At 37.6% G+C, this 72,089-nt stretch overlaps 3 protein-coding genes and 1 long non-coding RNA gene across 4 annotated transcripts; 2 read left to right on the forward strand and 2 right to left on the reverse strand.

Moving 5' to 3' along the window:
• The first annotated feature begins 7,844 nt into the window (after positions 1–7,844).
• LOC115927371 (monocarboxylate transporter 12-like) lies at positions 7,845–33,611 on the forward strand. The gene is made up of 4 exons (XM_030993158.1): positions 7,845–7,936; positions 8,195–8,335; positions 11,365–12,345; positions 32,588–33,611. The coding sequence occupies exons 1-4, from the start codon at positions 7,858–7,860 to the stop codon at positions 32,731–32,733; spliced, it is 1,347 nt and encodes a 448-aa protein (XP_030849018.1). The 5' UTR covers positions 7,845–7,857; the 3' UTR covers positions 32,734–33,611.
• LOC115927372 lies at positions 12,932–15,050 on the forward strand. Its single transcript, XR_004065596.1, has 2 exons — positions 12,932–13,045; positions 14,875–15,050. It is a non-coding gene; the product is annotated as an uncharacterized LOC115927372 (long non-coding RNA).
• A 7,806-nt stretch (positions 33,612–41,417) lies between the features above and the next one.
• LOC115927373 (uncharacterized transporter YybO-like) lies at positions 41,418–45,974 on the reverse strand. The gene is made up of 2 exons (XM_030993159.1): positions 45,190–45,974; positions 41,418–44,308 (listed from the first exon to the last, which is right to left on the reverse strand). Exons 1-2 carry the CDS (start codon positions 45,569–45,571, stop codon positions 44,163–44,165), a joined length of 528 nt encoding a protein of 175 aa, XP_030849019.1. The 5' UTR covers positions 45,572–45,974; the 3' UTR covers positions 41,418–44,162.
• On the reverse strand, positions 45,726–51,186 carry LOC115927678 (monocarboxylate transporter 12-B-like). The gene is made up of 4 exons (XM_030993840.1): positions 51,108–51,186; positions 50,212–50,352; positions 45,935–46,182; positions 45,726–45,731 (listed from the first exon to the last, which is right to left on the reverse strand). The coding sequence occupies exons 1-4, from the start codon at positions 51,184–51,186 to the stop codon at positions 45,726–45,728; spliced, it is 474 nt and encodes a 157-aa protein (XP_030849700.1).
• Positions 51,187–72,089: the final 20,903 nt, after the last annotated feature.

The raw sequence follows: 72,089 nt of genomic DNA on the forward strand, positions 1-72,089 counted from the left end.
TCTATGAATTTACATGTATGTCACTATTTATGCTAGTACTTCGACCATCACAATGAAACCTTTCTTTTCTTTCTTTTATTTTCCTTCATTTAAATGGAAAAACCCTTGGCAATAAATCTTCAAACCTGACTACTCAAGATTCCCGGGCATTCTTACATGCTCTTAATATAAAAGATCTCAAGATTCCTGTGGGTCAAAATACCAACCAATACTAATCAATCCCAGGCATTCTTTAATCGTATAAACATAAAACTCTCTCTTAATACAGAATACCTTCCTTAAACCAAAACCATCATTAGACATCTTGGATGACGTAACCAATTCTACAAATGGATGACAGTGTGCATAATGGTATTTTTTTCTTTTAAATGAATATATTTAAATGGCAATATTCCTTCAAACTACTCAAGATTCCTATGAATCAAAAGACCAAACTGTACTATTCAATCCAGGGCATTCTTTTTTTTTCTCGTTTAAACATAAGACATGCTCTTAATATAAAAGAACTCAAGATTTCTATGGGTCAAAATACTAACCAATACTAATCAATCCCGGGCATTCTTTTAATCGTCTAACCCTAAGACACGCCCTTAGTATAAAAGACCTTTATTCAACCGAAACAATCATTAGACACCTTGAATGAAGTAACCAAAAATACTGAATATCACTAGGCATGCTATATAGTATTCAATTATTACAATGAACTCTTTTTTTTTTTTCTTTTTTTTTTCTCCCCCACTTAAATGGAGGAACCCCTGGCATATTTCTTCAAACTACACAAGATTCCTAGAGTTAAAATACCAAAACTTTACTATTCAATTCAATCCCGGGCATTCTTTAATTGTCTAAACATAATACATGCTCTTAATATAAAAGACATCAAGATTTCTATGGGTCAAGAGACCTAACTATTCTATTGAATCCCGGGTATTCTTTCATCGTCTAAGACACACCCTTAATATAAATGATCTTTACAGACCAAAACAATCATTAGGCCTTTGTATGAAGTAACCAAATCTATGAATTTACATGTATGTCACTATTTATGCTAGTACTTCGACCATCACAATAAAACCTTTCTTTTCTTTCTTTTATTTTCCTTCATTTAAATGGAAAAACCCTTGGCAATAAATCTTCAAACCTGACTACTCAAGATTCCCGGGCATTCTTTAATTGTCTATACATGCTCTTAATATAAAAGATCTCAAGATTCCTGTTGGTCAAAATACCAACCAATACTAATCAATCCCAGGCATTCTTTAATCGTATAAACATAAAACTCTCTCTTAATACAGAAGACCTTCCTTAAACCAAAACAATCATTAGACATCTTGGATGACGTAACCAATTCTATAAATGGATGACAGTGTGCATAATGGTATTAACCAAAACATCCATTAGAAACCTTGTATGGCTTAACCTTTTCAGCAAAATGATAAATATAAAAGATCATGCTTGTATTCGAACCTCCTATTCTCGCCCCCCCCCCCTCCATCAGAGTAAAATAGCCCTTGGCAATATTTTTGTCATATTACCCAATGTTTCAAATAAGTCAGATACCATCGAAATGAACTGTGGTTTACTTCTTGCTTATCCTAAACAAAGCATAACATTGACACATCTCTTGCATTCATTAATAAACCGCTTTTTTCCCTCTATATTCTAGGTATCCAAGAATATAATTATATTTGAAACATCTCATTGAAGTCTTTCTTTTTATGTTTCCTAACTACCAAATATCCGTTAGAAAACTTGTATGGCATGACCTTTTCTGCAAAATAATAACAACCAAGGTTCATACTTTTTTTCGAACCTCATTTTTTTGTCTTCTTTTCTTTTCATCAGAATGAATTAGCCCTTCGCAATATTATCTTCAAATTACTCAATGTTTCAAATGAGTCGGATACCACCGAAAAGAACTTTGGTCTTTTCTTACTTAACCATTACAAAGCATAACATTAACGCATCTCTTGCATTCATCAATGAACCATTTCTGCTCTACATACTAGTTAGCCCAAATATAATTATTTTAAACATCTTATTAAAATCTTTCCTTTTCTTAAAAGTTCTCTTCTTCACAACCTTTTCTGCAAAATAATGAATATCAAATTTCATGCTTGTATTCGAACCTAGGTATCCAAAAATATAATTATATTTGAAACATCTCATTGAAGTCTTTCTTTTTATGTTTCCTAACTACCAAATATCCGTTAGAAAACTTGTATGGCATGACCTTTTCTGCAAAATAATAAAGACCAAGGTTCATACTTTTATTCGAACCTCATTTTTTTTTTTGTCTTCTTTTCTTATCTTTTCAACAGAATGAATTAGCCCTTGGCAATATTATCTTCAATTTACTCAATGTTTCAAATGAGTCGGATACCACCGAAAAGAACTTTGGTCTTTTCTTACTTAACCATTACAAAGCATAACATTAACGCATCTCTTGCATTCATCAATGAACCATTTCTGCTCTACATACTAGTTAGCCCAAATATAATTATTTTGAACATCTCATTAAAATCTTTCCTTTTCTTAAAAGATCTCTTCTTCACTACCTTTTCTGCAAAATAATGAATATCAAATTTCATGCTTGTATTCGAACCTAGGTATCCAAAAATGTAATTATATTTGAAACATCTCATTGAAGTCTTTCTTTTTATGTTTCCTAACTACCAAATATCTATTAGAAAACTTGTATGGCATGACCTTTTCTGCAAAATAATAAAGACCAAGGTTCATACTTTTATTCGAACCTCACTTTTTTTTTTCTTTTCTTTTTCTTTTCTTTTCATCGGAATGAATTAGCCCTTGGCAATATTATCTTCAAATTACTCAATGTTTCAAATGAGTCGGATACCATCGAAAAGAATTTTGGTCTTTTCTTACTTATCCATTACAAAGCATAACATTAACGCATCTCTTGCATTCATCAATGAACCATTTCTGCTTTATACTAGTTAACCAAAATATAATTATTTCGAACATCTCATTAAAGTCTTTCCTTTTCTTAACAGTTCTCTTCTTCCTAACCTTTTCTGCAAAATAATGAATATCAAAGTTCATGCTTGTGTTCGAACCTAGGTATCCAAAATTAAATTATATTTGAAACATCTCATTGAAGTCTTTCTTTTTATGTTTCCTAACTAATCTGCTCGACATACTAGTTAGCCTAAATATGATTATTTTTTGAACATCTCATTAAAGTCTTTCCTTCCAAACATCCATTAGAAATCTTGTATGGCATAACCTTTTTTTTTTTTTTTTGCAAAATAATAAAAACCAAAGTTCATACTTGTATTCGAACCTTACCTTTTCTTTCTTTCTTTTCTTTTCATCAGAATGAATTAGCCCTTGGCAATATTATCTTCAAATTACTCAATGTTTCAAATGAGTCGGATACCATCGAAAAGATTTTTGGTCTTTTCTTACTTATCCATTACAAAGCATAACATTAACGCATCTCTTGCATTTATCAATAAACCATTTCTGCTCTACATACTATAGCCAAAATATAATTATTTTCGAACATCTCATTAAAGTCTTTCTTTTTCTTAAAAGTTTTCTTCTTCATAAATACCGAATGAGATATTTTGGTATTATTGTTGTTCTTTTTTTTTCAAACGCATTGTTAAGTTCAGCTGCTTGCTTCTTCTTCTTCTCTTTTTCGTTTCCGTTTCAGATCATATTGGCTGCTCAAATATTTAATAATAGATTTCATTCATCTTGATGGCTGTTTTCCTTCTGTTTCCATCTCCATCCTCATTTCAGCTCACATTGGTTTTTGAAATAATCAATATGGAATTTTTACTTATCTTAAACGGTTATTCTCCCTCTGTTTCTTGTCTCCATGCTCCTTCCTGTCACCACTGACGTTGGTCGCTGCAATGATGTTTCCCTTGGTCGTTACACCCTTGTGTCTATCACCTCTATTGGCGCCTCCGCTCCTCTGATAGGATTTCCCGTCTCATTCGTTTCCCTCTGTTCCTCTCGGTTTCGTAGAACATTTCCTTCAGCCTGCTCGGTCAGTTTCGTTTCCTCGTTTTCCTTGTTGTCCCGGACATTGATCGCTGCCGTATGCCCCACCTTGACTTGAACTCCCATAGCGCTCTTCTCCAATTTGTTTATAAGGCTCTTCTGTTCCCCGATTGGAACTAGGACATGGTCTACGAAAAGCTTCGTTGGCTCCGCACGACCAAAAAACGCTAGTTTCCCTGCGCTCCGGGCTGCTTTTAGGGTAGGTACCTGCACCCTCCTTAGCTCCCTCACATGCTTAGGTAGGTCATCCGCCAAATAAATGTTGGAGCCTTTGAGAAGTTTGGCGTTTTTCTGCACCAAGAGTTTGTCCGCATATCGAGTAAATCGCGCTTTAATAGGGCGGGGTCCCCCACCCGCTGCAGCCACCCTGTGTACTCTCTGGTACTCAATTCGTTGTATAACATCGTCCTCCATTTTTAGTTTATCTTTGTACAATTTACTCAGCTCGCTGGAGAGATTTTCGTCCTTCACTTCTTTCAATCCCAAGATGACTAAATTCTCTCTAGCAACATACGTAGCTAATCTGTCGACTTCCTCTCGAAGTTCCTCTTCTTTTCGTTTGAAGTTTGTTTCCATGTCAGCCATTTTTACTTTTAGCTGGTCTGTTTCGTGGCTTTGAAACTCCAGCATAGCTCTAATGTCATTAAGGTCATTGTCCAACTCTTTAATTTTAGTAAATAACGAGCTTTCAAAGTTCTTGAATCGACTCTCGAATTTTTCCATTTGGGCATCTAAAAGTCTTCGTATCACTGGTATTAGAGCGCTTGTATCGGTTGGGCTGGGCGGCGTCTCACCGCGTGGCCTCTTGGCTGCTTTGGTTACTTTCGACATAACGCGGAAGATACGGAAGGGGGAGAGGCGGTGAAAAGAGCGTGCTTACTCGACGATGGTCATTGGTGCAATCCAATGTTACACTGAGAATTTATTATCGGTGTATCTTTGACATCGGATAGACGGATACTAATAAATACCTCTTTGGAATTATTGGCACAAAATATATGTTTCAGACTTATGTTTTTAGTGGATCTCCGTGTTTGATAATCTTTAATACATTGAACCGGCGCAGACATATAGAAGGCCTGTGACATATATCTGTTTTTTCATTTTCGCAAGGACTATTGTACATCAAAGGGCAGAAATACATCTTAGTTTCCAGATTACCTACGCTTTTTCTTTCGGGAGAGGATTCTTTCGAGTCGATTGTTCTAACATAGTTGAAATTGTGCTTTATTTATATGTGAATAATTCGATATGTGCAGCTCTTTGTAACTGCAAAGAAAATGCACAAGGCTTTATTCAAATCCTTATCATTTGAATTGGATTGGAATAATCACACTTCTACTTTGAAGGTAAAATTGTCATAGCAAGCTCCATTGTGTATTCCTGTGTATGTGATTGTTGTAGAAGCAAGTGCGTGCCATAAGAAGGTTTGTTCTACTTGTTAATGGTACTGTGATAGGTAAATGTGTATGTGTTCTTATTACTACTATGGTTGAGTGGTATGTAACACGCCTGCGATGATTATCATCCTATTATGTGAGCAATAGTGTGATATGTCTTTATCATTACCTTCCCAACATATCTATACTGATTACCTCATCTGTAACTTACACTTCATCATTTTACACTGCACGGAAATGTATACCCAAACCTTCAAACATTCCTATATACATTTACATTCCATATAAATAATATTATTGCCCATCACTTATTTATTCAATGAACATTGCCATGATATGCAATCATAATCTAACTCTTGAAATATACCTAAAATCAATGACGGATTCCGCGTTTAACGGATTTTAAAAGAAATTGATCTGTGTAGAAGATAAAGGCCTAGCGAGGTGCATGCAACAAACAAAGGTCAAGGTAGCAAATGTCGAGTAACAGTTAAACTCCGATGAATTTGATAAATAATAGATTTCCCAAACCAGTCTTTAATAATTCCTGTTGAATATAAGGGGCCTTTCATTGGGAATAACAAAGCCGATACTGGCCAGAGGTTCACAGACTTTGACCTATATAATATGCATTCAAGCATTGCGTCTCGATTTCCATTTCGTTGACGTAACTCTCAAACTAGGCACAGCCTACGTCTACACGTTAAGTTCACCGTCCATTTCCGCGATAAAGGCCAATCGCTTTTATCTTTGGGACTGATTTTAGTACAAGTTTGATAATAATTTTGTTCTTGAATATTTATACTTTATTTTGTTTAGTATTGATTTAGAGGAACACGTAGATATTTCATGTAGGTTCTATTTGATGGGAAGCTGATGAAATATATAAATATAAGGAACTACTTTGCCACGAGACTTTTTGCTTTAGGGCCTATGTCGGGTAGCAGGGTCGCGGCAAAGTCGGTCCCACATTGATCCACCACTGATTACATTGCCCAGACTCTGTTCCTCTTCTGCATAGTCGTCATTCGAAATTCCGATGAATCTTTCGTTTTTTCTTCAATGCAGTCATAAATAAACAATTACATGTTTAATAAATGTATGCCGCCTTACATAGGGAATCATGAAGCCCATACTCTATATCCTTTTTCCCATATGCATTCATACATCCTCTTGCTATGCACATGTATTTGCATAGATAATAATAATATACCTTATATAGCGCATATCAGAATATGAGTCTGTGCGCTGTATACTACGGTTTTTTTTTCTCCTTGTAATCCACGGAAAAAACAAGCTCTGCTTTTTAATTGGATTTCTCTTTTCATTTAGATTAGACTTAAATGATAATATACTTAGGCCTGTATATTATATATATCATTTGATGATTTTATTACGTGTAAACAATTAAGATTATAATTACGAACACGTTTCATTTCATATGTTGTATTGCAAATGTCATTTAAAGTTCATTTAACGTACACATTATCGAGTAATGGACAAAAAGATTTAAACAAACAATGTCACACAAATCTATTTTCCCCAAGGTAATCTATTGAAAGGTGCATACATGACAATGGCGTACTCCGTGGTCTTTCATAGGGAATGATACTGCACATCATTGGTCCCATAGGCATTCAGGCATCCTCTTTCTATTAACGCGTATTTGCATGTTGTTCATATTGCAAGTTAATCGTCAATTGTCGCAATACAGGGATACTGATTTTAACTTTGAAACAGACTGTAGCCGGAATGTCGGTTTCTTGTTGAGATTCCTGCCAAGTTTTTGATATGTATACGACTATTTTCTAGTGTTCATTTAGATGAACTTGTAGATATTTCAACAAAACCTGTTTGAAGAGAAGCTGATGGGAATATTAAGAAAGCACATGTACTTTGCCACGAGACACTGTACTGTGGAAATACAGTAGAAGAACCGTCTATTCTTTGTAGCCTACACACTGAATAAATCAACGTGAACCTAATTTTGAAATAATCATCGACTCGAAAAGCAACTTTGGCGGACGTTTGTACGCAGGAGAATTATCTCTTATTTGGTGCAAAATTGTGGAACGGGCCCTATACCTCTTTGGAAGTCAGCTTCATCCGTCTAGTTCATGGAATGTTTGAAGCCCTATCTATTTTGCTAGACAACACTGGATTGTTTTGCCCAAATTGGTCCTGTTTAAGTGAAATCTTGCTTTGGTGACCCTATCATGTGAAGCGATATCTTCAGGGCTAAATAAAATACTTGTTGGATTCGATTGGATTGGATTAATCATACATCTGCATTAGGGGTACACAAGTTATAGCAAGATTCAGTATGTGGTATTGGGGCTACTGGATTGTTGTTGCCAAATCCGTGGTACTTTTTATAGTAACTGGCATCGCGAAGTCTCTCGGTGTTTTTATTCCTACAATGGTCGAGCGTCTGGAGTCAGATTATGCTACTGTCGGATTGATATGTAGCTTGCCTGCAACATCTATGTACCTCTTAAGTAAGTCAAATGTGTCCTCCTCCTCCTCCCCCACCTTGAATGTAATTCCTTATTTATCTGTTTAAATGTCACCTCATATTCGGGCAGCAATATGGTATAATCATGTTGTCATGTAAGTATAACTCTGACATTTGGATGATGGGAAATTCCTAAACGTTTCTAAAAACAGTGTTTACTTTTGGACGTAATTATATCACGTTTTGTTCATATTTGTAACTTTAATTTAGTATCGTTTCTCCTTATTTGTCAACATATTAGGTCCTTTTGTAACACTTGTTCTGAAGAAGATCAACCATCGTGTTGTCGCTATGCTAGGCGGAGTGTTGTGTGGATCATGTATTATTGCCAGCGCTTTCTTCAAAAACTCAGTTACTGTAGGAGTCTGTCTCGCTTTATCAGGTAAGCAAAATATCTTTTAGTTTAGCTATGTAATTAAATATTTCATTATGTAGCTCATGTTGTGCCCTGCATGGTATATAGAGAACCATACATACGAAAGCTTATGAAAGTACCAGGCTGAATAAACATGACTATGATGTCATGAACGTCATGCGCATTGCTTAACTTGCGCTGCATGAAACGCATTGCACAGCGGGAGTTATAATGATGTACCAGTCCCATATGTATTTCCTCATCATTTTCGTAATTACATACGCGCCATTTCGTAATGATTACAAATATGATTCTAGACGACCCATGTATGGACGAAAATACATTCCGTTATCAATAACGATGAAAATGAAAGTACAAGAAATGTTATGTAGATAAAAAATGAGAGAGGAGCTCGCAGATATGTCATAACGTTGCCAACTAAACTCATAACATTCTTCTTTTTAATTGAATTTTGCTCAAACTTTCACTGAGCTGCTTCTTTTATCAAAAACCAACAAAGGGTGGCCTTCCCCTTTAATGGTGTTGGTCCGAGGATGGGTGGAGTTAGTGATATGATTAATGCATTGGGCTGGTTGAAGTGGATAGCTTGAATGAAAAAAAAAAGTTTTCTTCTTCTGAATTAATTTGACAGAACATCAAGAGAATCATATCATTATGTCAATACAATTATATTATAAAGTCATTCGTAGTTCCATTCATTAAAAAAAATATAACCTGGTGCATTACTGGAGCAGGAACACGGAATGATAGATATACAAATTGGCGCACATATATGCTGACAAAAGTGATGAGTAAATACATAACATATGGGGCTGCTAAATCATTATAACTCCCGCGGTCCATAGGCCATTTTATACAACGCCTACTAAGATTCTTGCAACCTCATTGGTCAATTCTTGATCACATGACATGCGCTAAAAGTACCATTGAATGGCATCATTGACGCGGAGTGCAATTTCGTTTGATCCTTTCGCACCATTGCACTCTGACGTCACTAACAATGTACAAAGTATATGGTAAGCTAAGTGACGTCAGAGTGCAATGGTGCGAAAGGATCAAACGAAATTGCACTCCGCGTAACAATAAACATAAAGGTTTGCTGCCTGCTTGATAGTGCGCGCTCACTATCATCAATTTCATGAATTGAAAACAAACAAAAATCGCTGAGATTTAGGCCTAGGAAAACTGTGTTAAGCCCGTTAACGTCCGAGGTGTTGTATAAAACAAATAGTGAATGGTCTTTATTCGTGCAATGGAACAATATTTTGCATTCGGTGAAAGATGAGACGCTCCATTCAACTCGGCTGCGCCTCGTTGAATATAGCGTCTCTTATCTTTCACCTCGGGCAAAATCTTGTACCATTGCACTCATGACCATTCACTATTTGTTTATTATATACCTCATACATAGATTGTCATTCACTGATTGGTCAAAACTATATCACATGTCAAAGAGCATTTCGATATATCAAGTTTTTTATTACGTCATAGGGTTTGATAGCTACTCTCAAACCCTGGGATAGGACCCCTAACCCCTCCCGCGACTTAGTTGCGCACACAATTTTTATGAGTGGCTAGGCTACCGCAATCGCGCGCACGGTTACGCGCAGCGCGTAGGAATTCAATACTCTTGCCTTTAATTTTGACTTGATGTTGGATTTTTCTTATTCTAGTGAGTGAATTCCTCTTGATCTCGTTTCCTGATTTTTAAAGCTAGATCTAGACATACAGCTAGAACTAATCATGAATCAATAAAAAGGATGAGGTATATAAAACAAATATGGACTGCTCTGTAATCGGATGATGGTGGGAATTACCACTCCCTCGGTGGTGTTCACACCATCATCCTCGTGAGCAGTCAATATTTGTATAGTATTGCACAGCGTAAGTTGAACGATATGGATGGCGTATCATGACGTCATAAATCATATTTATTAATAAACGTCCAGCCTGGCACTTTCATTCGCAAAGGCCCGAATTTACAAAGGAGGTTTGTCGACAAATCTAGGTTTATATGTGTCATATGACGCGTTTTGACGCGTTCCAAACCAAGGTTTGTACAACAAAGTTTGTATAACCTTGGTTTGAAATGCGTCGAAACGCGTCATATGACGCACATACATCTAGGTTCGTCGACAATCCTCCTTTGTGAATTCGGGCCAAAGAATTTGCCCAACAAAAGCCGTATTATCTATATTGAGCCCAACTACAACCGAGTAGGCCAAACTCTCCTAATCAGTAGCTCCGTGTGTAGGTACAGTTAACAGCGCCATCTTACGACGTGATTACTCAGCTACAAGAACATAACATATTGAAATGGTTTGACGGAAAACGCAATAATCGCCATCAACTTTTAAGAAAAAGCAGCTTGGTATTCCTATTTTGGTATTATCATGATAATAGTTATTATCATTATTAGCGTTTAAGTATTATACAGTGCGTCCAAGAAAAAACGAAACCGAGAATCATCGATGTTTTATCATAACTTAATCACAATTATAATTGATAAATGACACATATTTGGAAAGCTTAGATACTCTTCTTTCATTTGATGCAACTCATATAGTGCATATTTCACGCATGAGTGATTAAAACCAATTTGAAGAGAGGAAACCAAACATTTGGCGGGCGGTATCTGAATTTCATAGAGAAAATCACATTTCTAGAAAGTTGAGTTTCTGCCCTTTCATATGACACCTCAATCATGAAAAATGAGCAAGGAATGCCAAAGTTCCGTTTGTTTAAAGTAGTGCTTGCATTTCCATAATTTTATCAAACGAAATCGTTTTTACTGGCTGCCTGCCGTAGTAGCAAACAGAGTTGACAAAAGACTTAACTCCGTTTCGTAGACAATCAGCCGTAGATGAAAGACTTCATGCATAGCTGATTGTCAACGAAACGGAGTTAAGTCTGTTGTCAATTCTGCATTCTTCAGTAGTAATATTAAAAGTAGTATAGTAGTAGTAGTAGTAGTAGTAGTAGCACTACTAGCAGGGACGAACGCAGGATATTTCATTTTCATTTTTTTCCCACAGGTGTTGGCTTGTCAATGACCTACATGCCAACAGTGATTGCACTGAATGATTTCTTCAGAGAAAAATTCGTTTTGATGAACACAATCACGTTGTACGGCTACACCACTGGATCCATGCTGCTCCCTATTATAATGGAACGGTCATTCGAAGCATATGGCTATGTAGGGGCTTTTATTATCCTTGGCGGTATTGCTTTTAACCTTTTCGCGTGCGGTGCAACGATACGCAAAGCACCAAAAAACGCAGCTACAAATGAAGGCAGAAGTGATAATGAAGTAAAAGAGAAACAGAAGTGTCTCTCTAAAGGAGAGCCTTCAATGCAAACAGAAGGCATCTGTTATCGCGAGGAGGAGGAGGAAGTGGAAAGAGAGGAGGATAAGGAGGAAGATGATAGTGAAGAGTGCGTCTTAGAGAAAAGGCGTTTGATTCAAAACGAGAGACGTAACACCAGTACACAGGAAACATCCCCGAATGCGCGCTCATCTTGGACAAGCTCCGCCTTTCAAACCGGCAAACGGTTCTGTGGAATATTAAACGAACCACTCTATCTTTTCACCATCCCGATTAATTTCTTGTGCCTTTTCTCCATGTATTCGTGGATGCTGTTTCTGGTCCCCCACGCTGAACACCTGGGAATCCCTCCTTCCAAAGCTATCTTCCTCTCCACAATTGGCGGCATAGGTGGCATCATCGGTCGGACCATCTTCATCATCCTCGTCGGCAAAGGCATCAATGTTTATGTCGTCTACATCGCCATAGGCTTTTTCGGCACGGCATCATTTCTGCTGGACTTAATCAGTTCTTCTTACGCGGTGCGGGCTTCCTTGGCTTTTGTCCAAGGTTTCACCTTCTTCACCGAGGATGCTATTGCGGGCAGTTTATTCAAAGATACAGTATATGACAATCGGAATTTTAACATGGCCATGGCTCTCAGTTTATTCGCGGAAGGACTAGGGTCGACATGTGCAGGAACACTTACAGGTGAGTAATTCATAGCCAGCTTCTTCTTTTGAAACACGGTGAACCTTTGAGAAATCAACTTAAGTTCAATACCCCATGTATTGCCATTATACATTATTTTTCGGATTATGGACGGACAACATCAATGCTTGGACTAGGTTAGAAGAAAAATATGGAGAAACCATGGTCTCAAACTCAATTTTCTTTTCGCTACACGGCCTCTAAGTTAAAATAAAAGACCAGTTATGTGATTGCATTGTGAAAGAAACGTTGTGGAATCGATCAGAAAAGGTTGATCATCTAGCATCACCTGATCCACATAATATCCTAGGTAGAACTATGGATCCTTGCGCTCGATATCCATAGGTACGACCTAGGCCAGTGCCGTGTCCCCGTCTTTAGTGACGCAGGATCCAAGGTCTAACCAGGGAAACTGGTCTCCGTATAGCAGCATGTACATTACGCTGCTATTGCTTACCACCGCCTTGTCAAGCGGTGGATGGAAGCATCGAAAACACAGCCAGAGCTCCAGCGCCGCAAATCGCCGCGCAGTGCACCCCGATAGCCTGGGCTGGGCGACTCGCTGCTAGCTAGCGCTGGCCATGAATTGGCCGGCAGGGCATTCAGTGACCTGTTTTCATGTCGACTTGGGAGGTAAAAAAACCTCATAAAGACCGCGTTTTTCTGTGTTTTATTGAGTAACATCGCTACTATCCCAGTGGTAAGTCTTTAGTCACCATTTTGTATAACCTAGATATAAAATAAGAATATAAACAACTGTAGAAGTGGAGATTATCCACCTCCAATAAAATGTGATTTCGTGGACAATCGCATCCCGGCCCGGCCCAGTGCGGTGCCAGTGCAGTTTGGGCAAGCTGGGTAACAAGAAATAAGAAAATAAGGCAAGTGGTAATGATCTGGGCCTTGTGTTAACAATAAGTTTAACGCCAGTTGCAAAATGACAATGGACCAGTCTAGATCATTGTTGCATGCACAAATTGTTCAATCTGCTGACCATTAACCAATCAGAATAAATGCAATCGAACGCAAAACTTAGTGTAACTGTTAGTGTTACAGGGCCCAGATATTTTTCTTGTTACTCAGAAACCTTGGAGTAGTACATTTAAATGTTGCATTGTGTGTACTTGTATTTGTGGGTTACTGGAGTGGTAGCATAGCTTATGGACTATCGACGTATACACATCAACATTGTATGGCCATAGACCTACATTTTGATGTTTATTTGTAATGCGTATCGACTTTCAGACTGCGAAGTTAACTTTTCAATGGCAGAACTAACCGAGTCAGAATAATAAGTAGGGGAAAACGGCTTGTTTCTTAGTGTAGATTGTAGATAAAGGATGATTCAATGTTACAGACTTTCTAGGCCTACCTCTAGACTGCACTTCTTTTTTAAATAATGGGGCATTTGCATTAAAAACTGTTTGGCACCTTGGTAATCAGCAAACAACAACTCTGGATTCATGATGATCTGGAAAGTTCCCAAAGAGCTTTGATTAAAACTTAAAAACATATTTGGATAAAGATCTCTGCATTTACATATTGATAAAACACTTTTGCGACTCAACAAGAGCTCCCATAAGTAAAATGGTAATGTTTACTTTATTCCTTGCCTTTTGTAGTACACTTCTGTAGGAAATCACCACATAGCTTTCTTTTGTGCATAAAGTCCTATAGCTAACCCAGAAGTATGAATATAGGCATACAAAAAATGTATTAGATTTACTATGCACAGATGATGATTCAGGCACAGTTATTTTTGTAATATATGCGGTTGACATAGGCCATAATTTACACAGCATTTTAAAGAGATAAATGTGCGTACATGCACATGTAGTGCCATGAATAGGACCCCACATACATATTGCGTCCATGTAGCTTGTCAGGTTATTTTCGTTTGTTTCAATATTGTGACAGTAAAGCAATCTGCACAAGCGGGTACGTGCATGTGACATGGACAGAAAAGATAGATGTGTACATTCACTTGTATTCACCTGTCTTCTCAGGCTTCTTAGTAAGATAATGCCTTGTAATGCCCACCCATGGCTCATCAAAAATAGCACTGCAATGGTTTCATTGAGATACACCTAGGTCTATCTCTATATATTATATATATTATATATATTGGTAGAATTTGTGTCCAACAGGTGCATAGTGATGATCATGATAATTTTTCAAAAGTATCAAGCTATATTTTGTCTTCTGCTGTTTTTTTAATTATTACTTTAAAAATTAGTTACAAGCAACCATACTGCAATCTATTGAAATATGGATATAATCTTGCAAAGTCTTAAGGTCTTAATTAGAGAACATAGGAAAACAAGAGATTGCATCACTCAAATATGGACATTGCTTAATAAGGATCCACATGTAGCCATGAGAAATGTAGAAATAATAACCATCACAGATAATAAGTGTCCTGATGAATTTTTTATTCGTCCACTATAAGTTATCATTTCATGATTCCTGGAATTTTTATTTAAATTAAATGAAAAATATCTTTTATCTTTTGTTTCTTTTATTTGACAGAGCTACCAATGTTATAACCTCCAACACTGTCAGGCACATGAACCAGAGTTCTGAACTTCTGAGTGGACCCAACGAAATGCCGGTTTCCCTTCGAGACAAACATGGGCCAGGTGGTTTTCCTCGCTGTGGTGGATAACGCAACAATGTCAACATTACCTAGTGTCCAGAATTCCAGATGGCCTTTGCTGTCTCCTTACCTGCTCAATCTTGCTGTAATTGATACTCAAATTTCCAGCCTGTCGTATTACATCAAGTGTGTCAGCACAGTCATGTTTGAGGAATCTTCCTTTGAACAAAAAATGGCATTTCCACTTACATGTAAGTTCAACTGTGAAGAGAGATGAAGCATTTTTATGCTGTTGGATCCGAAATTCTATTTCCTTGTTGTTGCATCGATCATAGAAAAGCAGTGCATATCATCCTCTGGAATGACTAAACAGTGCATCAAACTTGTTCAGAAAAAAGACACGAAAAACTACTTATGGCCTGAGTAACACCAGCTATGTTGAAACATTTAGGTTATGTCACCTTCAATCCTGAAACAAACAGGCAAGATGATATGCCACAAGTTCGAAAGATCATTGCCCAACTTGAAGCTTCTTCAAAAGCCCTGGATTAATATCACTGTGGTATCAATATCATGATACAGACCCTCTCATTAAACTTTCTCAGACTATGTTAAATCTTCATACGCAAACTACAAAAAGGTAAACTGTATATGATAGGACCAGGCGGGGTAACCTCCCCCCTCTTCTCTCTCTCTCTCTCCCTCTCTCTACTGTTTCACTATCCACTTTATTTGCCTTTCTCTCCCCCTCTCATACCTCAACTGATATTTGTTCTATCTGGTTAAGATTTACAACCACATGTTTTTATCTATTTGAATTGGTTCTTCAATTTAGACTTGTGAATTACTTGTACAGTCAAATAAGGTATTGTTTAACTGTATACTCTCTCCATTCAATCTATATATATATATATATATATATATATATATATATATATCTCCTTCTCTCTATTTCTTCAGATATCTGTTCTCATTTTAACCTTTGATAAAATGAATATCTGTAATTAAGCCTTATTAATGATTTTTTGACAGATTAAACCATTTCCCCATGAAATTGCTATTTCTAATTAAATTGTGTGTTATTGTTCTTTCCATCTTTCTCTCATTGGTCTTTCATCCTTGGTATCTCCATCTCTCTCCACACCACCCCTGTCTCTCACACACATACATCCTCTTGTCATTATTGTATCCTCTTTCTGTTTCATCTGTTTTATTTCAATTAAATAAAAACTTGGTTCAAAGGCCTTACATTGTTTGATTACGAAAATTAAACCATATTTAATGGGCATTATGTTGATATGTTTGTATTTATGCGTATCAGTTTTACCACCTTTCTTGTGCAGCAAGCCTTGTAGTTTGGTTATTTGCATCGTCTTCTATAGAAGGTGTAAAATTATTGTTCATATTCAATTGTACTTGGAATGATTTTTATTCTTGTTTACATGTACTGTAGATGCACAGTCAAACAAGTCCATAGTGCATTACAGTGGCAAATTAATTTATGCAACCATGTAACTCTATGCATGAATTAACAGCTGTGGAATTCCAAATTATGATCTTATCTCATGATTTGATTTTCAAGAAAATTGATCAGTCGTGCCATTATATTGGTCCAGTCATTGAAAGGACACTTGTGTCTTATCTCCTTCTGCTTCTTGCTTTTTTTCTTCTAGATTTTTTCCCCATTTGATGGGAGTAGAACACAGACCTCCTCCATGAAAAAAGTGCATGCCATTTAAATAGTGCAATTGATGTAGAAAATATAATTATATTCAGGTTGTGCAATGACGTACATGTAATTGTGCTCCTTGTCTTGGACTTGTAAAAGTGGATTTGGATGTAGGGCTAAACAATATTTTTAATTTTCGGCTTTACGTATGTTCTCGAGTTTTCATCTGATAACTGATGAATTTGGGGAGATCGCTTAGGTGTATCTGTCAAGAACCTTATTTTCTTTCTTAATATTTCATAATGTATATTGCATGATGTAATAAGTTTGTCATTAACCTGATGTTGATTTTCATATATTGACTATTTTGTAATACACTGTACATCGATTTGGGGGATAACAGACTTTACCTTTTATGTTTTAAAGTAGCTGTGTTTGCATGTTATAACCGTCTGATTTCATCAAATTTCATTGAAAGAGAGGTGTCCTTGAAGCAGTTTATAAGTTACAGCTGCTTAAGAATACTTGCTGCATAATGTAATAATCCATTAGTGTATGCATCATTGAATCACCCAAGATTTCAATATGGTGGAGGGATGTAAAGTCTCTTGTAGTTTTGTTTTACATCAAGTAGCATTTTTAAAACTGAGTACTGATAAGATAGCTCCTAATTGTTGGCTATAGTTTGCCCAGTAAAAGTGGTGTCTGCATTTAGGTGCTGTGTTTTGATATAATTTAAGTATGTGCCGGAGAAGTAAATAATGTAAAAAGCTATAATAAAGTTGTTTTAAAGAAGCAATTTCTTCTATATTTTAATTACTATACTCATACTATAGATGGTCCTATCCTCTAGCTTTCTCAGTGACCAGGGTAATGTATGTAAACCACTTAGAGACATCAAAACTGTTTAGTATTCAATTGAAGTCCTCCCTGATGTTAAGTTTGTTTCTATAATAGAAGTAGAAAAATGAGAGGATCAGGTCAATGAAATTCTGATTTAAAAATAAGAAAGTTTATGAATTTTGGAATGCTGTCAAACGCATAATGGCATCTCTGTGACATTTCTTGTGAGCTCCCCTACCCTTCGCTCTGTGCATAACATGTCATCAATTTTAATTTTCTTCATTATTGATGATGGAATAGACTTGTCTATACAGGGGTTGAATATAGAAACAGATTCGCAATAATGTAGTGGTTTAGTGGTGGTTATTTTACCTGACTGCTAAGAAAGCATAGATGCTTGTTAGTAAGTAACCAGAGGACCGACAGCTTTAAATCCTCTCCGAAGGACCTGGTAATGAGAATTAATGCCTTACCAAAGGGCACTAACGCATCGACTTGGTTTCGAACCCAGGTTGCCGGATCACGAGACCACTGCTATTCCAACTGAGCTATCGCGCCCTTGGGTGCATGAAAAACTTCTTTAGAGAAAATAGACATGTCTTGATTTTTTTTGTAGTACATAGCAAATGGGAGGAGAGACGATTCAGCAAAGAATTGCCAATTTATGTTTGATTGATTACTTTCTTTTATTTTAAATCAGGACCTGATCCTCTCATTTGTCTGCTTCTATTAAAACCAAATTAATATCAGTCAGGGTGGATTTCTCCTGTAAGTGCTATATAAAACCGGAATATTATTATCATCATCTGTTGTTTTGTTTTTGTTTTTGCTCAAAGTTATAAATGCAATGTTATTGTTTTAGTGTCCAAAGATGCCAGATATAATAATTGTTCGAATTCAGAATATACCTTTTTAATAAAAGTCTTTTATCAATACAATATTTTTTGAAAACTCTGTGAGATATACTGTATTGATTTTATGCGAAAGACGTCATGTTCTAAGTGTTATTGTTCCCGGCTGTGTGACAGAGAGTGTAGAGTGAATGGTCCTGGTGAAATTTGAAATGTTGCTGGTATTTGGACGAAGTGATGGAGAGTCTAAGAGAGCAGAATGTCTGCTCAGAGCCAGAAAAGTTGTGAAACTTAAATCAGTTGATTCAGTGTTAATGTCCTTTTGGCTCTGAACAGACGATGTAAATTACAGAAACACATTTAATGTTTTACAACAGTTCATTAAAAACTATTCACGACAAGTTATAAAGCTCAGGCCTCTATTCCGAACAAAAGTTTTGTGATTGGTTTGGTCAATTCCTAGTAACCCTCTCCCCTCCATTGCATCAAATACACTGCCAAGTTAAAATACTAAATAGCAAATTTGTTTTGCCTTAGCAGTATGACCCATTTCTATCTATACTTTTTATAATCTTCCCTCCTTTTACATATCCCTAAGCAATTTGTAGGAAATTTGTGTATAAACTCATAACTTTCATTTGATATTTCTGTCTCGTATTAAAAAAGGTTACAAAACACATTATCCAGAGACCATGGTCAAAGAATATATATGGGAAATTATTGTTAAAGGTATAGACCGGTAGTGGTAAAATTGCGGTTCAATGGTTTTGGGTGCAAACTATCCATTCAATATTGTTTAAATATTTCCTTCAGGTTTAGATGGCAAAACTTAAACCTAAATTCGCAAAAAACAGAAATATATGCCCAAATATTCAGTGATGGAGTGCATATCTATATCATTCGCGATATCTATCCAGGCCGGATCGATATGATAATTTACCAAATATATCAATTAGTAGGCGGGAAAATTTGTATCATCATGTATTAGTCAAGACATATTCTTTCACATGATTGGTAATAAAAGCTTCCATTTCATCTTGTGAGGGGGGGGGGCGTTTCCAAAACTGGTCTATACTTTTAAAAAGTGAGCTTGCTCTGTCGAACACCTCATGAATCCACATTTCTAGTTAATGGTGATGGATATTCGAGTGAAGTTACTTTAGCAGTATTAGTATCAAAACATAATCAAAGATATCCATCACAGCAAAGCTCAGCAAAAGACGATTTTATAAAGAAAGTGTGACCATGAAGTTGAAAGTAGCAACTACCGATCTCATATCAGTAGGGCAAACAGAGAGGGCGCTTTTCAAATTCAATTGGGTTAATTAATTTTTAAAATATGTTATTAATGGTTATATGTTTCAAGATTGATTCTAAAAATACTTCATGATATTAACTATCATTCTACGAAGTTTGAATCATTAATTCAAAGGGAGGGGAAAAATAGAAATGAACATCTCAAACAAGACGATATTATCTTTTGGCACTGTAACCCTTTGTACGTACTCATTTTTTGAGCTCGGAAGAAGCGTAGTCCGCGACAGATGTTGTACAAATCGTTTGACTCACGAATGTTGATAACGCCAAGAAGTGTATATTATGCCATTTAGTTTAAAGGTAAAATTCGCATAGCGCTTACTTTTTTAAAAGCCTTTCTGCCCCTCTGATTATTATGTAAATCCATATTCCAATTTAACCAAATATTTTGAGAATAAAACCCATATGCTTCTGGTTATTAAGCGGCGTTAATTCGTTTCTTGCATCTCTGGTTTAAGCTAGACATAGAACACTTTGATGAAAATAGTTTTATTTTTTTGTTGAGGATCAAGTATTTCATCTGAAAAGAAGATTGGACACCGGTACGACCACGTGGGGGGGGGCACTAACAAAAGCGTTTAAGCAAATTATTCAAATGGTAGATTCTTGATATTAAAGGTAGTGATAATTATGAATACAACAATGACTTTGTTAAGTAAATGAATGGGAAGGATTCCAATTTCTTTAAGCCAATTATTAGAACACTCCTTATATATCTCCTCACATTAAATCTTATCTCCATATATTTTATCCTGTTGAGTTTTATTTTCTTAATAATTTGTATATACGTATTATGTTCTTCAAATATGTATAATAAAATTCTTATTTTGCGCAGTCACTAAATGGCATTCTCTTCTGGTTTTAAAAATGGGGAGGGTGGAGGGACTATATAGTTCTACGATTCTAAAGGTTCAAACACAGCAGCTAATTGTGTCAAGTGAGTCGACTCGACATTTAAAGGGCTCGTACGTGTATTCATTCACTAGTATTTTCTACTTCTATTACTATCAATACTTATACTACTACTACTAATACAACTACAACTACTAATACTGTTGTACTACTACTACTTCTTCGACTATACTACTATACCACTATTACGCTACCACTAATATTGCATTGCTACTACTATTACTACTTCTACTACCACTCAGGGGCGGCGAAGCATCGTTCAAAGTTTTTTTTTTTTGGGGGGGGGGGGTACCAATAAAAAGGTTATTTTCTGGAGAAAAAAGGTGCACCTACAAAGGGAAATCTTACAGCGAAAATATACAATGTTGTGCCATTAGTATATAAACCACTACATTGTGATTACACTATCTGGGATGATTTCCATATTTCTCTCTTTACATGGTCCAAAATACTGCTTAATCATCTTACTTTGCAGTTGAGGTTGATTGTCTGAATATCCATTTGCGAGCGAGGAAACATTTTAAGATATGTGAAGTCGTAGTGCGTAAAATTACATCTTATAAAGAAGGAAAAATAAACAATCCTGATGTGTTTATGACATGCTTAAAAGACCTTTAGAAAAAAGTTATATAAACTATGCATGTAGGCGAGCGAGCTTTGGGGAAATCAAAGCAAAAACAAAAAAACAATGTCGCTTTGAATTTTTGGAACATATTTGTCTGGTGAAAGGAAAAGGGGGAACTTATCAAAATGGCAAAGATCACTTATAAAAAAGAAAAGGAGCACGGGATATTATCATAAATAAAAATGGGGCCCTTCCTGCACCTGAAAGGGGGTACTTAGCAGAGATTAAAAAGGGACTAATGAGAATAGAAAAGGGGCATATAGTACAAAGGAAAAGGGGCAATTATGACATTTGAAGGGAGCACTAATTAGAGGTCAGAGGTGGTAAGAGGCACTTATAAGAATGTGGAACGGGCACTTATTAGAAATAAAAATGGACTCTTATCTAAAGCAAATGTAAAAATTGGCACTTTCGGGTACTTGAAAGCGATAGATGGGTATTGTGTCCCCCTGTCCCCCTGTCCCCACCCCCTGGTGCGCCACCACTGCTTCTACTATACTACTACTATTACTTCTTTTATGCTAGTACTACTACTTCTTCTAGCCTACAACTACTACAATTTATTACTACTACTTCTACCACCATCACCACCACCACCACCCCCACCACCACCACTACTACTACCACTGCTAGTACTACTTATTCTTATTATTATCAATCTTTAATTAGTGAGCTTCAAATGTGCATCGTCAAACCTTGGACTGACGCCATCTTGCTTTCCAAGAAAGATCGTTTCCCCTTTCAAACATAATTTCAAAAATTGTTTCTCTTTTCTGAAACCATTTTTAATAAGAAAACTGTAACATGACAATCATGCCGAGGCAAGCTTAACATTGCGGATTGTTCCTTTAAAATAGCGTCCGCGATGGTGCGCAGCCTTAATCCTAGTCTTATTCGAGACACGAATATACACATTCGTTATTCGAGACCCGAATGTACACGCCGTGAAACGCACGAAAAGAATAAAATCATTGAAAGAAGTAGATAGGGCGTAACAGATTCCTTCTACCCTGGAGAAATGCCTGGTATTGGAATAAGAATTTATTTTTTTTCCTCAGTCGATCAAGGTTGACTGTAGTCATATGGAGGGAGGCTGATAGAATAAACTACTTTGAAAAGCAATATCTAGACCCATGCACATGGTCATTGCACTTACTTGTCCGTATCACTTTTGATTGTTCTTCTCGTTTTGTTAAATTGTATCCTTCTATAGCATTCTTTTAGAAATATAATGCAATGTTTTTATCCTTGATGTTCAGAAAGCTTATCTCCTAGCTTATTCAATTTTCTTAATTTTATTAAGTAAATATATAGTGCATAACCAATTTTGTGGAGCTAAAGAGGTCCATGTCAAAATAACCAAAAAGTGGACTATTTCTTTGAGTTGGTTTGATGGATGGATATTTTTTCATCAAAAAGAAGGCCAATATGTTTTTCATTTCTTTATGCGGATAATAATTATTGTATACATCTCAAACAAAACAAAGACAAATGAAAAATAAAACACGTTCCTATCATATTTTTTAAAATAAGTATATAACTACTACATTAATTCAATGACATGAAACATATTCCGAGCTTGACGATTTAACCGCTGACGATCCGGGGGGGGGGGTAATGAATGAGCCCTATTATTGTCGTTGGTCCAATTCGTGAGAAAATATTTAGCATCGAATCAGCCCGCCGGCGAATGAGCGAAAGTGGGGGGGGGGGGGGGGGGGTAGTGAGCACTATTTTTCACCAAACCCCTCCCCCTCATTTTTTCCGGGGGCGTGTAATTTTTTTTTTAAAGGTAAAATTAACGTTAACATTTAAAAAAAACTGTTCTTCTTGCCAGGGGAGGAGGAATCAGCCACCCCCCCCCCCCCCAGGATCCGCAACTGGGGTTGGGTAGGGAGGGATTAGTGCCCCTGATGTTGTCCTGTGAAGTTCATAGTTCAGGTAGAGAAATCGTTATATCACGGGTTTTTTTTTCTTCTTGTATATACTTTAATGTGGTTTAAAACATTCTTTTCGGTTCTATTTAGTTCACATTATGTTGTATTTATGTTATATTTGGTGAGAAAAATAAGCCCTTTTTCCAGAAAAATCTAGATTTTAGGAAATTGTACGCAATCAAAAGAGCATGGAAGAGTCGGTGGGATTCCCCAAATAATCATTGACAAACAGTTTGCATTCACCTTCTCACCATACTTAGTTCGCCCCTGCAGATACTTACTAATTGTCCATCGTGAAAACGAGATCTACTAGGTTGAAGCTCAATGTACGGTAGTGTAGAAATTATTATTTAAAAAAGATTTTGCATTCAATTCTGTCTTTTTTCTCCGTTGCAACGCAATGCATCGAATTTCATTTTAATTCTTTTTAAATTGTATTCAATACTTTTCTTTCTTTTTGCCGAATAAATAATAATAATGATAATAATATTAATTGTTACATTTGTTAGTGTACTGGAATAGTAGTAAGTATTTCCAAAATAATGTGTGTGCCAGGTCAAAGGGGCACCACATCTTTAGAGGTGCGTAGTCTAGTGGGCCCGTCAAAGAACTGTGAATCCCATTTTTGTGGGCCGAGTCCCAGCTGCTGCACTAACGCTCTCAATGTTCGGTTTCCGGTCATTGGTATAACTCGGTAATTGAAGAAAGAATAAGGCGGGTGGGGTATGGGAGGGGCTCGTATCATATAATTTTCATTAAATTGCCCTTTCTCTTTATTTCTTTGCGTCTTCTTTTCCTTGCTTTACCACTCTCCTCTTTGAAAACGTTTTAACGCCTCTATATGGAGTGGGGAGGGGGTGGGCGGTGTATAAGGCGAGTTTCGCACAAGGAAATGCTAGGGAAGTAGGGAGGTTTGAGAGAGGTCGTACCGTGTTATATTTCCACTTTCCCTCTTCCTCCAAAATGTTTTTTCACTCTCCAATTTGTAAGGATTTGTGTCACCACGGAGAAAGGTGCCCGGGGGGGGGGGAGGGGGCATGTGTCACAAAGTTAATTAAATGTAAGTAATAGAATGAATAGGGCAGTTGAGTAGGGGTGTAGGAGGGGGTTGTATACTGTTTTTTCGCATTGCCTTGCCCTCCATCCTCCTCCTTCCCCTCCCTTTCCCTATTATTTCCCTTAATATTTTCTATAAAATAATTTGTGATAAAATAACAATATAAACTTTTATAAAGCTTAAACATCATTCGAATTACGCGGATGCAGCTCGAACCGACATGCACTAAGGCCAACCGCGGTTGTCGAGCTCTTTGACCAGACAACAGTATTTGTTTAGGTTCATTAGACTGTCAACCCAAGAGACCGACATTTTCCTATATCTTCCCACGTGTAATTCATAGTTTTGTCATTATTGTTGGAAGTGTCCATCTAATGGGTTATCGGTCTACTGGGATGGTCCTTCCTATGGCAGGCCAGTCGTGAAAAGCACCCATAGATTTGACGATAATTTGTTTATTATGACGCTATTTCTGGGAAATCAATTGAAGGTTGAAAGTTTAAGATATTCATCCTTTCGTCTCGTGCAAAAATCGGGTTGTAAAACATATTTTCACGTGTTGACCTATGGTGCACGTATCTTTCGAAGAGTACTACAAAAGTGCTATGAAGTAGAATATCTTGTAATTATGGGTCTTTGATGGAGTACGGTTGATTTCAGGCTGAACGGGCATGTGTATTAATTATCCTAAAATGATGACAGCGTCTAAGGGTAAATATCTTTAATACATTAAGTATTTTAAAATCAAGACTTAACACAAAATTTAAAATGTTTATTAACATGCTTATTTTCATTTGTAAGCTAATTTGAAAAGACAAGATCTAAAATTAAAACGCAAAATTGCCTAGGCGTGCAACTACGATAAAAAGCCTTTGTAGTCTAAATTTAAGACGCTACAATAAAAAAAAATTAAAAAAAGAGAAACGTATAGATCAGTGCTTTATGGTGTCAGCCAAATTTATTTTATGTAATTGTGAGGCTGTATGATTGTTGATACAATACTGTTCAATTCATCTCATCTTAAGATATATCCATTTCATTTGCAAATTGTTATCTTCTCATGACTGAATGAAAGAATACAATGTAGTCTTTACAAACGAACGCAAAGTTGTTTGTGTATACTAATTTTTTGTTTTTACAGAGTCAATATGGATGGACAAGGTACACATTTCACACACATGTAGGTTACTGAGCACGATTGTTGTGATAATAGGTGGCTATTCACATTGATATCTATTTATAACAGGGACTAACATTTTGAACAACATAGGAGTATGGAATTCTAGACTATAAAAATGAACTTAAAGGTCTACGATTATTATAACAACCAGCACGCACATTACATGCGCTGCATTAAAGCCTCCTGAAGTCACCTCATGTCGACCTCGAATATACATGATAGTTAGAAATTGAACAAAATTGGTTATCGTAGGAATGTTCGCAAACATTTAGATGCTCATGCATATTTTAAAAAATTAAAGGGGGATAGCTAGGGGAAAGGCCCTTTATAGACTTTTATTTGTGTAAAAACACAATATGTCATGAACAATACCATACATTCACGTTCGAAAAACAAAGTGATATGGTCAATTACGATACTATTGTGCAAACATTCCATAACGATGAAAAAACAATACAATTTAGTAGTATTCCAGTATTAAATAGATTTGTAATAGCTCATATATGCATTTCCTTTAATATCATAATTTTATAATATTTGCATAACACATATTGACGATCATCATGGGTGAATCCAGAAGGATGACAGGGGATGCAACTGTGAATCTCTCCCCCCCCCCCTCCCGCCCATTTAACATAAATATTCTTGACTGTTTTGTATCAGTCCTACTTTTATTTTTCCCTTTTACAATTTGTCCCATTAAACAAAATTATTTCGTCTTTAGACCCACATTTATTTTCTCTTCCTTATCGAAATATTTTGGGGATAGAACTCCCTTTACAGGAAGAGATGGGGTTAGGGTCCAATCACTGGATCGTCCCCCCTAAAATGTTGACAAAATGCAAGAAGAGAGTATGCTATGTTTTAAAAATGCTAGACAACCTAAGACCTATTTAAAGGGAAAACAATACAAGAGGACAAATGGGGGGGGGGGGGACGCATCTCCATGAATTATTAGAGGGGTCATCCCCCGAAATTTAGAAAAACAAATCTTTTTAATGCATTTTTGGTTTATTCTGTCGTATTTTTCAGCAAAAGGTGAGTCAAGACTGCCCCCTCCCCACCCCACATTTTGTCATGGATAATAGACTAGACTGTGTGATGGGAAAAGCACCCAAAACCTTTAAAACCACAATGCACCCCCGCTACCCCCCCCCCCCCCCCCCAGCTAAGACAAAAACAAAAATCGCCGCCATCAAGTTCAAATAACATTAGCAAATAACACCAGAAAAACGAAGGTAGGCCTACAACTTCTATACACCCCCCCCCCCCCCCCCCCCCCCCCCCCTCGGGCTCAGAATTCAAACAACGTCTTTTTAAAATGTAATAAATAGGTCTACTTGCAAACAGAAAAACTATTTAAAATAAATCAGCATCCTTTAATACCAAGCACCATTATTCGCTTGTAATGTTTGTCTACGTATATAAAGGATCAGCGTAATGTACATGCTGCTATACGGAGACCAGTTTCCCTGGTTAAACCTTGGATTCTGCGTCACTAAAGACGGGGAGACGGCACTGGCCTAGGTCGTACCTACGGATATCGAGCGCAAGGATCCATAGTTCTACCTAGGATATTATGTGGATCGGCTGCTAGCATATAAGTATTGCTGTGTACTGCAAGGTTCTGAAATCATCAAAATGATAAGAAATTTGGCCCATTCTTCGTAAATTTACAAGCTCTGTACACAGAAAGATGTATATGGGACTACCCTTGTAAAAAAAGTACTGCGGTATTACTGCGGTATTACCGCGGTACTACTCGCAGTACAGTTATTCCGGTAAATGTGTCGCCTTTCGCAGTATAATATTTACTGTGGTAGTAGTGCTGAACAAGTACTTCATACTATTGCGGTATTACTGCGATATTAATGCGGTATTACTGCGGTATTACCACAGTATTTTCGAGGTACTTGTCCTGCAGTACTTCCGCGGTACCTGTACCGCGGAAGAACTGCGGGACAGGTACCGCGGGACAGGTACTTCCGCGGTACCTGTCCCGAAGTTCTTCCGCGGTACTTGTCCCGCAGTACTTTCGCGGTACTTGTACTGCAGTACTACTGCGGTATTACCGCGGTAATACTGTGGTACTACCGCGGTACTTGTACTGCAGTAATAATGTGGTACTGCAGTACTTTCGCGGTACTTATACTGCAGTACTACTGCGGTACTACTGAATCGCTTGTACTGCGGTACTACAGCAGTACATCCCAGATATAAAACTGCAGTAAAGATACATGCAAGGTGGATGTCAATCATAACAACCTGAATGTCCCCCAGGAAATATCTAAACATTTAAAAATTGTGTACATTAATACAAATTGTATGGAAGTTGTTCTAGGTACTGTTTTCACGGTGCCAGGTAAAAATGTCAGAGGAAAAAATGTCAGAGGTAAAAATGTCAGAGGTAAAAATGTCAGAGGAAAAAAATGTCAGAGGTAAAAATGTCAGAGGAAAAAATGTCAGAGGTAAAAATGTCAGAGGAAAAAATGTCAGAGGTAAAAATGTCAGAGCTAAAAATGTCAGATTTAGAACATTGCTGAATCAGATTTGAGGTCAAAGTCAGGGAGAAAATGAGCCACTACAAAGAACAGCTTCTATTGAAACGCTGTAAAATTATCAATTTCATTGGATTGAAACAATATTATATTTACATGTAGACATGATTTATGACGCTTAAAATTACGCAGAGGGTTTAAGATACCCTCATTAGGAAATACCAAAATCCTGAATCTCACATTTTAAACAAAAATAGACTATTTTAGCTAGGTTATATATAAAAGAATGTAACATATAACTAATTCATCCGATGGTAAAGAGGAAACTTACTAAAGATGACGTTTTAACCAGGCAAGTGGAATCTTACTACCGGTACTCTTACTTACAAATTAATTGGGGCAAATATATATTTTCTTGAACACAAGTTAGTTTTAGCACAATGAAAGATGACACAAAGTGAATACATTTTAGCAAAATTTTTGGCATCGGCAAGTAAACGGATGAGTAAATAACTCGATATTAAATATTTTCACATTTAATAGAAGAAAAAAATTGTAACGTGAAAACAATCTTCTTCGGTCTTCCATCAGCTTTTGTTTGAAGAGCACAATAAACAATGTAATTTAAAACTGGTGAAACTGGCAGATATATGTGAACCAATATTGAACAGCTTAAAAATTAAGTTAAGTTCTGGTCATGCGATTGCATTGTGAAAGAAACGCTGTGGAATCGATCAGGACAGGTTGATCATCTAGCATATATAAGTATTAGTGTGTACTGCAAGGTTCTGGAATCATCGAAATTATAAGAAATTTGGCCCAGTCTTCGTAAAATTACAAGCACTGTACACAGAAAGATGTGAATATGGGACTACATGAACATGTGGCGTAAAAATCGAACGTCAATTTATAATGTTACATGCCATGTTTAGAATATTAAGGCATTTGAAGATCCATGCTTTTCAGGGAACATTTTTATCTGATGTTTTTTTACACTTGCATAATACTATGATAAAGCTCACAATTATTTTTTCTCACCTCTTCCTAGAACTCAACCTCCTCTCTAAACATGAATACCTAAATAGATGGAAAGTCTCAAACGCTGGCAAATTTTGGGGCATATACATGTATACATTCACATATCAGTTGTGTAAACCAAATTATTATAATGTATATCTAATCTTAATGAAAGATATTCCTAACACGAAAACAGGCATTTTTATATTTTTCCTGATAAAATACTGGTAAAACTGGCAAATAAATGTGAACCATTATTGAACAGCTTAAAGATGACTATAAAGTGCTGCGTCTTACCAGTAGCAAGGCTATCTGGCAAGTTTTAATGAGATGTCATGACAAAAATAAATATTCTAAAAAAAAAATCTATAAATTTTGTATTGATGAATTATTATTAATTAAAAAGGAACAAAATATCAAAAAAAATCAACCCAAAAGAATATGGTGTCCGAGTATTCGACTGTAAGACTGGGAGTATACTCGAGTACCTCATTACCCGGGTATGCACAGCCTTACTTTAATAAGTGTTAAAGTACAAGTCCACTCTACTGAAAAGTTGGATCGATTAGATAGACAGAGATCCATGCAGCCCCAAAATAACTTGGTTTTGGAAAATGGTCCTCAGACATATTTTTAATAATTTTGTTAAAAGGCCATCTGTAGTAGTTTGGCCACTAGGGATTAGACCACACCGCGAGATCACTGACAGGTGGCTATCTCATCAACTCGGCTCTCAAATAACATAAGAAAAAGAGGATCATGGGGAACCAACAGGCACCGATTGGGGAAGTTTTCTATATAGAGGGAGCAAGTAGCTACAAGTAGTGCAGTAAGGCTTTCATGAGCAAAAATCAAGTGAATGATCGAGTCGGTTCCCCTCACAATGCATTGCGCGACATTATTTGTGACGTAGGGTCCTTACAACACAGACAGAGGAGTATACGTCACATCATAAAATCGAGTATCTTACGCTTGTCTGTAAAAAATATGGGTAGTATATTTGTAAAGCGCTTAGAGACATTTGTATTAAGCGCTATATGAAAATTAAATGTTATTATTATTATTATTATTATTATTATTATTATTATTATTATTATTATTATTATAACCATAAAATGAGCTTTATTTTAAGTACATTTTTTTTTTCATATTTAGAGCACGATTTTGTGTGAGTCGCAAGCTCAAAAGTATATCATCGCATGTATAAAATCAATGCAGCCGGACACCGCAACGCACACACGATATCTCTTTCTAATTCAGATTCCTATTTCCGATCACCGAAGAACTAGTTTTTGGCATGGCGATCTCCGGCTCGGGATACCTGCTCCGCCCGCTAGTGCTATAGACCAGCGGGGAAACGCACGACGCGGGCGCGCTTCCTATTGACATTGTACATACGACCGAAAACTGTCTCGCTAGGTCAATAACTGTCTCCAAAACAGTGAAAATTGAAATGGATATTGTCATGGCAATTTATGATTTTTTTTCTGGGATTCTTTGATTGTTTGAATAATAACATTTGCTTCATGATTTGAACAAGAAATGATAATAGGAAGTAAAGAGTCCTAAAAATAGGATTTTGTCTTAAGTGGCCGAAAACCCCCCTCCTATCATGAATATTAATATTTCCTCCGCCGTGACCGCGCATGCGTACTTTCTCTTCGCCATGTTAAATCAACGAACATGGATGGAGGGCCAGTAATTTGTTCGAATCATCTTTGAACTCATTTGTATTTACACAGAAAGACATACTTTGAATATTAATTTGTTGAATTTCTTTTAATACTACTGAATGTTTAAAAACAAACATAAATTGATGGTGGGCAACCATCGAAACATTATTTCCTGGCTAATTTCCTGGGTTTTGAACAGTTTAGGTAGATTGTTTTGAAGGGGTCTCTAAAAGAGTGTAATTTATGACCACCCCCTCCCCGCAAAACAACATCTATCAATATCATGTAGAAGTATTACAAAAATTGAAAGAAATTACACAAATATAAAATGGAAAGACCTAGACAAAATTAAATATTAGAAATGCCAGAAATATAGCTACAAAATGACGGAAGTAAGGAATAAATAACTAATTACAGCAGAATGATGGTACATCAATAAAGGAAATGGAAAGGAGCCAACAAAATGACAAACAAACTTAAAAGTAGTTGTTACATGCTGTTGTTTTGGGGTACTATAGGCGCGTGTTTCATTTTTTTGATAATATTTATGCCTTTCATTTTTGTTTTCTTTTTCGTTCACTGTTTGTAAATTTGCACTCTTCATCAACCTCTAGTTTGTTATGATATATTGACAAACAAATGTTGGTAAATGATTTCTTAAAGTATATATATCAAATACAGCTAGTGGAAGAAAGCCCCAAAAGTATTAGAAATGAAAGGCAACTAGCAAAAATCTAATAAATTGTAAATAAGTATTGATAATATAAGGTAAATAGCCAGAAAATAATGAAAGACTAAAAAACTAGTTCAAAAGTCCAGAAACATAAGTAAAAAAATGGGTCAGAAAAATCTAAATCCACAAACATAATAAACAAAATAGGACGGCATCTCAAAAGTCGAAAAGAATAGGGAAAAAAAGCAAGGAATATGTAGAATCTATAGTTATCAAACTACTTATTCATGGGTTAAAAAGAGTATACCATGGGTATATACCGCAGATTGTACTACGGTATTACTGCAGTAGGACTGCAGTAGTACCATGGGTACCGCAGATTGTACTGCGAGTACTACGGCAGTACAGTAGTAGTACTGCAGTAGTACCATGGGTACCGCAAAATGTGCAATAGTCAATAGTAATAATGCAGTAATACCACAGGTACTACAAGTACCACACATGTACTACAGGTACTGCAGTACTACTGCAATATTACTGCAGTAGTACCGCAGTAGTACTGCAGTAATACCACAGGTACTACAAGTACCACATACGTACTACAGATACTGCAGTACTACTGCGGTATTACTGCAGTAGTACCGCAGTATTACTGCAGTAATACCATATGTACTACACGTACCACGTATAAACTACAAGTACTGCAGTACTACTGCAGTAATACAGCAGTACTTTCAGTACTTTTTTACAAGGGTACGCAAACGTGCGCGACACGTGCGTGTATCTCTCACAGTCCAATATATAAACTAATTTTCCAAATATATCAATTAGAAGCGGTTTCCCGGCAAAATTATTATCATCATGTATTAGTCAAAACATATTCTTTCACATGATTGGTAATAAAGAGCTTCCATTTTATTTTTTGAAATTGGGGCTTTTCCAATACTGGTCTTTACCTTTAGGAGACATAGATATATCATCTAGTCAGGCCTATACACACACATTTTAAAAGATGACACATGGGTCTACTTTAAATTGCCTTAGCTTGATTTTCTCGAAGGCCTTGGTAATCTTGTGATCAGATTGATATTTCATAAATCCATGTTTAGTAGCAGTATTCAGTCATAATCAGTCAACAGGCAAAGACTTACGTGAGTGTAAGGTGACGAGAGTTAGCTATCGACTGCGCTTCTGTATACGAGTCATAGCTAGTTGAGAGAGAAAGATGCGTCTATGGAAGTTGCTCCTGCTTAGTCAGGCAATTCTTTAACAAAATCTACTTGGGAGAAAACTTTTAAGAGGCTATGGCCCAAACTGTGTCTTGGTACAGTTTGCAATGTTAACATTACAAATCATTGAAAAATACTTATAATTCTGGTATGATTATTCCCAAGGTTATCTGTTTGATGTCACCCAGTCATTCACGAAGGTGTTCATCATCGTTGGCTTCATCCACGCCGTCATGGTCGTTCATCTCTTCATCGTATCAATCCTCATCAAGAGACGACGACAAGATAGCAGTTGTGGTTGTGATCGCTGAGGTTGAAGCAGAAACTTCCCCATATCCTCCTTCCTTTTGAAATCTTTCAGGGAGGTGCCCTGAAGACGTTAATACCGACCAACCTATTGCTTTCATGACATTGGTTACTAATGGCTATTAGTATACAAATAATACACATCAGTATAACTGTATTTCCATGATTTAGACTATGATTTTACTAATGATCGGTCATTAGAAGTGGATAGTGACCGGTCATTATCCAAATTACGCGTTAGGCAAAATAAATGCCTGGTCAAGTGTACGCTTTTAACCAATCGTTTAATTAGGACTCACGTCATCATCTTATAATAAGGGCTAATAGTAATAACTAACTGTGTGTCCATGAATTTTTTAGACTATCTGTTGTTATTGTTATTAGTATACAAATGTAACATGATACTGGTTATTGGTCATGTATGATTCAGGAGTTTACCTTCTGATTACTTCAAAACTTTTACTCAGGGTTTCTATACTTCGCCAAGTTTTTGGAGCATTTTGTATTTAAACCTTGGTTTTATTTAGACGACTTATTAATACCTTTAACGGGAAAAAGGAAAGAAGTTCGGAACAGATCGTGACTGGCTGTTTGCCTGACACAGTAGTGGCCAGATTTTCTTTGGGTTCAGGTCTGTCAAGGTATCATCATGTTGACCTTGTGCCTGGGCGCGGCTTAGTGGTTGGTAAGTAATGATTTATAATAGCTAACTGTATTCCCATGAATCTAGAACATTTATTCGTTAATTTTGGGGTATGCACATTGAAAGTGGCCCTGGATAAAGGCTTTGTTTAACTTAGGAGTTTACCCTCAACATTCCTTTCAAACTTATACTAAAGGTTTCTCACTCTGTCATATTTTTAGAAAATTTTGTCAAGGTAAACACTTGTGATTTATTATGGTTTATACAATACAAAAATTGGTCGTCATTAATTCATTCTCTTTTTGGAAAAATTATGACCAATAAGACTTCATCAAATCTATTACTGAATAATTTACACATTCGTTTTTCTCAGTAATACGCAACAGATTGGAATATGACGTGCCTCGTGACTGGCCGCCTGACATAGCAGTGGCCTAGCTGATTTGGCCATTAAGGTCGGGTGGAGTAATTTTCATGTTAATTTGGTACCTGGGCGCGGCTTGGCGCCATCCCGTCAACGATTAAGTGGAGGAAATGAAACTTGCGATAACTGTAATGATATAGCTGAAACACTTTGTAACTATTTTTCCTCTATTGGGAAAATAATTAGAACAGAATTTCACGACTTTTTAGGTAATCCTAACCACAACTCATGTTTTCCCCTTCCCACCAAGATATCATTTCTTAAAGACAAAACCAAATTACGTATTTAGATCTTCTTAATGTTATTATTGCTGTTCAATGTTTGTATATTCATTTTACAAATCCTCTTATTATTGTCAATGTTGTTGAATTTTCAAATTATTAAATAATTAGCTATGACGAGGAATTTTTTTTCCTTCAATGTTTTAAAGAATATAATTTCTTAGTTATCGACCTCGTAGTTTATACTTATTATTAATGTATCCCTTTGTAGCGGCTGTGTGCCTGTGTGCCTAAAAATAGCAAAGGTCACACCGTTTTCAAAGAGTGTAAACAAAATAATGTTACCAATATTTCACCTATTTCATTACTAACAAGTATTTCACAGGTATAGACATGAACCAGAATATAAATGATTACAGCTCCACCTTGTGTTCACTGACTGTCAATTTGTTTTCCGTGAAACGCATAGAGGTCAAGGGTCAAAGGTCATGAAGTGTTGATGATGTATAACCCTCATTAGCACAATATGTCAAGAACTTCTTGAGGTTTGAGCTTCAAATATGATAACAGTATTACTATGGAAAAATGATCCAATTCCATATTGAGGCTAGTAGGTTAAGATCATAGTCATCAATTGGCATTTGATTACTAAGCTTAGGAGTTTGTTTGCAATGTGATATATCACGAGTAATTTCATCCATTTATTATACTGAATTTAGGGCGGAGGCATATAGGACACGCAGTCGCATTTGTCTTTTTTAATGTATATACTAATCAAATACGTTTTTTTTTTCTTCTTGTAATCCACGGAAAAACAAACTCTGCTTTTTAATTGCATTTCTCTTTTCATTTAAATTAGACTTAAGTTATGATATGCTTATATATATATAAATTGCATCCGTTAATGATTTTATTAAGTGTTAACAAGTAAGATTGCGTAATTACGAACAATTTTAATTTCATAAATTGTATTGCAAGTGTCATTTGATGTTCATTTGATGTAAATATTTTCTTATGTTTTGATTGAGTAATGGAAATAAAATAATTTTAGTTGAATTTAATTGAACAAACCATGTCACACAAATCTATTTTTCCCGGGGTATACTGATATACTTAGACCTGTATATTTTATATCATTTGATGATTTTAATACGTGTAAAAAAATAAGATTGCGTAATTACGAACAAGTCTCATTTCATATGTTGTATTGCAAATGTCATTTGAAGTTCATTGTACGTATGACTTTTCTCATGTTTTGGTCGAGTAATGGACAAAAAGATTATATCGGTTGAATGGAATTGAACATTTCATGGCACACAAATCTGTTTTGCTCCCTGGGTAATCTATTAAAATGTGCGTACGTGACAATGGCGTGCTCCGAGATCTTGCATAGGGAATGATACTGCACATCATTATTTTGTCCCATAGGCATTCATGCATCTCTTTCTGTATAGTCGTCATTTGAAATTCCGATAAATCCTTCGATTTTTGTTTCAATGCAGTCGTAAACAAACGATTCAATTTTGAATAAATGGGGCCTTACATATGAAATGATGAAGCCAGTAGTGCACATCATTTGTTTCACAGTCATTCATGCATCCTCTTTATATTGACATGTGCTTGCATGCTTTTGATATTGCAAGTTCATCGTCAATTTTGGCAATAGAGGCATAATGCTTTTTACTTTGAAACCGACTGTAGCCCGAATGTCGGTTTCTTTGTTAGGTTCCTGCCAAGTTGTTTATATGCATACGACTATTTACTAGTGTTAATTTAGATAAAAAGGTAGATATTTCATCGATTTCCATATTGATATTTTCATTTGATGTTAATTTGTCACTTAATATACTTCAATCTGTTTGAATAATGTAATGCTATAAGTTTACTTTTAGGAATGACCTGTGTATTTGTTAGCAGATATCTGTCATTACACAGGTAACTGTTCCCAGAGAAGGTGCACAATTTGTGACTACTCTTCTAAGCACAAGCTATATATACACAGATCCTGGACAGCGGTACAGTTGAACTTTAGACATGGACATGATGGAAACAAAATAAAATGTTCAATAAATAAAAAGACGTAAAATAAAAAGAATGAAAGATCACCTACTCAATCAAGATTAATCAACACAAACCATTACAAAAATAACATGTATTAAGAAATGGTTCAACAAAAATAAAGATCGAAAGAAAGAGAAAACATTAAATGCAATATAAATATATCGGACAAATAAGGAGATTGTAGTATAATGTGAAATCATTTCAGAAAAGATCATAGAAGAAACAAAATGAACATGAAAAAGTGAATATCCGAATAAAAATCGAGCCTCAAGGCCCGGTCCCACTGCACTTACGGATGCAAAGAGGATGTAAAACGTAAAACAATATTGCCATCCGTTGGAAAACGTTATGCATCCGTTCTGTACTCATTGCATACGTATTGCATACGCTCTATCCGTCGAGCATCCGTCCACTGAGATTTCATTCGCGCAAAAAGTTTTGAGCTGCACAAAACTTTTAGAACGGATGAACTTCCGCCGTGTAAGATGTAAATCCGCGACAAATACGAGCAACAAACGTTTTATGTCTGTCATCATTCGTTAAACGTCCGCTGATCCTCTCTGCATCCTCTGGGCATCCTCACAACTCACATCCGCTGCAGCTGAAAACGGAAAGAGGGAGGAAAGATCAGGTACATGGAACGTATATACATCGTTAGTAGCACGAAAATAGAAAGGATGTAAGCGTATGCATCTCGTATATAAAGTATTCAAAGCTGTCATCCACCATCCGCTTTCATCCGCTAGGCTTCCGATGAACATCCGTTTAACATCCCCGTTACATACTACCTACGTCCGTTATTTTCCGTTCTGTTTTCGCAAATTTTCGCAAATTTTGTCCATTTCTGGAGCGGATGAAAACGGATGGAGCCACCTCCGAAATTTTGCTCGTCCGCTGTGTCCTTTATGCATACTTTTTGTGTCCGTTGGCCAGTGGGACCGGGCCATTATCCAATGATTATGAGGTCTAGTTTTAATTTGAATGACCCGATTGCGAAAGAGGTTGCCCATAAACGAAAATGAAACCGCAATTCGCCAAAGAATTCTCCTTCCACTCAACATTGGCGAAATTGAATGACGCTTACGCATTTCCAAATTGACTGAACCAAGCTTTAATTTGAATGTGCATTTTTAGAAAATTCGATGACTCGAAACGAAATTGAATGCAAAAAGTGTTAAAATGAAACAGGGGAACAGTGAAGAAAATTCGCTCGAACATGAATGCACGTTAGTGAAATTGATCGCTGCTTTGACGAAATTGGCCGGGAAAACCTATTATAATTATTATTATCGTAATTACTACTAAATCTGCTTACCATACTTCTGCTACTACTGTTGCTGTTGTGGTCTAGCCTTTTTTTTTTTTTTTTTTTTTTTTTTTTTTTTGGGGGGGGGGGGGGGGGGGGCTGGCACTTCGTCAGAACCCATACTATCAATCAGGCTATATACATAGGAGGAGGGTGGGTCGTGATTTGATATATACAAGGAGAAAAAATGGCATTTTAAAATAGATGAGAAACAGAAAATAATACCCATGCAAAGTACAAAACAAAAGGGAAAACAGTGCACCGTAAGAAAATGATCATTGATCGTGAATGTAAGTTATTATCTCCATTATGATCGAACCATCTTATATTGATTGTATCAACCTCTTTGAAGTTCGATATGTTCAACCAATATATCAACACATGTAAACAAACATGCACACACCATCTCAGTTTTGAACAATCTGCTATCCGACTCACTTAATCGCTTAATCCTTAATTTATTTTATAAACATATTTAAAGGTACATTAAATGGAAGCTACCACATGAACACATGCTTATTATATCGTAATTTGTTAACATCAATACACTAAACATGAATTAAACTGTTTTATACTTATACAACATAATCAATATAACTTAGCCATCCTGACTGACTCATCCAACTAATTTTTAGCCAGAACAACAACTGATGTTAGATTTAGCTGTACTCCTTGGTGTCTTATCAAGGTGTTTGGAAATATGCGATCTCTATAAAACCAAAAATTACCCAGCGTCAGGAATATATGTGAAGCGCCATCTACGGCGAAGGGATAATTTGTGCAGCAAATACCGTGTATAAGAAAACAAGGCGTCTTGATTGTTACCAATATTTGAAAGGAAAGTTCTCCGGAAGGAGCAAATAGTTGGTGAGTTTGACACAAGATAAATGAAGAATGATTGTTTGTTGTTAAATTAGCCAGGTCAATGATTTCATTGTGTAAATAGGTTTATGTTAATTTAGGCAAAGTTCGCCAGTTTGTAATGTTGTTAAAGCACGTAAAGTATAAGTGCTTACGGATGGGATACATGTGTGTGTATAATGAACGTACACAAGTTCAGACTTTGAATATGAGTGGTTGCAATTGCACCCAGGTATGTGTCTTGCATAAAGGGGTTTATTCATATAAACAAGCTCTAAGATGGTGCATGATTTAATAAGTATGATATGTTATAGCGCAGGCGCGGATCCAGGATTTCTTAGGGGAGGGGGCCCAACTTTTTTTTTTTTTTGCTCCCGAAAATTTGAAAATCGCGCCGGCCGAAAAGTCGCTCAGTGGGGGGGGGGGGGGGTGGGCTGGTACAGAGCACAATTTTTTTTTTTTTTTTTTTTTTTTTTTTTTTTTGCTCCCGAAAATTTGAAAAACGCGCCGGCCAAAAACTCGCTCAGTGGGGGGGGGGGGGGGGGGGGGGGGGGGGGGGGGGGGGGGGGGGGGGGGGGGGGGGGGGGGGGGGGGGGGGGGGGGGGGGGGGGGGGGGGGGGGGGGGGGGGGGGGGGGGGGGGGGGGGGGGGGGGGGGGGGTGGTGCACATTTTTTTTTTTGATCCTCAAAAAATTCAATTTGCACCCCCCCCCCCTTGAGCGCCAGGGGGGGGCCCAACCCCCCAAAAAGGTAAAAATCGCGTGATTTTACATGATTTTTTTCTCAAGGGGGGGGGGGGGCCGGGCCCCCGGGCCCCCCCCCCCCTGGATCCGCCACTGTTATAGCGACTTGCACAGCTTGTAAGAGTTAAAAGAGGTTAATTACCATTAAAAGGAGTGAGTAGAACCGTTTTTTGAGGAAATATTATTGATGTCAGTTGTATAGGGTCTGGAATCACATAGACTACCTTGTAATTGCTTAATTAAGGGGGCATTATGAAGCCGTATCTGTAGAATACCGTGCATTACAGGCACATTCTAAGCACCATCTCAGTTTTGAACAATCTGCTATCCGACTCACTTAATCGCTTAATCCTTAATTTATTTTATAAACATATTTAAAGGTACATTAAATGGAAGCTACCACATGAACACATGCTTATTATATCGTAATTTGTTAACATCAATACACTAAACATGAATTAAACTGTTTTATACTTATACAACATAATCAATATAACTTAGCCATCCTGACTGACTCATCCAACTAATTTTTAGCCAGAACAACAACTGATGTTAGATTTAGCTGTACTCCTTGGTGTCTTATCAAGGTGTTTGGAAATATGCGATCTCTATAAAACCAAAAATTACCCAGCGTCAGGAATATATGTGAAGCGCCATCTACGGCGAAGGGATAATTTGTGCAGCAAATACCGTGTATAAGAAAACAAGGCGTCTTGATTGTTACCAATATTTGAAAGGAAAGTTCTCCGGAAGGAGCAAATAGTTGGTGAGTTTGACACAAGATAAATGAAGAATGATTGTTTGTTGTTAAATTAGCCAGGTCAATGATTTCATTGTGTAAATAGGTTTATGTTAATTTAGGCAAAGTTCGCCAGTTTGTAATGTTGTTAAAGCACGTAAAGTATAAGTGCTTACGGATGGGATACATGTGTGTGTATAATGAACGTACACAAGTTCAGACTTTGAATATGAGTGGTTGCAATTGCACCCAGGTATGTGTCTTGCATAAAGGGGTTTATTCATATAAACAAGCTCTAAGATGGTGCATGATTTAATAAGTATGATATGTTATAGCGACTTGCACAGCTTGTAAGAGTTAAAAGAGGTTAATTATCATTAAAAGGAGTGAGTAGAACCGTTTTTTGAGGGAATATTATTGATGTCAGTTGTATAGGGTCTGGAATCACATAGACTACCTTGTAATTGCTTAATTAAGGGGGCATTATGAAGCCGTATCTGTAGAATACCGTGCATTACAGGCACATTCTAAGCACAGGAATTTATGAAAATATATATATCAAGCAGAGACATAAATGAATACACTGTATAGCTGGATAGTTACATTCCTTTTGGAGTTTATTTCGTATATAAACATCACGTTTATATGTCAAGAGTATTTACAAGATTCACTGTAAAGTAGACAGGGTTACATGCATTTAATTTTGTTTATATGATGCATATATTTATAATGCTTTGTTACTTTGTTGTTTACAGTGAACCGCTAATTGGATTGCTGAATCGCTAAATGATGATGATTCGCTAAGTACGGAATTGCTGGATTGCTGATTAGCTAATCACTGATTCGCTGATTGATGAGCGACTTGAAGATGACTTGTTACTAAAGAACAGAATAAAGAGAAATAAGAACAACAAGTTGTTTCAACGTTTCCTTTATTGGCGCGTTCACAATCAATATGATCATTGTCTTCAATCGTCATATTTACAAACAGACCAAATCATACCTCGGGTGTCCCCAGCTGTAATCAAACTCAACAAATCATACCTGCTAGAAGTCACTCAACAGAGGTCTCTTACTGCTGACCGCCTAAAATTTCAGACACACATATCAATTCGTATCCGGACACCTACATCCTGGACATCGACCCCGGATAACCACCCTAGTCAACTACCCCCTAGGACACAGGTCGCCAACCATTTAAAGCTCGCGGGCCACAGCTAACGATTGTCATAATTTGGCGGGCCGTAGGTAGTCTTCAACCCCACCCCCCCCCCCCCCCCACACACACACACACATGCAATACATGTACACACCCGCAACTTTTCAAAAACAAAAAGAGCAAACCACAAAATTAGTGAAAAAAATCAGGCTGACTTTTTTCGTGTGATTAACCTTCATTACATTCACACTCAATTGAGGCAAAGTGGTTTACCTTTCTCTTTATTGAAGAAATACTTCAGAGACCAATTCGATTTAAAGTTTCTACCTTCATCAGAAAATATCCTTTTCTTCGCAGGTCTCGAAGTCGACGCCATGTTGGTTATTATTTCAAACACAATCAAGGGCACAGCAGAAAGAATATCGTAACTGTATTAGTTGTACATTGCACACTTCATTGAACGCGTTGTAAATAGAAGGGGACTATCCAGTTTTGATTAAGATTCATGAGAAAACTCAACGACAGGAGAAAAGGGTTGTAAGTTTCAAGTATGGCATTCCAAACATATGTCTCCATTCACAACATTTGTATATTTTACAAACGTTACTGCGTGCGGAAATTTCAAACTGAAATTAATAAGGCGAGTGATGTTCATGTCGTGTAATGTAATGAGAGAGAATTTGAGGAGTTTTGTATCAACCACTAACGAGACAATATGTTGTGAATGATGAAAACAAATAATGGACATAGAGGTAGCTGTGTGTATATGTTTTACTCTACTTAATCGCTGCTGGCAGGCCGCATTTCATTCATGAGCTATTTTTATAATTACTTATTCGATGCTCCACGGGCCGCACCAGAAGAACTCGCCGGCCGCGGGTTGGCCACCCGTGCCCTAGGACATACATCTCATACGGCAACCACCCTCTAGGGCGACTACCTCCTGGTCAACTACCCCATAGGAAAACTACCCCCGGACAACTTCCCCTAGGATAGTTGTCCGGGAGGTAGTTGTGCTAGGGGTAGTTGTTCGGGGGTAGTTGTCCTAGGGGGAAGTTTTCCTAAGGGGAAGTTGTCTAGGGTAAGTTGTCTTAGGGGGTAGTCGTCCTAGGGGGTAGTTGATTGGGGTGGTTATCCGGGGGTGGATGTCCAGGGGGTAGGTGTCCTAAAACCATATCAATTATCTAGTATGGTCATTTTGCTAAATCTTCCTGCGATAATATATCCTTTTCTAAACCGGACCAAAATGTATCTCTATTGATGGTATTATTATTATATAACAAAGTTGTTAATATCAATAATATATGACCTACAATACTAACGAACTGATTCTTACCAAAAGCTACACATAGACTAGTCATCATCCGCTTAGTATGCAAACTCTGAAATAAAGCCACACTAACTTGCAACAATGTGCTTCGACTATGCACCCTCTAACTAAATTACTCAGTATAATTCCACAATTAAATACTAAAACCACTTGAATAATAAGACAGATACCTCTCATATAATGACAGAATTCCTTTAGATAATCTACTGCTATATCACATCTCATTATATATACAAAATAAAAGTATCTATTCAAAGAGTCAAACATTCTATATCACAGCGAACTCGCAGTCATGGAGAAAAATCTGTTGTGCGTGCAGCTAGCGTGCAATGTATGGGCAAAACATTGTCACTGTTTAAAATTTCAAACGTATGCTAAATCACATATGAGTATATATTAACATACCTTGGAAATATAGTAAATTCACTGGAATTATCTCCTACACTCGAGACTTCCTGACCCTCCTCTTACTGACATCTTCTGTATGATCATCTCCAAGTATCCACCCCTCACTCTTGACCAAGGCCATACATATTCATCTACTTAAAAAAAAAAAAAATCTTACTTACTATAATGTACATACAGTTTAACTAAAAGTAATAAGTATTTCCAACATAAATTATACATGATACACATTCTCCGTGCCTGACTCATTTTATAAAAGTAAACAAAGGATTCAGTTTGGGGAGGGGGGACTAAATAAACTCAGCGAATGAATACTGGCCCCAACCAACAAGACCCATCAAAAACGCGGTCTCTTCTTCCTCTTTCCTTATAATAGTCATAATCGATTACTTTTACCAATGACTTTAATATTATCATTTTCCCCTCTCTCTCTCTCTCTGAATTGATAATTAGTTATATACTTTCTATATTTGTCTTCGTTTTTTCATTCTTAACTAAATTATACAAATACATCTGTTAACTAAATTTACAATAACAAATCAGCTTGACAACCGCTACCCCCCGCACGCGTATTTTTTTTTACACGACAGCCTGTGATTTTACGGCTTAAATTTCAATATACGCGCTCACGAAGAGTCTAGCTAGCTATCTAGTTTAGCTACAAAAGCTTAAAAAGAGAACACAAACAATTGGACTTTAATTAGTTATTGATTTGTCTCACCATTTATAAAGGCCAAAAATAGAAATGAATAAATACTGAGATTCGAACCAACAAGATTGCATGACACTGTCCTTCCCGATTGATCTAGCTATGGGTTTATAAAAGGGTTTGCATGATTATTATAACTCTATCACTATCTCTAATGATTACCATGTGCGCATGCGTAGGGTAAGCTAGCTAGCTAGACTCTTGGCGAGCGCGTTTATTGAAATTAAAACCGTAAATTCACAGACTGTCGTGTAAAGAAAAAATACACCCCGCACAGTTCCAATGGCGCTTGCCCTGCCCTTTCTCAGATGCAATCGTACCTGTCAACGCGGTTGGTAAATTTGCCCCGACTTTTCGGTCAAGCAAATAGGTAACTCATGCATGAAGAAGGGAGCGGCACTAGCTGTACCTGTGCGTACAAAAGGTTTTTCATAATCAGTTTACCTACTCATTATATCCGATTTATTAATGAGGCGAAACAATTTTTGGCTTGGTTAGTAAACTACATGTGTATCTTACATGTGAATCGTCAAATTCGTCAAATTCATCTCGGTCCATATACATACTCTTAAATTGGAACATAGATGTTCCAATAACATGGCCAGGTATAGAAACCCTGAGTTAAAGTTTGGAAGTAATCAGAGGTTATACTCTCGACTCATACATTTCCAATAACCAGTATCCTTTTAAATATGTATACTAAAAGCAATCAAAATAGATAGTTTAGAATCATGGGAAAAACAGTTAGTCGTTACTATTAGCCATTAGTAACTAATGGCATGATATTACTCGGTTGTTCGGTATAGGGGGTACATTTCTGCCTCTTCTAAATCCTCAGTGGTCAAAATCAGAGCTGGCATCTTGTCGTCGTCTCTTGATAAGGATCGATACGATGAAGAGATGAACGACCATGACGACATGGATGAAGCCGACAATGATGAACACCTTCGTGAATGACTGGGTGACATCAAACAGGTAACCTAGGAAATGATCATACCAGAATTATAAGTATTTGTCAATGATTTGTTATGTTAAAATTGCAAGGCATACTAAGACACAGTTTTGACCATAACCTAAGCAGACATACATAAGTTTCCTCCCAGGTACATATTTCTTAAAGGGTTCGAACTGTTCGAGGCTACATGAATTGCCTGACTACACCTTTTCTCTCAACTAGCTATGACACGCATAAAGTGCCATAGATAGCTAAATCTCGTTACCTAAAACTCACGAAAGTCATAGCGCGATACAATTTGCATGTTGACTGAAAAATAGTGACGGAACAATTCTTCTACACATGGATTTAAAGCTTATCTGCCGTAGTTTACAGGAGGGATTAGACTGCCCTGCAAGGTCACTGGACAGGTGGTTATCTCATCAACTCAGCTCTCAGTTAACATAAGAAAAAGAGGATCATGGGGACCAATGGTCGCCGATTAGGCATTGTTTGTTATATAGAGGGCGCAAGTAGCTACAAGTAGTGCAGTGGGCCTTTAAGAAATATCAATCTGATCGCATGTTTACCAAGACCTTTTATAAAATCAAGGTAAGGTAATTAGACTAGACTCGTGCGTCGTTTTTGTTGAAATGTGTGGGTATAGGCCTAACTAAATGATCTAGCTATAACTTAGATGCCGTGGGGCGACAAGGACATTGAACTTGAGAAACATGTTTATCGATATTTATACTACTGTCTTCAGATTATCGCTTTTGAAAAGCAATCCATCCAAGAATTGATGTTGTCTGTCCATAACCCGAAAAATAATTTATAATGTCAATACATACAATGGGGTGTTGGATAAATGGATTTGTCAAAGGCTCTTCATGTTCGAAAAGAAGAAATTGGCAATGAATTACGCACCTGTAAATGTTCCTGCACTTATCGCCCCTAGTCCTTGCGCCAATTGACTGACAGCCACGGCCATGTTAAAATTCCGATCATCAAAGACTGCATCTTTGAATAAAGTGGCCATAATAGCATCCTCGATGAAGAAGGAGAAACCTTGGACAAAAGCCAAGGTAGCACGCACCGCGTAAGCAGAACTGATGAAGTCCAGCAGAAATGATGCCGTTCCGATGAGACCTATAGCGATGTAGACGACATAGACATTGATGCCTTTGTCGACGAGGATAATGAAGATAGTCCGACTGATGATGCCACCTATGCCGCCAATTGTGGAGAGAAAGACTGCTTTGGAAGGAGGGATTCCCAGGTGTTCAGCGTGGGGGACCAGAAACAGCATCCACGCATAAATGGAGAAAATTATCAAGAAATGAATCGGGATGGTGAAGAGATAAAGTGGTTCGTTTAATAAACCACATGACCGTTTGCCGGTTTGAAAGACGGAGCTTTTCCGAGATAAGCGATCATTCGGTGATGTTTCCTGCTTACTTATGTTACGTCTCTCGGTTTGAATCAAATGCCTTTCCTCCAAGACACAATCTTCACTACTCTCTTCCTCTTGCTCCTCCTCCTCCTCCTTTATTTCATTTTCCTCCTCCTCCTCATTATGATAACTGATGCTTTCTGTTTGTTTTGAGGATTCTCCTTCAAAGAGACACTTCCGTTTCTCATTCACCTTAACATGACTTTTGCCTTTATTTACAGCTGCGTTTCTTGGCGCCTTGCGTATTGTTGCACCGCAAGCGACAAGGTTAAAAGTGATACCGCCAAGGATAATAAACGCCCCTACATAACCATAAGCTTCGAATGACCTTTCCATTACAATGGGGAGCAGCATGGATCCAGCGGTGTAGCCGTACAACGTGATTGTGTTCACCAAAACAAACTTTTCTCTGAAGAAATCGTTCAGTGCAATCACTGTGGGCATGAAGGTCATTGACAAGCCAACACCTGCAGAGATACAAAAAAAACATTAAAATGATAATAATGACTACTGCTAAAGATGAAGCGTATCCCCCCCCCCCCACCTTCCCCAATTTCCATTCAGTTCTAGTCTCAATGTTCTTTAGGAGTGGCCTGGCCTTAAAGTTGATATTCTAAGAGAATCCCAAATATTGAGATAATTACATCAATAGAAAGTTGTTAACCCCAAATTAACACTAAATGGTGTCCAACTGACAAGAACAAGTTTAGAATGGTGAACTTATGCGAGTAAACTCTACCAAACTATCTAAGTCTGAAACCCGGAAGTGCATGTAGAGTCGGGCCTCTATCCGTGACGTCACGAACGGGACTCATGGGCTCAGTGAGAGTGAATGGCAGTGATATTCCTACGTAAATGCTATCCTGTCAGAGCTTAGATTTGTTGTTGTTAATGAGTATATTTGATGGATTTTCTGTTTTCATTTGAATGAAGAATATCGAAGCAACATTTTTCAGTCGCTGGTTTCTTTTTTATATCCTCGTATTCACCTTTTTGGTAGAGATTTAAGACGAGCTAACTGCTTGGGAAACAAGGTTAACAAATTCACTTATGAATAGGCGGAATGATGCATTATCTTGTCATCAGATAACTAGGAGCAGTTTTGTAAAACAAATAGGCCTGGAACTATGATAGTACTTATCCTAGATGTGTGTAACTGCCTTAAAAAAGGATACAGTACAAGTTAAACATGTTATGTTGTGAAATATCAAACTTCAACGAGATCATGCAAGCACGCTTCCTCTATATTTTGACAACGTCTAGTGATCGAACGATATTCACCCGCGAGTGATGCGGCTCTTGCATGAACGTTCGTGATGAGAGCAGAATCGGGAGGTAAGACGAGGCCGCTGCTCTAGGCGCGGCTTGCTTGTGATGGAACGTACGTGCGCTAGTTATATATTTATCGGCAATTGCAAGAGAATGAAAGCGACGTTACCAGCTAAAAAAAAAAAACTAACAAAGACTTGCTCCTGACTACCGGTTTCGTAATGCACAGCATGGAAGAAGATGAAGGATCTTCAGGGCCAAGGAAGGCGAAAGACATGCGAAAAAGGAAGTAGAAACCATCAGGAGATCGCTGTATGGTACTGTTCACCCCGTGCCTGGGCCGATTTCAACACCAAAACAAAAATTACATGATGAAATGTCGACTAATAGCACATCGTTGGCATGTATATGTCATACTTTTTAAAGGGGAATTAATATTAATACTATGAAATATTAGGGGGAGGTGAAGAATTGTACATAGACTTATGATTTATTAGACTTTTCAGCCTTTGAAACAAAACAAAAATAAGCAGAAAATCGTTTCTCTTTGCACATGCTTTCTATGGAACATCCGGGTACGTGAATATGCTCTTTCCCGGACGTTACGTCATTATATAGTAGACCAGCGCCGTGACTGATATTCTATGCAAAGAGAGGCGGATATTTCGACATTTCAATTTCGAGTAGCCAGAATTTCGTTGTGATATACTATGCAATTGAAAAACTTATAAATAATAAATGCTTGCCGTAGGTACCAAATTAAGGGACATCTATTTGCTTAGAATATCAGTTTTAACTCTTTTCATGCCACAGTGTCACTTTAAACATGACGGACAAAGAGAGAGGACAAAATATACAGTTCCTCAGGTAGACAAAGGAACATCCCTTCACTGCTATTATGTAAAAATGTGTAGAACAAGTGTCACATGCATATTCACCTGTTCTACACATTTTTACATAATAACAGTGAAGGGATGTTCCTTTGTCTACCTGAGGAGCTGTATATTTTGTCCTTTTTCTTTGTCCGTCATGTTCCTAGCGTGTGCCAAGCTCAAAATCCCCCCGTGCCAGGTTGTTTTGGAGATAATCTGATTAACGCAATGGTTCTATGAATGGCGAGTGCAAAACACACAGCACAGTCCAATGAGCATGAACAATAACTGCTATTTCGAAAGCGCCCTTGCACGCACATGACACTCAATAGGTAGCATAGCGATAGCAGGCATGCAGCCTCATGACAGGCTATGAGTTAATAGATAATAGATCCTTTTGATCCTTTTTTGAACTGCTGTTCAACCTCTGGCACGTTTGTCATTTGAAGGCTGGCAGAAGAGCATTTGTGAAATCATTTCACCCTTGCTCCTCCAGCAATGACCACTGAAACGAAGGCGGCGTTCTCTCAGTTTATGGCGTTGTGTCTAAATACAACTCTACATTTCCTATAACTATGGTCCTTTCAGCTTACATTCAATGCTGCTCTCAAGTCAGAGTCTTGTCTTGTAGTAATGATACTGCTACAACCAGGCGCGCCAGAAGCAGTTTGGGAGTGGGGGAGGGGCAAACATGCCAGGGGGCCCACCTTCCAGGGTCAGTGGCGTATAATGAGCAAAAACTTTTGGAAGTGGGGGGGGGGGGGGGGGAGGAGAACAAAATTAACATCACCACTACTCTTACATGTTACATGCAGGCCCCACGGAACGTTTTTCAAAGTGGAGTATTAACGATTAGGAATAGCGGAGCAAGCGTAAATTTGCGTGGGGTCTAGGGCCTGAGCCCCGGCAGGGTGTCAAGGGGCTAAGCCCTCAGGAGCTCAGGTATTTTAGGCATTCAATTACGGTCAGATAAGCATATTTAGATACCTTATTTGTGACATTGGCAGGTCACTAATTGGCGGGGGGGGGGGTCCAGGAGGCAGAGCCCCCGGAAGTTCGGGTTTTTAAATATTTAATAAAGGTCAGATAAACATCCAGGGGCCTTCTTTAGGACCCTTGATTGGGTCCAGGGGGCAGATCCCCCGGAAACTCAGAGGTTTTAGATATTAAATTACGGTCAGATGAGCATCCAGGGGCCCACTTAGAGCCATTTTAGGGTCGAGGGGGCGTAGCCCCCGCAAGCTCAGGGGTTTTAGGCATTTAATTACGGTCAGATGAGCATATTTTGATACCTCATTTGTGACATTGGCAGGTCACTTATTGTTTCTCTTTCTCTTTCTTTCTTTTTCTCTGTAACATATTTTTTCAATAAGTGAGGGGGGGGGGGGGGTTGAGCCAAATGGGGGATATGAAGGCTTCTAAATTCGCATATTTTTCGCCCGACTGTAAATTTGGGAATTTCAAATTTTCCAACAAATGCATACAAATATCGGAAAATCATGTCATTTCAGCAAAATTTGTAAATTTTCTAAATCACTAGTATCGAATTAGAAATCGCCCCCCCCCCCCCCTAATCAGTACGCCAGCTTTCAGAGGCTCATGTCTTGTCACCGCTATGGTAAAAAACACACACGCTTTCCCATCCTCTCACAATATTTCCACGATATGCGCGTATCGCTTTTATCAAAACCTTTTTTGATAAAAATATGTGGCATGCGGAATGTTTAGGAAATTCAATTCCTGTTAACTTTCATTTTCTTTGAATGGAATATATTATATGATTCAATTCAGGGTGTTTTTTTTTTTTTTTGGTTCTTTTTAGTCAAAAATACAAGCCATCTTTACTCCTTTTGTTTTGTTTTGTTTTTTTGTTGTTGTTTTTTTTGGGGGAGGGAGGCTTTTTTTGTTGTTGGGGGACAAAAATGCGTTTTGCCCCCCCCCCCCCCCCCTCCACGTTTTTGGTTGTTTTTTTTGGGGGGGGGGGACAAGTGCAAAAATTACCTCCAAATCACTAGTTGTTATATTTTAAAACGCTGTCAGTTGTTTAGAATATGTATACATATAATTGAAAGAAAGTAGTAGCTCGGAATATTTATGAATATATATAACTGGCGATATGATAATCAAATACATGATCAAAAGGCAACAAATACTGTTGAGATTTCATTGTATAACAGAGATTAACAATAGTTCCAATTAGTCAATCTAAAGAAATCGAAGTTTCCCTCTTATCTCTCAATATAACTCTTAATCGAATGCACAAAATTGTACGCATATACCTACTATGCAGGGCACAAAATAAGCTACATTTTGATATTTTCGATTACGTAGCTAAGTTACAAATATTTAGCTTACCTGATGAAGCGAGAAAGATTCCAACGGCAACTGAGTTTTTGAAGAAAGCGCTGGCAATTATACATAATCCACACAACCCTCCACCTAACATAGCGACAAAACGATGGTTGATCTTCGGCAAAACAAGTGTTACAAACGGACCTAATATGTTGACAAAAAATAAGAAAAGATACTAAATCAAAGATTACAACTAAAAAGATTAGGTAATCACGTTTAAAAGTAAACACTGTTTTTAGAATCCACTTTTTTTTTAGATGTAAATGTCAAATTTATATTTACATGAAAACATGATTACCATATTGCTTCCCGAATATGAGGTGACGAATACTTAAATTAGGAATTTCATTCAAGAAGGAGGAGAAGGATGACGACGAGAACAGAGAGAGAGAGAGAGAGGAATGGGGGTGAGGACGGGGGGTGCAGCTCCTACCCCTGCATTACCCCAGGTAATGTTCTTTGGCAAGATATATATTTTCATTCGCCACTGTCTACCCAGGTAAAGTTAGTGGGAACTTTGTAGTTAGAGAATTACAAACAAAATGCGTCATGTTTTCTCTTACTTGCAATAACCATTTTTACCATTGTTGACTAATGATGACGATGAGTATTATGGTGATGATTGTTATTATCACGATTATTATTGTAGTTGTTGCAGTTGTTGTATAATCATCGTTTGTATCATGTTATTACCTTAATTATGATTGTTTATATTATTATTATTATTATCAATATTATTAGTATAATTATAAATATGATTTTTGTTATGAAGATGATAGAGATTATGATGATCATACATAGTATTATAATTCTCGTTACCATCATTAATTCTACATATAATGCTATCTACCACTTGCACTACTAATACCAACAGTTTGTATATATTACATTTTACTTACATCCGAGGCACATAAATGTTGCAGGCAAGCTACATATAAATCCGACAGTAGCATAATCTGACTCCAGACGCTCGACCATTGTAGGAATAAAAACACCAAAAGATTTCGCGATGCCAGCTTCAATAAAAAATACCACGAATCTGCTAACAACAATCCAGTAGCCCCAAGACCATGAATTGAAGCTTGCAATAATAGACATTTCACCCTTAAAACAGAAGTATGAGTAATCCAATCCAATCAAAAAAATAATTATTTGATTTAGGCCTGACGCCCCTTTTACTTTGCAATAAGAAAGCGCTGCTTATATCGCGTCACACGATATGGTCACCAAAACAGGATATCACTTAAACAGGTCCAAGTTGGCCAAAACATTCCAGTGTTGTCTAGCAAAATGGAAAGGGCTTCAAAAATTCCTTGAACTAGACAGTTGAAGCTGACTTCCAAAGAGGTATAAAGCTCTTCCACAACTTTGCAGCAAACGAGAGATCATTCTCCTGCGTACAAACGTCCGCCAAAGTTGCTTTTCGAGTCGATGATTAAGTTAAAGTTAGATTCACGTTGTTTTAACTTTATTCAGTGTGTAGGCTACACAGAATAGACGATTCTTCTACTGTATTTCCCACAGCACCCTTTCTCGTCGCAAAGTACATGTACTTCATATTCCCTTCAGCTTCTCTTCAAACCGGTTTTGATGAAATATCTACATGTTCATCTAAACGAACACTAGACAAAAGTCGTATAGATATCAAAAGCTTGGCAGGAACCTAAATAAGAAACCGACATTCGGGCTACAGTCGGTTTCAAAAATAAAAGCAGTATACGCCTGTATTTCGAAAATTGACGATGAACTTGCAATATCAACGACATGTCAATAGAAAGAGGATGCATGAATGCCTATGGGACAAATGACGTGCACTACTGGCTTTACCTTCTGTAAGGCCCCATTTATTAAAATGGAATCGTTTAATTACGACTGCATTGACAAAATAACGAAGATTTCATCGGAATTACGAAAGACGACTATATAGACGAGGAACACAGTCAGGACAATGTAATCAGTGGTGGATCAATGTGGGGCCGAACTTGCCGCGGCCCTGCTACCCGACATAGGCCCTAAAGCTAAAAGTCTCGTGGCAAAAAAGTTCCTTACTATTTCATCAGCTTCCCTTCGAACAGAACCACACGAAATGTCCAAGCCTACATATGTTTCTCTAAATCAGCGCTAGAAAACTTGACGTATAAACGTGAACAACTTTGCAGGAAGCTAAATTACAGAAAACTACATTCGTTCTAAGATTTATCCTAAAGTATTTATCACCAAAAAAAGATCGTGACCATGCTGTTCATAGCGTAGGGCTGGCTGAACATAATACCCAAATTCACAAAGGAGGTTTGCCGACAAACCTAGGTTTATGTGCGTCATATGACGCGTTTCGACGCGTTTGAGACCAATGTTTAGACAAACCTTGGTCTGAAACGCGTCAAAACGCGTCATATGACGCACATAAACCTAGATTTGATATTTTTCATATTTTACGAATCCAGTGATCTGCAGCGGATAGATCTAAGTTAAATGACGAAGGAACGATCACCAGGGGGGAGTTTCACAAAGCCTTTTTACAATGACAAATTACAAAAATCAGTGACAAATCTGCTGATAACCAATCAGAAGCAACGATTTCAGCAGCTTATAACAACAACTGTAATTGGTCAGTGATGACAAGTTTTGTGAAACTCTTAGCTCATACCTGTCAGCTCTCAGCTGTAACAAATGTCACCCTAAAAGGCGTTCCTCATTAGAAGTCATGGAATGATCTTTGACAAACAAAAATGTCTGATTAAAGTTGATCGTAACAGACATGCAATTTGAACATCATTTGCATATTGAAGGAGAATTCCCATAAACATCGTGTTATTATAAAATTTGCTTGTCTGCATGGTCATACTCATAACTAATATCGAAACGGAATTTGGGAGCATTTGGTTGATTAGTTATTGATATACGAAATATATCTAAAGGGAAGTGTCTAAATGTGTTTATGTGTGATGTAGGTGAGACCCGTTTTACATTAGGGACTTTTAGATTGAGTGGACGAGAACACGACGAATGCCGACTGATCATACGTGTCAACGTACTCAACTGCCCATGTTGACTACAATTAGAAATCTTTTAGATTGCACTCGACAATATACATGCATGCAGGAAGTAACACTATGATTGAACATGACGTACAAAGAAAGAGGACAAAATATACAGTTCCTCATTCTACCCTCAACAATAGGCCATTTTCGTAATGTAACCAAATTTAATGCATAAGTTTTTATGAAGTGCCTCAATACAAATTATTTAATTCACCTGATAGGAATAATAGTATTTCAATAGTCAGAATGCAACTGCATTAGGTATTGCTAGGTAGGTCAAGCCATAATATTGTCCAACCTGACAACAACTAATGTATGCAGTTCGGATTCTGTCTATTGAAATACTATTATTCTTATCAGGTGAAGGAAATAATTTGTATTGTGGCACTTCACAAAGACGTATGCATTAAATTTGGTTCATTACGAAAATGTCCTATTGCTGTGGTAGACGAAAGAACATCCATCCACTGCTCTTATGTAAAAATGTGTAGAACTGGTGAATATGCATGTGACACCTGTTCTACACATATTTACATAATAGCAGGGAAGGGACGTTCCTTTGTCTACCTGAGGAACTGTATATTTTATGCGAACGCGGCATATACTAGTACCGTACTAGATTTAGGAAAATCAAGGTTGACGTATTCTCGATCGCTGACTGAGACGACGTGACGCATGCGCAGTGCCTTAACATGACGTCACACGTTGCAGTCAAAGCTGTCGACAGGCAAATCTAAAAGTCCCTATTGAAAACATGTATGTTGCCTGTAACAGGCGACAATTAGATCATATTATACAATGGATGAATGAGATAGTAAGTCAGGTTATGTAACGAAACCGTACATAACGTATTTGCAGCCAGAGAGCGAATTACTCGAAAAAATTATTCGATCACTCGATAAAAATCTAACTTGATATAAATGGAAAACTGAATAAATGTCGAATTTAAATATAAAGGAATAACAAGTATTTACCCTGTCATTATTGCACTAAATCAAATTAAAACCTCTTGTTTATGCTGAGGAAAGCACAGACCTCTTCCTTTTTTTCAATTGTTTACGATTTTCAATTGTTTAAGTTTATTAAAATGTGTCTCGTGTAATCATATGTTTTTTTAAATATGTTAATTCAGATACCCTTATTTATACACAAACCTATGAACCGGGTCCTACATAATACATGCTTTCCTTTTTAGTAGATCCCCCACTTTATTGATTGATTTATATGGTTGTATTCTCTGTTATACATATTGTAACGGACCAGCCCGTTACAGGTAGTTATCTTGCAGAAAACGTAGAGGGCAGTAAGCTTTTGGGGCGTAAGGGCTCAGAGCGCGATTACGGACGCACCATGCGTAAAGCAGCTCTCAGAGCGTCTCAGATGCTATAAATTGCGGTATCGAGCACAGCATTCGCCACTTCGACGCTGGCTCTCGTCTTAGTCAGATAGCGAACTCTCCGCTTTGCTCCAGCTGAGCTAAAGTAAGGAAAAGGATTGGAAGCGAGAAATAGAGTTCCTACAAAAGGCAATCCCTGCCTTTACTACTTGTTGAGATTAATACAGATAATTGGTGTCGGTGTTAACTATGATAACGTGTTGGAGAAGTTGACTTATGTTTGTATTAATAAAGTATACAGTTAAACAATCCATCGTTTCTTAACGTGTAATTAGTTGAGTCTCCATAGACTGATGTAATATAATCCTCTCATAGAGAATACACGTCCAGCTATCCAAAACACCTCTCATCTCCACACTCATATATTTTGGGAAAACGGAGCCACGTCAGGGCCTCTAAACTACAAGCCAAATAGAAACCGCTCGCATTATTCAGGATGGCAAATTCTTCGTCAGATGACGGTAATAGAGGCAAGGGACAGGCCAGTCCTCCAGCATCCAGGACCCGTTCTAGGATGGAGGGCCGTAACACGTTTGGTGTCAGAAGTGGGATGGAGGACGAGAGGAAAACTGGAACAGATGGCAGTGATTCTACTTCGAGAGATGAATCAGTTTCCATTAACTCTGGAGTACATCGTTCAACAAGTATGAAAAAGCAGAAGGCGACGGCTTTGATGGAAATCGCCGAATTGAGGCAGCAGATATCGGCAATTAATGCAAGGATTGAGGAGCTATTACAAGGGTTCTCAAACATAAAGGCTACCGACGGAAGGTCGAAGAAGAAGAAACATAAAAGGCGTACCAACACGCAAATGTCCAGTAATGTGACGTCAAGTTCGGATGAAGTACAACTAAAGTCACAAGAAGAATCCTTGAATACAGAAGGGATCCAGACTTCTTCACTGTCAAGCAAGGCAGTGAAAGTAAGTAAAGAGCAACGGATAAAGAGGCTACATCGGAAGGATGAGTCATTGCATGCAGCTATACCAAGGAATAGAGGCATCTCTATTACGCCTGACAGATATGATGGGTCTACCTCATGGATCGACTACTGCGAGCACTTTGAATCCTGCCGTGCAGTGAACGGCTGGAATGATGAAGAAGCAGGAAAAATTCTGGCATCATGTTTGAGAGGGCAGGCTTTGAGATTGCTGCGGGAACAGAAACAGAGAATGAGCTTCAATGATCTGAAGAAAAAGCTGGCTAACAGGTTTTCGGATTACGGACAAGCCGAAAATCATTTGCTGGAGCTTAAGCAAAGGCAGAGACGTGAGGGCGAAACACTCAAAGAGCTAGGGCAAAACATCAGAGAATTAACTTCCTTAGCTTATCCAGAGTTAGACTATGCTGTACGAGAGAGATTGGCGAAAGGGCATTTCATGGATGCTCTACTGAAACCCAAGCTCAGAGAGGCTATATTTAATTCTCAGGATAAGACACTAGACGAGGTGATTCATGTAGCTGTAGTAGCTGAGGCCTTTCACAATTCTGAAGATCAGAGGATGAGCACTAGAAGGACATCAAAGTACTGTAGGGGAATGACAAAGGAAGACGAAATGGATCAACAGCCAGCCGACCCAACCTCTGAAGTGGTGAACACCCTGATCAGCCTGAAAGAGGAAATTGTAGGATTGGTGGCGGCATTAAAGGGCGCTTTTCAGGCGTCTCAACAAACCGCTAACTCTGATGGAAAGCAGCAACGGGAGAAATCAGCTGTATCTGATGGTTGTTGCTTCTACTGTGGAAAGAAGGGGCACATCAAGAAAAAGTGCAGAAAAAGGCTGAAGAGTGAGGCTCAAAGGCAAACTGAACAACAGCAACAACAGGTCTCAACAAACGAGGAAAGGCCGCCTCAGGGGGACGTGCATGGTGCGGCCAATGCAGCAAGATCTGACAGCCCCACAACAACAAATACCACAGAACCAATAGGCACATCTAAGCACAATAGCGAGATGCACAAAGGAACATTAAAGGGCATGTATATACCAGTTATCATCGCCGGGCAACAGTTACATTTTCTTGTAGACACTGGGGCTACCGATACATACATCTCCAAAGCAGGATATGTGAAACTGATAGAGCAGCCTTCTATTGAACCTACTACAGAGAGAATAATGCTTGCAAACGGCTCAAATATGAAGGTGGACGGCAAGATCCACACTGAAGTGACAATAGGCCAGGGAAAGGCAAGGGTTACTTTGATTATCGCTAATGTATGCGGCGATGGAGTCTTGGGCATGGATAATCTACTATTGTTAGGAGCAAAGCTTGACTTGAAGACGGCTACTCTAGAGACCAAATGGGGATCAGTTCAGTGTCGCCATGAAGGCAATACCGCAACCTGCTTCCGCATTGTAACTACGGAGATGCAGACTGTACCTGCAGGACGAGAGAGCCTTAGTACAGGAAAGACGTCGCCACTGAGACGGAGGAGGAAACAGATGGTGAACAACTGTTCGAAGCCACTAGAAGCCTGCGTCAAGCTGGAGGCGGATGTAAGGTGACGCAGAAAACAGAACATTTCCACCAGGGATGAAGATCACCTATCGATACGAGTCACTGTACCTGCCAGATGGAACAGTATCCACTCGTATTACCAGGGATACCTAGAAGGACAGGAAACGAACTAACTGTAAAAACAAAGATGAACTGTTAATAAGACAAAACCTTTCAGGAGGAAACAAAAGGCATCCTTATTGTTTATATCTATACATGGATATATTTTTTTATCATTTTTATGTCGTAGTGTAAGCTATTCATTTCTTTGTAAAACACCACACCATTATCTTTTTGGGAGAATTCAAGGATGTGTCATAATGCACAAAAATTCATGAAAATAATTGGCATAGAAAGCACTCGCTGTAATGGTTATATTCAGAGTTAATGTCCATAGAATGAACATGTTTTTATATGAGAACTTCATAGAAAGAGATTATGAAAGATATAGAGGGCATTCATTGTTATATGCATGTCAGTAGTCTTAAAGAGTAGAGGACCTAACTCTCAGTATGGTTAATACAGCGATGCTTAATTCAATATGTTTTAGTGATTATAGATATTTTTTTGAAACCCCTCGTATTAATGTGAGGGTGACAATGTGAGGACACATTCCTTGAAGAGGGGTGCTGTGTAACGGACCAGCCCGTTACAGGTAGTTATCTTGCAGAAAACGTAGAGGGCAGTAAGCTTTTGGGGCGTAAGGGCTCAGAGCGCGATTACGGACGCACCATGCGTAAAGCAGCTCTCAGAGCGTCTCAGATGCTATAAATTGCGGTATCGAGCACAGCATTCGCCACTTCGACGCTGGCTCTCGTCTTAGTCAGATAGCGAACTCTCCGCTTTGCTCCAGCTGAGCTAAAGTAAGGAAAAGGATTGGAAGCGAGAAATAGAGTTCCTACAAAAGGCAATCCCTGCCTTTACTACTTGTTGAGATTAATACAGATAATTGGTGTCGGTGTTAACTATGATAACGTGTTGGAGAAGTTGACTTATGTTTGTATTAATAAAGTATACAGTTAAACAATCCATCGTTTCTTAACGTGTAATTAGTTGAGTCTCCATAGACTGATGTAATATAATCCTCTCATAGAGAATACACGTCCAGCTATCCAAAACACCTCTCATCTCCACACTCATATATTTTGGGAAAACGGAGCCACGTCAGGGCCTCTAAACTACAAGCCAAATAGAAACCGCTCGCATTATTCAGGATGGCAAATTCTTCGTCAGATGACGGTAATAGAGGCAAGGGACAGGCCAGTCCTCCAGCATCCAGGACCCGTTCTAGGATGGAGGGCCGTAACCACGTTTATCATGTACATTATGTTTTCTATATTGTATGTTATTTATAATATTTACCATTGTTCATTATGTTCAATTGTGTTTTTTTTGATGAAGTGAAATAAATAACTTGAAACTTGAAACTTGAAACATGCGAAGCCCGTCGGTTCACCTATATAGCTGTGTCGATGAGCCGTGCTTAATTAAAGCAAAGTCATCGTGAATATGCGTACTTCACATAGGATGATGTCATCCAGTGGATAGCATGCAAGTTTTTAGGTCGACAACTTCCGATTTTTAAAGCTTTAGATTTTAAGTTATCAGAGAGCTGATACTCCTCTGACAGACACTAAAATGACATATAGTTGAAATTATTGTAATGTATGGCCTATAAGCTTTCCGTTGATATATAATTTTTCCATTTCATTTTTTTCAGTTTGGATATGGTCTTTAAAGGCACGGCCATGCTGAAGAACAGCCATTAGGGACTTTTAGATTTGCGTGGACTGATACGTGTGACTTCCATTAAGGCAGTGCATTAAAAGGACGTCGATCGTAGCAATCCCCATTGTCTTCGCGCGAATCTAAAAGTCCCCATAGGCTGAAGTATGCCACCGTGATGAAATGAATTAAACAAACAAACAAGGGCCATTTCAATACTTAGCTATTGTATTTCCTATAGAAATAAGCCTCCGAGTACGCCATTGTCTTGTACGCATATTTAAATAGGTTACCATGGGGCCAAAAAGATTTGTTTGACATGGTTGGTTCAATTCAATTCAATTGAAATTGTCTTTTTGTCCATTGACCTACCTTGACTTAAGCCTTCCGCACCATCTTGGAGGTGTGTAGTGGCTTCTGCTTCATGACCTCAAGCCAGATCTTCCTATCTTGTGACGTTCTGGTCGCTTCTGTGAGGGATCCCAGACATCTAGTAGCACAATCAGCCTTTACACAATCTAACCATTTCTTGGCTGGTCTAACCCGGGGTCTATCACCATGAAATTTAGAAGTGAGGAGTATCTTTGGGTATCGTTATGGTCTCATCTCAAATGAAAGATATAAACAAAAGAACAAACATGGGTACTTGCAATACCTATCTATTGTATGTCCTATAGAAATAAGCCTCCGAGTACGCCATTGTCATGTTTACACATTTCAATAGGTTACCCTGGGGGCAAACAGATGTGATTGCCATGGTTGGTTCAATTCAATTCAATTCAATAATCATTTTGTGCATAACTCGATCAAAACATTACAAAAAATCATACATAAAATGAACTTTAAATGACATTTGCAATACTACATATTAAATGAAACTTGTTCATAATTACACAATCTTGATTTTTGTACACGTAATAAAATCACAAAAGGACACAAAATATATAATTATATCATAAATTAAGTCTTATTTAAGTGAAAAGAGAAATCCAACGAAATTACAGTGCCTTTTTCCATGGATTTGAAAGAAACACAAATGACAAGAAGAAAAAACTAGACATTAATTTCGTCACGGAGACGAATAATGTGATCTGCCGCTTTGATCGAGACATAACACATGTAGTAACTAATAAACTATAAATGGGGATGTGGTTTGTTTTAAATAAATCCACCTTCCACTCATATAACACGCCTATGTACAAGCTCATATAGTAAAGAAGGATGTAGAAACAGTAATCATGGTTTTACTGACTACTGTTGGTTACAGGCGCGTACGCAGGGGGGGGGGGGTGTTTGGGGGGGTTCAACCCCCCCCCTTTTGGTATTTTTATGTGTGTAAACCCCCCTAAAAAATCCCTAACCCCCCCCCCCCCCCCTTTGGTTTTTTTTTTTTTTTTTTTTTAATTATTAATTATTAAAAAAAAAAAAAAAAAATTACCCCCATGGCTGACCTAAGAAAGGTGACCCTACCCCCCCCCCAACGGAGCAAAATGTCAAATTTTCAAATTTCGAGACCAAAAAAAAAAAAAAAGTGTCCTCTTACCCCCCCCCCCCCCCCCCCCCCCCCCCCCCCCCCCCCACCACCACCACCACCACTGAGCGACTTTTTGGCCGGCGCGATTTTCAAATTTTCCTGAGTCGTTGCGAAATTTTGGACCCGATTTTAAACTCCCCCCCCCCCCCCTTGAAAAAAACCTGCGTACGCCACTGGTTGGTTATAACCCTGTTACCAATAAGTTTATGACAGACGTATGGGAACAAACGACAAAATAACGCGTCGTTCATAAGTTTAAGTTCTGATTATTTATTGTACAAATATGTTGAATCGTACAGAGCAGCAAGAAAAGCGATGTTGACGGTCGAGAATCGTGAAGAGAAAATGTGCAGAAAGGAATTGTAAGATGGATAAATTAGCATCAATGGAGATAAGTAAAAACCAAGAGGCATTCACCGAATCTGACAATGGGACCAAAGAGCTAGACTTACCCCCGAACCAGCCAAGTAGCCTACATGTATCATGGGTTTGACGGCAGCTTGGATGGGTCGGGGGTAAGGCTAATGAGTAGAAGAAGCGTTAATCCTAACCCGAGGAATTGTGATCAGATGTTAATATTGGTGACAGCAAAGTGAAGAGAAAGAAAGTTAAATGGTAGTGATATTGACAGATCGAGAGAGATAGAGAATGTTGAAACACTACACTCATTAGGAGATATGCTAAACTACACGTCCGGTCACCTAATAATACAGAGTCAATAAGAACTTTGGAATTGGAGGAAGAAAAAATGCCTTCTCCGTTCGTATACCACGTACAAGTGGCTCGGTGTAAAAATGTCAGAGGAAAAAATGTCAGAGGTAAAAATGTCAGAGGTTAAAATGTCAGAGGTAAAAACGTCAGAGGAAAAAATGTCAGAGGTTAAAATGTCAGAGGTAAAAATGTCAGAGGAAAAAATGTCAGAGGTAAAAATGTCAGAGGAAAAAATGTCAGAGGTAAAAATGTCAGAGGAAAAAATGTCAGAGGTAAAAATGTCAGAGGTAAAAATGTCAGAGGTAAAAATGTCAGAGGAAAAAATGTCAGAGGTAAAAATTTCAGAGGTAAAAATGTCAGAGGTATAAATGTTAGAGGAAGAAATGTCAGAGGTAAAAATGTCAGAGGAAAAAATGTCAGAGGTAAAAATGTCAGAGGTAAAAATGTCAGAGGTAAAAATGTCAGAGGAAAAATGTCAGAGGTAAAAATGTCAGAGGAAAAAATGTCAGAGGTAAAAATGTCAGAGGTAAAAATGTCAGAGGTAAAAATGTCAGAGGAAAAAATGTCAGAGGTAAAAATTTCAGAGGTAAAAATGTCAGAGGTATAAATGTTAGAGGAAAAAATGTCAGAGGTAAAAATGTCAGAGGAAAAATGTCAGAGGTAAAAATGTCAGAGGTATAAAAGTTAGAGGTATAAAATAAAAACAAAATCATGTGGCAAGTTTGTTATGGTTACACCCGGGTTATATATTAGGCTTATCGAAAAAGAACAGCGAGGGATATTCTGCAGTTGTTATTTCACCGCTGCTTTATTTTCCACTTTCCCTTTTTAAATTTATTTACCTTTCGGCCCCAAATGGTGACTTTTTGCCCGATTATTGCCGAAGGAAGACGGGGGGGGGGGGGAGGGTATTCTTCTTCTGGGGCACGGTGACCTGGCTGCTCTCCCCCTTCCTCTTATATTATGCTTTGCTAATACATCCTTCTGAACAGTGGTCAATGCCTAGGCAGAGCAGGCAGACTAATGGGACATGGTTTCTACTCCGAGTTTCGCGCCTTGCAAGCAATCATCAGGCAATTGATAGCATTCTTAAATATGATTATCCTACAACCTTGGTAAAAATACCCCTAAAATAAGACTTAACTAAAAAAAATACAATTAGAATTACTCATGAGTAATTCTTATTATATTGTATTCAGGTATTGTATTAGTTAAGTCTTATTTTGAGCGTATTTGTACCAAGGTTGCAGAGGAATCATGTAAGAATGCTATCAGTTGTCTGATGATCGCTTACAAGGCGTGAAACTCGGAGTAGCAACCATGCATATCCCATTAGTCTGCCTTATTCAATATTTATATACCGGTATATTATGCTTTCGTAAAAGCAAATGGTACTGGTACACTGAGCAAACTTCTGGGGAAAAAGATTTCTAAAATCGAAAAGTTTGGCCATGTTTTATAGGCTGAGTTGTCGCTCCATGCATGGTGTAATTATTAAATAAAAAGAAAAGTGAGTACAGCCCTCAAAATAGGATCAGATATCTATGAACCTTCTCCCCCCCCCCCCCCCCCCCCCCACTTTTTCTTCACTTTTGAAGATTGTTGGACATTTTAACTGCGTGGCAATGACTGCTATAATATGTAATTTCTAATAAATGCATATTTCCGACAATTCCACTTTTTTGTGGGCTTGGTATTTTGATACTCTGAAACAAAGCAGAAAGCCATGTTATCAATGCTAACCCATCACATTCCCGAAGTGCGCGCGTTGCAATAAAATATTTTCGATTACTATTGCGGTATAAAATAGTCTGGGAGAAAATCAATAAGCAGCTTTGTTACTCCGATACAAAGCAGAAAGCCGCCCATGTTGTTTCAATTAAAGAGAAGGTCGAGTTAAAGGTGAACAATAATTTGAGAGCGTTTGTTATCATTCTTATTATGCAAGTGTGGAAGAACATCAAAGAAAAAAGTTATTCCCTGAAAATCTATTTCAAATGACTTCATATCCCAGATATGACAAGTAACAGCTTTAAAATGAGGCCCGATTTGAATGCCATATGTTTGTGTAGTCCCAAATCAATATCTTTATGTGTACAGTGCTTGTTACTTTACCAAGACTGGGCCAAAGTTTTTATCATTTTGATGACTCCAAAACCTTGCACTACACACCAATATTTACATGTTTATACTAGATGATCAAGCTTTTCTGATTGCTTCCACACCGTTTCTTTCACAATGCAATCGAAAGACCAGAACTCGACTTTATCTTTAAATGCCAACCGCACCATCACATTCCACAGAAGCGCGCGCTTTGCAGAGGTTCGGTTTAAGTTACATCGTTATTTATATAATGATGTGCAAAAAAGTTGATTGTGGATTACTATTGAGGTATAAATAGTCTGGGAGAACAGCAATGGGCATCAATTATTCCCTCGACATAAACGTATAGATATCAAAAAGGACAAACGACATGCGATGGAGGTAGTTGCATCAAATAAGGGTGGAATGAAGGTCATATAATGAGGGGCATATGTACACAAAAGTATTTGAGGGCAAGATGTCCATTCTTTGGAAGTGTGTGAGGCGTACACGTGGGTGCAAGGAACCTTAAAAACAGATCTCAATCGGGCCCAACCGCACACAGCCAACCCACACAACCATGACGTTGACCTAGTAGGAGCGGAGATAGCAAAAGCGCGGCAGCAAATGAAGGCACGGGCCTCGACCACCAACGACACGCCCAAACAAATATATACGGATAAGGTGAGAAATCTGCCTAGAGAAGTACAGGGAAATCTGCCAAGCCGCACCGTTATCAGAAGGAAAATTCTGAATCAACGCAGAGGACCTCTGGAGCCTGCAACTCTAGCAGAATTGAACATGGATCCCGAACAAACGATGACGGATGGGCCCAACCCAACGCAGTTCCTCCTCTACAACGGTCCCCAAGCTCGGAGTAGAATAATTGCGAGGAGTGGATTATTTTGACGCAATGCGTCGTAGTGACACGCCCTTATAAGGGGTCACACGTGTCGGAGGTTTTAAAATGGGGATGAGCTTCTGAATCGAGACGGTCTTTTACTTTTTGGAGCGGGTTTTTAGTTTTCGGAGCGAGTTTTCACTTTTCGGGCGACTTCTTGTTTTTTCTCATTCTTACTCCACTTCCTTTGCCGCCATGAGGTGCTAAAGCTTTAGCAGAGTTCGGGGCGCCCAGCCTATATATGTAACTTTTCGTGATTCCTCGTGATTATATGTAATTATTTGTACTAAATGCACTACTCACTTTAACACTTGACTTTTGTCGAGAACTTTCATTTCTTCGTTTGTACTTTGCTCGTCTCTGGAACGTTACACGGGCTAGCTAGTTGTAGGCTGCCACCGGCCAAACCGGTCCGAGTCACAAACATTAACACATCAACCAATTCAAAATATTAAAAAATGTTAGACATTCTTACATAATATATATGCAAGCCTGATCACACAAAAAAAATCAATTTCAAAATCTATTTTCCACATTGTATTATCCTCAGGACATGTACGAAATACAACACACAGCCATTTATAAAATTTACATTATGGAAGAAAGGAATATAATAGACTAGCCCATGCAGTAGCTGTACGTCTCGACATTCTGTGTGATAAAAGTGCTGAGATATTATGACGGCACTCATTTTTTTTGCTTGTACCTCTAACATTTTTACCTCTGACATTTTTACCTCTGACATTTTTACCTCTGACATTTTTACCTCTGACATTTTTACCTCTGACATTTTTACCTCTGACATTTTTTCCTCTGACATTTTTACCTCTGACATTTTTACCTGGCACCGTACAAGTAGAAGGCCTGAAACGTGTTGACTATCCATTACATACATTCAACACAAACTCAAACGTACAAGTAGAAATCATAATGGCAGATTTTGAAGTCAACATCTTAAATTGAAATGTTGACTGGGATTCCGTCTTCTGATCAAACATGTAAATATAGTACATTTGTAGAGTAAAGTCTCAGCTAAAACATATCGAAATATGAGAGACATCAACGTAGGGATAAATGAGATATAGGGTGGGTATAGGGAATTGGAGACCGCAGGGAATTGGAGACCACCAAGCTCGAACCCATCACTGTCTGTCCGTGTTGGCTCCAATATTGCTATAGCGCCATTTGTGGCCTTTGACAACACAACTGCATATATCCAATTAATTTCGAAGACTGCAATGCGCTCTTTCTCCGAGAAAATTGGCAAAATTGACCAAGGTAATCAATTTTGATCCTTACATTTGCTCTGCTATAAAAACACAATTTTAACTGAATGTTGTGGTGTATGCAGATATTTAGAGGTGGCTCTTAAAAAGGGGATTTTACAATGAAGTTTATGAAGTGTGCCAACCATCACAGAAAACCTATGGCCATTGTATGTTGTGAATGGGTGTTGCACAGCACATTATGAATGGTGTCTGATCAGAAATGTGTTTAGGCAATGGGGGACACCAGGTCCAAGATTTATTATTATTATTATTATTATTTATTTGAAGGTATATAATGATCGACCAGCAGCACAAGGCTGAAAGGATATACTAGCAGAAGATATACAAGAGCAGTGGAAGGTATATGGCTCATGAAAGTAAGAGTGATCAAGCGAATGGAGTAGAGAGATAGAGAGAGAGAGGATGACAGAAAAGCGGAGGTACAAAGAGATAAAGGAAGAGAGAGAGAGACAGACAGAGAAAGCAGGGAATGGAATGATCATAATTAAATAAACATATTATTCCTCATTACATGTAATACATTAATAAACATTAAGAGAGTCAGATTTCGGCAAGACAACAATAATCATCATACAAGTACATGCTAGAAGAGAGAAACGGGAAGGTTAAAAGAAAAAAGGAGAGAAGTTTGAAGAGAGAGAAAGAGGGAGAGCGGGAGATGGGGGTCGTTTGTGGTGAATGCCGAGTATGTCGAGGACAGTCAATGACCCGATGCGGGTTGGTTAATTGTCCATGTACATAAATATTTAGGGCCACATTTTTTTTAAATCGTTTCAAAATTACAGTAAGTTCATTGGCTGCATGTATCTCTTTCAAAAAGTGTTTGAACTAACCATAACAAATCCATTTGCATTCAAATTGTATTTAAAATGTCTTGATTTGTAACTGTCCCTTATTACCTTCACATGTAGGTAATGAGAGACTTTTGGTGATGAAGTCATTAATCATTCTTATCTTATTAATCAGTTACATCATGACCACAATTTTGTTACCAAATAAAGAGAAGAAATTACTGAAGATAATACAAAACTTTCTGTATGTGTAACCTTTTTCTTGCTTATAAATGTAAATAAAGCAAATGTGCTTAAGGGTCTCCAATTCCCTACATCTACCCTATTCAAAGCAATATCGGCAAATATTGCATAATCGAGTCAAATTTCACGATTCTCCTTGAAGTGGCACAATATTGACGTCAAAGCATTCGAATAGCAAACGTGATACATTCATAAAATTGAAATGTTTAAATGTTCAAAAAGGTCTGAAACCTGTGGTGAATTGGTCCAATAAGCATTTTGACCAATTTAAAATGTTGACGCACGCGTACGAAAATTACCAGAAAGTTAACCAATGACGTCAATTTTATCCACATTATATATCATGCATAAATGATAATGTAAATGGAAATATGTTCAATATAAGAAATTACCAAAATGGCACCTAAATGGAGTCACGCGTCAGTTATAACTTTTGTTATCTTCGTTACGATCAATAATCATGTATATGTGTCTTTTACATCAAATTATGTAGCACTTTGTAGGAAATATGAATATGTAATTTTTGTCCTATATGTGAGATTTAAACGTTTGCAGTGTCCTAGTATTCAAATTATGCAAGGAAATTTGCTTACCGTTTCTAGGCTTCCCTGTCAGACACTATCATTGAGTGACTGAGTGACATCTTTTTTCTTTGCTAATAAATGAGCTGTCTACATGAGCATTTGTCTACATCAATAACCCACTATACTTGTAATGGCCAAAATTAAACTGGTTGAATCTTTGTGCACCACAAAACCTACGACCATTCGGTACAAGGGTCCAAACAATCAGACTATTACTTCGATTTGACAACTAATGGTCGTTATTTTCTCCAAAAAATGCCATTTTTAAACCATTTCGTTTTGAAGGAACTTCTAAAAAGTATTGTCTTTCAAATTCCGTTGGAATTTAACCTTTTCATTTTTGACCTGCAAATAGGACATAGTACCTTTAAAATTGTCATTGTCATTTACCATGTCATTCATAACATATAAAGCGAACAAAACCGCAGAGAAAGATAGGGAAACAAAGGAAGAAGAAGAAGAAGAAAAGGATTCTGACGAAATTAATAGGTGCTTTGCCACGCTTCGCGGCAGGTCACCTAATTAAGAAAATGAAGGAACGGGATGGGGAGGTGGGGGGGGAAGAAATTATCCACATGTATTTGTTTAATAAATACATTAAACAAGACAAACGTCACTGCGTCGCCTTGATGCCCCCGCCCTATATTCAGTATAACAAATGGATGAAACTATTCGTAAAAGAGGTTGATTTATTTTTCACCTCTAAATTTGTTACGAATTGAGGAAAAAGTAGTTACAAAGTGTTTCAGCTATATAGGTAGAATTACCGGCTATATTTTTTATTTTTTTATTTATTTACCAACAGCAATACAGTAATACATTTTTTACAATGTGTTTACATAAACAAAAATAGAAACTTTTGGTTGGTAAATGGGGCCAGCTAAACGAAGTAATCTTACAAATCAGTATAGAAAACGTAATAAAACAAACAATGAATTTACTATTAAAATCGATACTTTAAAAAAATGAATTCTTAACAATGTCTTACAATGTACAACCTGATAATGTAAAATATAATTTGTGTACATAATTATGCAAATTATTTAGTTCGGGATTTGTTCAGCAAATGACTTATTACAGAATTCCGAAACCTATTTCTAGACCGTCCAAAATTCACTGCCCACAAAAGACAATGAAATTTGACCTTGTGTCATTCTAAATTTTAGAAGGAGATGTTGTCCACCTTGTTTGTCTTGTGGGATAGCTATGCTCTATAATTTCACAGTAATCTATCGAAATATGAGGCAAATTATCATTGACTAGATCAATTATGAAGGTAGAAATTAATAAATCATTTAAATTATACACATTAAGGATTCGCAATCTTAAATAATGACGCTGTAGGAGTTCTCCATTCACTAAGTATTATAGCACGAACTGCCATTTTCTGTTAATACAATATACTTCTTAGGCTAGTCTTATAAGTACGTGTACTTTTGTTTACACTGTAAGAAAGGAAGGGACAATTTAAACAGCACCATCGCATGTTTATTATTATTTCCTTTTTTATATGTTTATTCATTTAAAATGGTCACTATTATATCCGTCCTCCAATTATTACCCCAAACTATTTCACTGGGGCCTACAGCTTTACAAGCTTGCTTTCATGTAGGTCCCATCATAATTTCTCTTAGTTAAATCAGTACTCCATATTGACCACTTATCTTTGTTATGTATTATGTATTATAGAGAAGAAAAAAATTGTACTTTATTTGAAATGTATATGTAACATGAGAAATATGAAAATAAATGAAATGAAATGAAATAAGTGTTACCCCACATCTCTATTCCCGTAAAAAAAATGTGTGGTTGTAAAAATGTTTATAATAATATAAAACTACGGCTAGGAACAAAATGTCGCAATCTAAATAGCACCCTAACTTTCTTTCTAATACACTGATTTACAAAAGGAATATGACTATTCCAAAATAAATTTATATAGATGTGAACCTCAACAAAAATAGCAACACCAACCCCTTTAATTTCCTTGCCAGCGATTTTCAGTTTACCGATCATACCTATTTTTCCTCCTACTGCTCATCAACATGAAATTAAATCAATTGTAAATTTGTTAGCAATGCACCACGTATGCATCTTCTGTATGTTATTATTCACTTCATTTACAACAATTTCACCCTGGTCAGCAGAAAAGGTATGAAATAGGTTGGAATCATCAGCAAACAACCGTAAAGTTAAATAATCAGTAACTGTTGGCAAATTGTTTATATAAATCAAAACAGAGTTGGCCATAATACTGATCATTGTGGAACACCACATCGTATCTTCCTTCTTTTAGATAACATTGGACCACACTGAAAAAACGAAATCGGTTAATGAGATAGTCCTTAAACTATTTAAGAGGTAACCCTCGAATACCATAACTAGATAGTTTACCTAGTAATACATTATGATTAATTGTGTCAAATGCTTTTCTTAATCGATGAACATACCAACAGTTACTTTCCCCTGATCTATATATTTCAAAGTAGAACTTATCAAGTTGATCAATGACAATTTAGTACTATATTTCTTTCGGAATCGATATTGATGGTAATACAATATATGATTTGTTTCTACAAGTTAGATTAATCTGATATTTATCTTCTTTTAAAAAAAACTTTACCTATGACAGTTAGAACCGATATTGGTCTATAATGCCTAGATCCTTGTGTAGAGGAGTAGCCTTTTCAATCTTTGTTTCATCTGGAACCCTGCCAGTTTCTAATGGCAAGTTAAATATGTATGCCAGTGGATGTGAAATATGTGGAGCACTATCTTTAATTATTTTCACTGGAAAGTTATTGTGACCACAGGAATCGTTGGTATCAAGTAGCAAAGCTCGACTTCTAACTTCAAATGAAGTTATTGGTTTCCAAAATAGAGATTGCTTTATATTCTCCCCCCAAAACACCGTATGCTGTATCTTTATTAGGTAATTCATTTAAAAAATTCGGTCCAATATTAACAAAAAAATTATTAAATTAAGTCAATATAGACTTAATATTTCGTTGAAAAGTGCCAAGCCGCGCCCATGCATGAGCAACATCAAAGTCACAATAACTCGACCCAACATAAATACTCAAATCAACCAGGCCACTACCATTTAAGGCAGGCAGCTGGCCTCGTCCTTTAAGGAGACGCAATGGCTCAGTAGTACAGCGGTAGTCTTGTAACTGGGAGATCCCGGTTTCGAAACCAAGTCGATGCGCTAGTACCCTTTGATGAGGCATTGAAGCCGTCGGTCCTCTGGTTGTTTACTAAGTACACACCCTTTCATAGCAGTCAGGTAAAATAAACCATTACACGAAACCTAACCAAACCGAACCTGTTATAATATGTTGCATATTAACGAGGAAAACGTATGCAACAATAATTCGGTAACAAGTTGATGAACTCTAATTCATCATATATTTTCTAAAAAGACAATGAATACATTAAGAACCAATTTGTTTTCGTATTAGGTTATCACAAGGGTTTGCATTAAAAAACTGCCCCAAGAAAATGGTACAGTGGATTTAATTTAGAGGGTAAACTCCTGATTCAAACAATGCTATTATCCAGGGCAATTTTCAATTTATATACTAAAAGAAATGGCAATAGATGGCAAAGATTCATGGACATATAGTAAACTATTATAAACCTTTACTAACCAACAGTGGCGTAATGAGCAAAAACGTTTTTTTTTTTTTTTTTTTTTTTTGGGGGGGGGGGGGGGGGGGGGGGGGGGCTGACAAAAAAATCTGCATCACCCCACTCTTACATGCAGGCCCCGCTGAACGTTTGTTCAAATTGGAGTCTAGGGACAAAGCCCCGGCGGGGGACAAGGGGTGGAGCCCCCGAAGCTCAAGGGGTATGGGCATCAGTGTCAGATCCAGGAATTTTCTTACGGGTTGGGCAAAAAATGGGGGTAAAATATATGTAAAACGATGAAGCGACCGAACGGGGCTTTAGCGGAGAGGGAGCGGAGCCACCAAGCGGGGATGGATCTGGGAGGGAGTTTTGACACCCTCCCAGAGTAGGAAGCATTTGCAATTTTAAAACCACACATTAGACGCATTTTCAGGCACTTCCTGGAGTAATATGACGTAAAATTGCTTTCTCATACCCCTTCCAAGAGTAGGGATCTTTTGCAATTTGAGAACCACATTTGGCGCATTAATGTCCCGCGTGAAGCGCGGAAGCTTGGATGTTTAATTAAAGTATTACTCTTAATCCTTGCCTGAATTCATTTTCGCCCATCCCGCGCGAAGCCCGGAAGCTTTCACGTTTCATTAAATTATTAGAGAAATAAGACTATTCGTTGTATCGTGTCCTTGTCTGAATTCAGATTCCACCCTTCCGCGCAAAGCGTGGAAGCTTTGATGTTTCATTTAATTATTACCCTTAAAGGAAACCAAAACCTTCATACTAAGTTACTTTTATTGTAAAGTTTAAGATGTTTGAAAAATATCAGTGAAAATTTGAACAAAATCGGGCAAGGATTAAGGAAGTAAGAGCTTTCTTAAATTACTAGTCACTAGAGGGCGGTATTCAATTTGATGACATCATCGGTAAACAACTCTCCATGCCTTTTGTACATCAAATTTCATGTTTTTCCTTCTTTCTTGTGATTGAGATAATGTACTCCCCTGAAAGCAAGATATAGAATGCAAAATGATATTCTACTTCACATGTTATGAAGTCGGATCAAGAACACAAATAAATATGAAGAAAACAAAAAATTGTGAAATTTTATGTACAAAAGGCATGGAGAGTTGTTCAGGGATGATGTCATCAAATTGAATACCGCCCTCTAGTGACTAGTAATTTAAAAAAGCTCTTACTTCCTTATTCCTTGCCCGATTTTGTTCAAATTTTCACTGATATTTTTCAAATATCTTAAACTTTACAATAAAAGTAACTTAGTATAAAGGTTTTGGTTTCCTTTAATCCTTGTCTGAAATCATTTTCGCCCATCCCGCGCGTAGCGCAGAAGCTTTCACGTTTCATTAAATTATTGGAGAGAAAAGATGATTCGTTGTACCGTTCTTGACTTTAATCCTCGTCTTAATTTAGTTGCCCCCCCCCCCCCTTCACGCGCAAAGCGCGG

This window comes from Strongylocentrotus purpuratus, unplaced genomic scaffold (assembly GCF_000002235.5).
Source record: "Strongylocentrotus purpuratus isolate Spur 01 unplaced genomic scaffold, Spur_5.0 spur5_scaffold_20, whole genome shotgun sequence".
In the NCBI taxonomy this organism is placed as follows: domain Eukaryota; kingdom Metazoa; phylum Echinodermata; class Echinoidea; order Camarodonta; family Strongylocentrotidae; genus Strongylocentrotus; species Strongylocentrotus purpuratus.

What these genes read in the sequence shown, in the direction of transcription:
- LOC115927371 (XM_030993158.1), top strand. Translation starts at nt 7,858, where the DNA reads ATGGTCGAGCGTCTGGAGTCAGATTATGCTACTGTCGGATTGATATGT. An exon ending in AGTCTGTCTCGCTTTATCAG is followed by an intron (nt 8,336 to 11,364) that starts GTAAGCAAAATA and finishes TTTTTCCCACAG; the next exon opens with GTGTTGGCTTGTCAATGACC. An exon ending in ATGTGCAGGAACACTTACAG is followed by an intron (nt 12,346 to 32,587) that starts GTGAGTAATTCA and finishes ATTATTCCCAAG; the next exon opens with GTTATCTGTTTGATGTCACC.
- LOC115927373 (XM_030993159.1), bottom strand. Translation starts at nt 45,571, where the DNA reads ATGCTGTTTCTGGTCCCCCACGCTGAACACCTGGGAATCCCTCCTTCC. An exon ending in AAGTGCAGGAACATTTACAG is followed by an intron (nt 44,309 to 45,189) that starts GTGCGTAATTCA and finishes ATCATTTCCTAG; the next exon opens with GTTACCTGTTTGATGTCACC.
- LOC115927678 (XM_030993840.1), bottom strand. Translation starts at nt 51,186, where the DNA reads ATGGTCGAGCGTCTGGAGTCAGATTATGCTACTGTCGGATTTATATGT. An exon ending in AACATTTATGTGCCTCGGAT is followed by an intron (nt 50,353 to 51,107) that starts GTAAGTAAAATG and finishes TCAACATATTAG; the next exon opens with GTCCGTTTGTAACACTTGTT. An exon ending in AATCTTTCTCGCTTCATCAG is followed by an intron (nt 46,183 to 50,211) that starts GTAAGCTAAATA and finishes GTATCTCTGCAG; the next exon opens with GTGTTGGCTTGTCAATGACC.